Source organism: Gossypium hirsutum, chromosome D01, assembly GCF_007990345.1.
Source record: "Gossypium hirsutum isolate 1008001.06 chromosome D01, Gossypium_hirsutum_v2.1, whole genome shotgun sequence".
Classification (NCBI taxonomy): Eukaryota; Viridiplantae; Streptophyta; class Magnoliopsida; order Malvales; family Malvaceae; genus Gossypium; species Gossypium hirsutum.
This window is the reverse complement of record NC_053437.1, coordinates 25,372,671-25,444,759: the sequence shown is the minus strand read 5'-3', so window position 1 is coordinate 25,444,759 and position 72,089 is coordinate 25,372,671. Positions and strand designations below refer to the sequence as shown.

General features: G+C 35.4%; 1 protein-coding gene and 1 non-coding gene across 2 annotated transcripts; one reads left to right on the top strand and one right to left on the bottom strand.

Moving 5' to 3' along the window:
- The first annotated feature begins 31,254 nt into the window (after window positions 1-31,254).
- On the top strand, window positions 31,255-33,644 carry LOC107921356 (purine permease 3). Its single transcript, XM_016851225.2, has 2 exons — window positions 31,255-32,199; window positions 33,209-33,644. Exons 1-2 carry the CDS (start codon window positions 31,513-31,515, stop codon window positions 33,566-33,568), a joined length of 1,047 nt encoding a protein of 348 aa, XP_016706714.1. The 5' UTR covers window positions 31,255-31,512; the 3' UTR covers window positions 33,569-33,644.
- A 15,460-nt stretch (window positions 33,645-49,104) lies between these two features.
- LOC121214227 (small nucleolar RNA R71) lies at window positions 49,105-49,210 on the bottom strand. The gene has a single exon (XR_005909813.1). It is a non-coding gene; the product is annotated as a small nucleolar RNA R71 (small nucleolar RNA).
- Window positions 49,211-72,089: the final 22,879 nt, after the last annotated feature.

Sequence of the window (72,089 nt, the reverse complement as noted above, 5' to 3'; positions counted from 1 at the left end):
ATGAAATTATTAATTTAGATCAAGAAAGAGTGGAAAATCAAAGAGAAGAGAAAATTACCAAATAGCCCCTATACTTTGACATTTCTACAATTTAGCCAGGTAAGTTCGTATGAACTGTAATCACTTAAATGTTGATTAAATTAAATGTTTAATATGTTTTTCTAATGTAAATGAATCAATATATATGTTTTATTATGACATTTATCATGTAAAGAAACGATGGAAATCCAACGACGTTTCGACCATTATCGAGCCCCATTTGAACCTTAAGAAGATATAGGATACAAATGACAAGTCATTAGGGTTATCATATTTTGGGTGCTGGTCCTGAATGTCCTACCGATGGCTGAGTTTTAACATTTTTTGCAGATACTTGTCAGCTTGTGTGAGCGGCATCGTGTAGCTACATTTCGACCGTCAGCTTGTGTGAGCAGACCCATTTATGGTTCGATTGAGCAATGATGTAAAGGAGAAGGAAAGGAAATGGTTTCAACCACATGTTTAGCACACTTTGTGTGAGCTTCCCGCGTATCTGATATTATTCTAAGTGGTTCAGAAAGTATGAAAATGGAAGGAACAGTAAGTATACAAATGACTTATGTCATGAAAACTATGAAAAGGAATTGTCAAATGAAAGTATGTTTATGGTCATGAAATTGATGTTTTTAAGTGAATTTATGAATTGATGTACTAATATGTGTTGTAGATGATGCTTAGGCTTGTACCAAGCTATCGATTGGATTGTATCATGTTTAATTTTAAAGTTATCTATTGAAATAGTAAGTATCCAAATGGAAATATGCTTATGTTCATGAAAGGGTGGTAAGAATCATAGTATGTATTTTCTAATGAAATGGTTTATCATGTGGTTGATGTTTATGCCTATGTTTTGTATTATGCAAGTGAAATGGTAAGTTCAAAATTGAGATGTAATATGATGAAAAATGGATTGATGCATTGTATGATGTACTTATATGTGAGAAGTTTACGTACGCTACGGATGAATTTAATAGTTCATGAACAAATATACTAATTAGTGAATTGATATTGTTATTTAAGTTTATGCTAAGCAAATGGAATGGAAAGTAAGTAAAAGAAGTAGTTCATAGTTTTATGAAAAGGTTAATGATGGTGTAAAATTTCCTATAAAATCCTATTATGTTAGGAATGAAAATATATATGATGTTGATAGACTTATTCATTTGTGAGTTATGGTTATGTAGTTGGTAAATCTTGAGGCATTGGTATAAGTTTATTTTTAACCTCTAAAGTTCATTGTTGAAATGGATTCTTATGTTTAAAGTTTATACGAGCTTACTAAGCATTCATTGCTTACGTAGTTATTTTTCCATTACTTTACAGATTATCGGAAGCTCGATCGGTTCGGAAGTTAGTCAGAGATCTATCACACTATCCAAATAATATATCGATAGATTTTGATGTTTTGGTCAACGTTATAATGGCATGTATAAGTGGACTTGTGTTTAATGATCTAGTTATTATGTTTGGCATGTATATGTTATTACAGTTAATGTACTTATCGTACTTGGATGCCTTGATGATTAGTGTTATTATGGAAAAGTTTATGTATGTTTTGAATGACCAATTGGGTACATGATGGTGTAGTTTCAATGTGGTCAATTTTAGTATAATTTGGTATGGAATTAAGCTAGATATGTTCGGATTAGTTATGGTCAAATGGTAAGTTATATTAACATTGTATAAATCAAGTATGGTATGTTTTGAAATGGTAGGAACGTGACCAAATATGCATATGTGTAGTTAGGTTGAATGCTTGCTTTTGAGGTGCCTTATATGACATATTGGTTGAATGAAATTTGGTCATTTGAATTGGTCATATTGTGTATATTTTGGCTTGTTTTGGTACCTTGATAATAGGTAAATATAGCTTGTAGGTACTTGTTGGATATGGGTGAAATAAATGGCTTGAGTTTGGCCAATTTCATGTCTATACGGCCTAAGACATGGGCGTGTGTCTCAGCTGTGTATGGCACATGGCCATGCGACACAGCCATGTGTCCCCTTTAAAGGTTGCTTTTTAAAAGTTACATAGCTTAGCACACGAACTGGCACACGGGCGTGTGAGGCCATTTTGAAGGTTATACGGCCTAGAACATGGGCGTGTGAGGCTGTTTCAAAGGTTACACGGCCTGGCACACGGGCGTGTGGCTTGCCCATGTGATTGAAGTCAGAGTGTTACACGGTCATGGATGCGAGCTGGGACATAGCCATGTGTACCTATTTCGAATGTTACACGGCTCAGCCATGTGAGTCACACAGCCTGGCCACAGGGCCGTTTGACCCCTGCATTATGAATTTTTCTAACTTTTTTCTCAATGTTTCAAATGTTTTTGATTTAGTCCCGAATCATTTCTAAAGTGTTTCTAGGGCCTCGAGGGCTCGAAAAAGGGATGATATGCATGTGTATGAATGAATTATACTATGATTAATGAAATGTTTGGAAATGAATGTTTAAAGTTATATTTTCATGGTAATGCTTCGTAATTCTATTCTAGTGACGGATACGGGTTAGGGGTGTTACAGTGTTGTTTTAGAAAAAACCTTTTGCTTGTCACCTATCTTTGTAAAATGTCGATGTTAAACTAATGCAGTGGGAAGAAATCATTTTTGAAGTAATTTTGGAAACCTATTTGCCTTATCGATTAGTTTTAAAAAATGGTTCCTTTGCATTTCTCGGTTATTATGTTTGAGTAATGCATGCATGCAAAAATCCCTAAATGAAAAGTTACCAAGCCACAGACCAGAATAATTAAAAAATTATGAACCAAAACCAATAGAGACTGATTAATACTTATTAAAAACATTCTGAGGTCCAAGATGATTCTCCATATGTTGGGTTTGGTCTTAGTTTCGAAGTTTACTTGAAAAGTTAAACACTATGGGGTGAGCTTATAAAAGCTCAGTGTGAGTTGAATAGTTGTTTAAACAATCACAAATATCAAATACAGTGAAACATATTAGCATTAAGAGAAGAACACATAACCATCAATGGAATTTTATATCATTACTTAGTCATTATCAAATCGATATCACACAGTATATGAGCATGGGCCATCATTCATTCGAGTAACAATCATTAATTTTAATACCATTCAATACAACACAATACAATACGTAGCATAAATAAATAACATTTGAGTATGTCATGAGCATGAGGCAATGCAAAAAGGTACCTACCCAAACCATCCACTACACACCACGAGTTCCCTAGAACCCGTTTGCCAAACTCCAACAAATGCGAGCATAGCTTGACGTGGTAAAACCATTGAATAACAATAATGCAGTAAAATTGTCGAATAACAAATAATGCGATATAATCGTCAATCCCCTCAGTACTCCAAACGCAGTGCACTAACTACGAACAAATGCAAACTTAGCCCCTGGTACTCTACAGAACTCCTCCATCAACCACGAAAATATCTCATCCCAACGCACATGCAATATGCCATACAGTATCATACATAGCCATAATTTAATGTTTTTAACATTTCATTGACATGTTCAACATGCCCTAAATAATCAAATACTTTCAGTGAATGGAATCAATGTCCTAACTTTCAAATTACCATTAAGATGATATCATTCTGAATTACACAATTTCACATACTTTTACGAATTTCCAATGTGCATGTATAGAAACCTTTCCAATATAACATAGCAAAATTTCCATGAAATTATATCATGCATAAACTCATATTTTAGGAAAACATGCCATACATACAACGAATCTCATACCAAATAAGACAATCATGCATCACAATTTCAATCACATAATCACACTGTCAAACTAGCAACTTTGCACATCAATCTTTTACGGCTCAAAACGTACCTGGTTCGGCCACTTACAAATTAATTATGTGGCTATTAAATTAGTCCAATCATCAAGCTAAATCATCAAATATAACATGGTAATTATCATTATCAAACATGTTTATGAGTTTAGGACTCACACCTTATTTTATGATTTTTTGCAGCAAACTAGCGAATCTTCTGATTTCCTTAATAAACCTTAAAATGAACCTAAATTAAAAATAAGTATATATTCAATTAATTCATCTCTTAAAAATCCCCCTAAACACCCACTTACGGGTTAAAACCAATCGTCACAATTACAACTATTTTACAAATTCAAACTAGTTAGATTTCTTACACTATTTTGATGCAAATCGTACGTGCGAACGTCTTTCGGATTTACGATTGATTTGGGGTGTTTTGGTTAGCACCTAACACATTTACATAATGGAAAATAAGTAGCCAATATTTATTAAAATCCTTCATTTAATCAATCTATAACCTTTACCCAATAAATATGTTGAAACAACAAACTAGTTTGCATTAAATCGCACTTACACTTCTCGATTTGTGAGATCTGAATGGTCAATTGATCAAGAATGTTTTTCCCTAATTGATATATGATTAAAGGCTAAATAGGAGGGTTAAAGAACTCAAATTAATTCTGGAAATAGATGGACAAGAATTTAGAAACAAAACAGCCCCCTTTCTTACACCTAGGCGCACGCACCACCACCCATGTTGGCCAAAATTAGGGTTGATTCAATAACAATTTTGAGACCCTTTTAAAAGCTGGAAAAATAATTTTAAAATCTTTAAAACTCTCCCAATTTTAATATCTATAAATTTAGGTTTTTAAATGACAAGATTAATCAAGAAATTAAAGGAAAAAGAGACCTTACATAAGCTAATTGAAAGGGGCGGTAATGGCACTTCTTAGCAACGTTAGAAATCGATATTGGAGACTAAATATTTTAGATTTTTGGTTGATTTAATTAGAGAAAAATGAAAGAAATATGATTTAGGAGATGATGCAAAATCTTGTGGCAAAAAGAAGCAAAAAAATATGATAAAACTAGGTGTTATGAGCGATGACAACAATAGAAAAAGGAAAAAAAATTGAAGAGAAAAGAGGAGAGGAGAAGGGAGGAACGACTAGAGTGAGTAAAAATAGAATACAGACTTATTATTTTGTGTAAAATTTAGCATTTATACCTAGGGTTACAAGGGTATGGATGGCACACACATTAAAAATAAGAGATTTTTGTAAAATTTAATTATTTTACATGGGAAATGATTCAAACTTGGGACCTCAATTTAATTTTCATGCTTCCACCCTTATCAATTAACCATTGGGCTATTACCTTATTTTTTAAATAATTTTTCAATATTTATTTAAAAACAAGGCATGTCAAATACTAGGGTTTGATGCAAAATTTGCAAAATAATAAAAATGATGCGATAGAAGAGATTTGAACTTGAGTTTCAAGGAATGTTTCACTAACACTTATCCAACAAACCAATACCTCATTTATTTCCTAAAAATGCACAGGTAATCTCAAAATTTAAGGCATGACCACTCTCTCTCTCGATTCACAATCCTAATTCTACTAACCCTCAATTTTTGGGATGTTACATTAGCAATCTTTTGGGTACGATCCTCGAAATGCTTCCAGTATTTTGTTGTAAATTTACTATATTAAAATTTGATTTGTACACTTGCAGACACCACACTTGACTTATATTTAATTGCATTATTCTAAGTCTCAATGCACACATGCCAGGGCACGATCAACCTAGTAACTCTACTTTTACTGGATTATTTCACTAGGCCACCAAGGCTTCATGTAAATGGGGTTCTCAATGTGTTCCATGAATCAAACTAGTTCAAGTGCGTCAAATGAGTCCCATTTAATCAATTGACCTCCATGGGACATTCTATGTGCATTTTTCATAGGCTTTGATCTGCGTGTTGGGACCGCCAGTATGCCCCGTGGCGCAACAAAAAAAATATTTTGGCGATCCACAGTCATGGCTCCATGTACGAGTAACGAAATGGGTTGAAATAGGGTTGAAGATATACATTTTAACCGAAAAGAATGAAAGGATGATGCTGATTTGATGTCGATTCCAAGTCCACCCAATATTAAAACGAACGACAAAACTCTTTTGGAACTATTCTAGAGAAAAATCTCCTAAAATGGCTGCTAGACCTTTTTCTGAATTTTCTTTGAAAACACACTTATCCTAATTCAGGATTTTGGTATGCATATATTGAAAATGAAATCAATCGTATAAAGAACATATGGAAAGCATTAAACACGTTATATTCTTTCCAAAAATAATTTTAACTACCATGATTCAATGTTTGACTGAAATCATAATTATAACAATTTATTATAATAATTTCATTAAACTATATTCTGTTAAAATTTTATATGAATCAAATTCATATATTAATTTTAACTAAGTTTTCTTTTTGTGTACAACAAGTTTGTACATTTAATTCGTTTAATATTTAACTATCAAATTAATTTAATTCATGTGACAGCTAAACGCAATACCAATTGTGTTTCAATTTTGTTTGTTTTAACCATAGGGTGTGACCCTGTAGGATCTTGTAACGTTAGTAGTAATACTAGAACATTTCTAATAATACAAGCAATGAGTGACATCTAGCAATACATCATTGCTACCTAAGTTACAAGAAGTCGTAATTTGACTTAACCTTTTTGTAATAGACCTTTCATGTATTACATCATTTTTTCCCTTATATCTAGATTGGACACAAGTCATGGAACAATTAAACTTGCATAATTCAATACCATGTTTCTTGATATCTCGAGTAGACTACAATAAACAAATAAGTATGATATCTCATATCAACTTATTTGAACATGACCATGCATTTCTAGTCTCACTCAATCAAGTGGCCTAAGATACTGCTCCCATTGTACAGGAGTGACAAATCCTATGTTGATCAATCGTATCCCATTACATATATTGTGGCATATCCAATATCAGTCTTTTCAGTACAACTTGTTATGAAAGATGCTTGACTGTATCAAAATATATGGCTCATGATGTTGGGATAATGGTGATATCAAGTACGAGAATCATATAAATAGTTATCACTATGATTAATGTTGTGACTATTACATAATAACCCAAGAAACATACTCATAGCGAGTCAGTCCAATATGTTGTTCTCTAACACATACTCATGTATTGAGTTTGACATCTCTATGTCAATCACAACATTTTGTCATCAATCAACTACACATTGTTCTCAATGCATTATTGTTGCAAAGCCAACAATAATAGTTGACTAAAGACCTTTTAAGAATAATCATATTTTTCCTAGGACTTTATTATAATTCAATTTATTTATATACACAAAAAAGAAACTGAAATAACAATGAAAATGCCTTATATTAAAAAACAATGTAAAACAAGTATGTAAGTACAATCATCTCATGATTGGTCTTTGGGCACGTAACACCCCAAACTCGGCCTAGACGTTAGGGTCGAATCTGGCGTGCCACATTGAAGTGTTTTTCAAAAACACCATGTTTTCATTGAAAACGCTTCTTGAAATTTAAAACTTGTACAAAACCTCAGTTTGCATTTGTTTATTTTCAATCGTGGTTTATTAAAAAGTTATTCCCTTTTAAAACGTTATTACTGTTAAAACCTTATTTGTTGCGGAAGCTTACTTTAAAGGAAATGATTTACGAAAACGTGATATTTTAAAAATTGTTGAGTTGCAGAAACGTAGTGTTTGAAAATAGTTATTGTTTTGGAAAACCGTGTTCTACTTCTAGCAGATATAAATCACAATCAATAAAATCCCAAATTTAAAATCCAGAAATTATTGAGGCCTTATTACAACCCGAATCAAAATCAAAGTGCTTAAGTAAATTAGCAAAATAGAATAAAACACGTGCAGTTGTGTGGCCCTTTCCGAGTCCCTCGCAGCTCCGAACCATCTAACGCTGGGGATTACCTGAAAGGTTAAAAATGAGTGAGCTACAAAAACTCAGTGTGTAATCCCCTAACTAAAGAAACAGTCATCATACAGAAACAGAATTAGTCTGGCCTAAGCCCTTTAACAGTAACAGTATAGTTCAGTTTAGAGTATATGTGGGCCAAAGCCCAAAACGATGTCATTTGGGACGCAGCCCATAACAGAATCAATTGGGCCTAAGCCCAGTACAGTGACAACTCTCATAAACAGGTATGGAACAGTATGAGGATGAATACCACCTCCATCCAGCCAACACACCACCCGTACCAACCCGATGCAGTATAGTCATACAATCATAATTAAAGTACTACTCTGATAGGTCATTCAAAGTTAAGTCATTCAAATTATAGTCATACAATCATAGTTAAATCAGTCAAACCATGCTTGTGAGGTCCCAAATGTCGAACTTTCAGCTTTTCAGCTTTTGCAGATTCATAGAAGAGATAGTGTGATTACACACCTTTTCGAGTTTTGATAGTAACGAATTTGGTGTATGGTTACACACCCTTATCGGCTTTTAAACCGATTATCATTTACGAAAAATAGTTAACACCTTTTTGGATTCGTGGTATGAAAGATCCTAAAACGATTCACACTTCCACTGCTTCAATCAATGTAGTCACAAATCCGTAGATAAGCCGAGTTCAATACGTTTGGATGCTACCAAAACAATGGGACATGATCACATGTTAAGAACCTTAATAGATTGCCAAATAACACACTACTTACACGCTTGCAATGCTACTTTTATCCTTACCAAAATACCTATTCACCAGAAGCAACTCGTGTTGGGCAGAGCCAACCGCTAGGAGAAAGACAGTCATGGGAAGAGAAGGAATAGGAATACCAAATACTCAGCCAATGAAACAAAGGAATACCGAAGCCGATTTGCCCCTCCTTTAAGAGAAACCAAAAAAAGAAAAGGGAAAGAAAAGAAAATATTCGGCTTAAATCAATGTAAGGGAAACTAAAAAAAAACCCGAAGGAATAGAGTAAAAGAGAAAGGGATATTCGGCCAGAGTGGGGAAGGTAGAGGAGAAAACTCACAAATAATTGATTTGACAGGGACTGAAATAGAAAAAGAAGAAAGAGACTTGGAAAATACAACATAAAGCTTCGGTATTTTACGAAACGAAGAAGAACAAAAATAACCCGAATGGTCCCTTGCCAATTTTGTCACCATAAAGAAAAGGGAAGGATTTGGAGGTTCAAAATATCAAAGAAAGCAATAAAGGAAATACCAAAACTACAATTGGCACAGCCAATCATATCCCCCAAAGCTCTCAAACTACCACAAATACACCCCAAAGGACCCCTAGCCGAATTCACCTACTCAAGATACCAAATTCGACTACAATTCCCCTCACACTTCAAATTTCTTGAAAATCTCCAAAAATCACTCCCCTTTCGATCCTTGATATCCTCCATAACAACTCCATGACCAGTTCAAACTTTGACTCAATAGAGTTCGAATCTACTTCCAACACTTGCCGTACCATGTTAGCAAATTAAAAATTTCTTTGCTCCAAGCATGACTCGAACACCATCCCCTTTCATGCTTAATCACGCCACTTACCATCAAGCCAATAGGATCTTTATGTCATACCTTATCCTCAATATTTTATGAAGCCTTCACGCCAATATCCAGGTTTATTCAAGGAATAACCAAAAATTCTGCACACACCCTGACTTGAACCTCAGACCACACGCATACTCCTAATGCCACCTTACCACTAGACCACATGCTTTCTTTGTCATATTTTAACCATAAATAATTATAAGGCCTTCCAGCCAACGCCATATTTCACTTAAAGGAAAAATTCAAATTTTTGCTAAAGCCTAGATTTGAACCCAAGACGTTTCAGACACTCCCAAACATTGCTAAATCACTTACCCACTAAAGCAGACAGTCAATTGTGTTATTTCCTTGCACACATAAAATTTTATGTGTTCCTACGCTCAAGGCCTATTTCTTCTAAGCCCAAATTCGGGGCGTTACAATTCACCCCTCCTTAAAGAAATTTCGTCCTCGAAATTTCCAATTAACAGGGTAATTGTGTAACAACTACACCACTATGCTACCGCTGCGCACTCTAATCCCAATAACACTAATACACTTTTAACTTGATCTTGAAATGTAACACCCCGAACCCGAGACCGTCACCGGAGTCGAACACGAGGTGTTAACAGACTTTTAAAAATTTTCCAGACACTGCCAATCTGCGTAATAGTCGCTTTAAAAATCATATCTTGAGTTTCACAACTCTAAAATCAGTTTCGTGATTTTTCCCTGAAACTAGACTCATATGCCCATCTACATATTTTTTTCTAGAATTTTTGGTCGGGCCAATTAGTACAGTTTATTAGTCAAAGTCTCCCATGTTACAGGGATCGACTACCCTGACCTTTGCGCATTACGACTTGGATATCTCCTTGTACAGGGCTCCAATACTGATGCCGTTTGTTTCTATAGAAACTAGACTCAGAGAGGAATCTATACATATATGGTATGACTCCTAATTATCTCTGGTTAATTTATAATGAATTTCCAAAGTCGGAACAGGAAATCCAGAAACCGTTCTGGCCCTGTCTCACGAGAACCCGAATATCTCTTAACATACTGTCCGTATGATTGTTTCGTTACTTTCTTATGAAAGTAGATTCATCAAGGTTTGTTTACATAATTTATTCACTATTTAATTCCCTTCCTACTATTTTTAGTGATTTTCCAAATCTACATCACTGCTGCTGTCAGCATCTGCTTTTAAGGTAGACTTTACCTATTTCATGGTTTCCATGATTCAACTAGCCCTTTTTGCATAAATAGCACAATTTATGAAAGTGATTAACCATTCCCATGGCCAATCCTTGTCAAGCATATCCACACCAAATGATTATAACATTATACTCAAACACATATAAGCCATTTTCGCATGGCTATCCAAAATTATACAAGTCCAAAGGGTTCACGACCCACAACAAACGGGTAGTCCTATACATGCCATTTCGAAGTTCAACCAAAATTGTACCAAAAGGGGGCTTTGATAGTGTGGGCGACTTTGACCTCAAGATCCCGAGTCCGATAGCTGGAGAACCAAATCTATAAAACAGAGGAGCAATGAAACGGAGTAAGCAATTTATGCTTAGTAAGTTTTGAGCAAGGAATTCCAGCACAACAAAAGTATAACATTCATATAGCTAAACGGATAATTTCATATGCACAAATTTACGATATCGTACTTGCTTCACATTATCAACCCTTATGTACATACACAAAAGATCAACTCAGCCAAAGGCCGGTAGCTCGTTTATCAACTGAGCGAATACTTATTTGTAAGGGCTCAACTAAATTCAAGCACATACGAAACATACCTCAATGTTGGGATGTTTCGAGAGTATTAACTGGAATTTTACAGCAAGTTCATTCATTCCCAAATCACGTACCTTCGGAATTTAACCGGATATAGCTCCTCGTTCAAATGCCTTCGGGACATAGCCCGGTTATAGTAATTCGCACAAATGCCTTCGGGACTTAACCCGGATTTAGTAACTCGCACAAATGCCTTCGGGCTTAGCCCGGAATTAGTATCTCGCACAAATGCCTTCGGGCTTAGCCCGGAATTAGTATCTCGCACAAATGCCTTCGGGCTTAGCCCGGAATTAGTATCTCGCACAAATGCCTTCGGATCTTAGTCCGGATATTGTCACTTAGCACAAGCCTTCGGGACTTAGCCCGGACATCATTCAAATAACCATGCACATTTTACAATAAATCATGGCCCATTCGTATTTCATTTTCGTTAGCAAAACTCAAACACAAGACATTTATCATTCTTGTGATTTTTGCTCAATAGCCACACACAAAGAGCATGATTTTGATTTGCTTAAAACATGATCTAATCAAATCTTAATTTAAGCTCTCTTACTCAAGAACTTACCTCGGGTGTTGTCGAACGATTCCGATAGCTATTCGACCACTTTTTCCTTCCCTTTATCGGATTTAGTTCCCCTTTGCTCTTGAGCTTAATTAAACAAATAAATTGATTTAATCATTTGAGCATCGAAAAGAGGAACACAAGGCACTTAGCCCATATTTATACATTAGACATTAAAGTCACATATGTACGGAATCATCAATCAAACTCAACATTTTAGCTAATTTTTCCCCCTTGGCCGAATATGCATGTCTATTTTGGGGCCGATTTCAACACTTAATACATTCTACAAGTATGGTCACTTGTATTGACTAAACACCCTTTTGTTTCAAGTTCAAAACTTGGCTAATACACACATATACACACTAGTAAACCATCCTCTCCCTTTCCATCAATTTAACACATGCATTGCTCATTAACATGCAAAAGTTATATTCGGCCTTAGCACACAACTTGCTAGCCGATTCTTCTCCATTTAGCAACCAATGCACATATGTGCTCACTCAAAAATGCTAAAAGGAGGTTCAAGAATCATCAAGCCACCATCACATGCATCATTAACAAGCTTCATATTTAGCATGCAATGGCATTAACACAAACTCCACCTAGGCCGAATCTTAACTCATCCTCATGCCTCATCACCACAACATCAAACATCAACCAAGAATGATGCATCCATGGCCGAGTGTCATTTCCATCACATAGCAAGATTTAGACCATGGGCTAGGTAGAACTCAAGCTAACAACTAAAACATGCATGCATCTCATGGAACATCATCAAACATACCTTAGCCTAGCTACATGCATGGCCGAACCTCTTCAACCTTTCTTCTTCCTTCCTCCTTAAAATTTTTGGCCAAGGATGAACCAAAGGATGAGCATTTTTTTTCTTTGTTTTTTTTCTTTCTAGTTTCGGATAAATGAAGATGAGAAAGGATGAACAAAATTTTCTCCTTTCTTTTCTTTAGCTCACGGCAATGGGGGGGGGAAACAACTACACACATTTTTTTTTGTATTCATCATACTCCGTTTCATTATTTTATGCCCATGCCCCTTATTTTATTTTTTTCCTACATACCTCACTAGGCCAACATGTTCCCAACATGTTTCCACCCATAGCATGGCCAACCACTAGCTCAAATTTTGGGTAATTTGACATGCAAACCCATCATTTTCACAACATGCATTAATAGACCATTTTAAATTAGCCTATCATATTTTCACCATGTCTCATATCAATCCCTATTTAATAATTTCTCATGCAATTGGCAAATTGGAGAATGAAACTTCCACATACTCATGTACACACATAATAAGCATAGAATATGGAAATCAATTATTTTTATGACTCGGTTTTGTAGTCCCGAAACCACTTCCCGACTAGGGTCAATTTTGGGCTGTCACAACTCTCCCCCACTTAAGAAATTTTCGTCCCCGAAAATCTTACCGGTAAATAGGTTTGGGTATCGTTCTTTCATCGAGCTCTCGGTTTCCCAAGTAGCTTCCTCGATCCCGTGTTTGAGCCATAACACCTTCACTAACGGAACCCTTTTGTTTCGCAACTCCTTCACTTCACGAGCTAGGATACGCATCGGCTCTTCTTCATAACTCATATTGGCTTGAATTTCAACCTCTGATGGGCTAATTATGTGCGATGGATCAGATCGATAGCGTCGAAGCATCGAAACATGAAAGACGTCGTGAATCTTTTCAAGCTCAGGGGGCAAAATCAATCTATACGCAACCGGACCAACTCGTTCGGAGATTTCGTACGGCCCAATGAATCTCGGGCTCAACTTGCCCTTACGGCCAAACCTGAGTACCTTTTTCCAAGGCGAAACTTTAAGGAACACTTTATCTCCCACCTGATATTCAATGTCCTTTCGTTTCAAATCCGCATACGATTTTTGACAATCTGTGGCTGCTTTCAGACTTTCACGGATTACCTTTACTTTCTGTTCGGCATCCTTAATCAAATCAACTCCGAAAATTTTACTTTCACCGAGCTCGGTCCAAAACAATGGTGTACGGCATTTACGACCGTACAAAGCCTCGTAAGGTGCCATCTTAATACTTGATTGAAAACTATTATTGTAAGCGAATTCAATCAAAGGTAAATACCGTTCCCATGAACCACTGAACTCAAGGATGCAACATCTCAACATATCCTCAAGTATCTGAATTATCCGCTCAGATTGACCATCGGTTTGGGGATGAAAAGCAGTGCTAAAATGCAGCTTGGTACCCAAAGCTTCTTGTAATTTCCTCCAAAATCGCGAGGTGAATCTCGGATCTCTATCCGACACGATAGAAATAGGTACCCCGTGTAATCTCACAATCTGAGAAACGTACAATTCAACTAGTCTATCCAATGAAAAATCCATACACACGGGGATAAAGTGAGCCGACTTAGTCAGTCTATCGACAACAACCCAAATCGCATCCTTCTTACTTGTTGACAATGGCAGTCCGGACACAAAGTCCATTGTGACTCGATCCCATTCCACTCGGGTATCATGATCGGCTGAAGTAATCCTGAAGGCACTTGATGTTTCGCTTTCACTTGTTGACATATTAAACATCTCGAAACAAGGTCGGAGATGTCTCGTTTCATACCATGCCACCAAAACCAACGTTTCAAATCGTTGTACATTTTCGTACTCCCGGGTGACTTGACATTCGGCTACAATGGGCTTCGTTCAGAATCATCGAAATGAGTTCCGAACTCCTTGGAACACACAAACGACTTCTGAACCTCAAACAATCATCATCAACTTTCTGGGCTTCACGAATTTGATGAATCAATAATGGTTTGGCTTTTAATTCAGCAACTAACACATTGTCAGGTAGAACAGACAAATGCACATTCATTGCTCGTAAAGCAACCAATGACTTCCGGCTTAAGGCGTCTGCAACCACATTAGCCTTTCCCGGGTGGTAATCAATGACAAGCTCGTAATCTTTCAACAACTCAAGCCAACGTCTTTGTCGCAGATTTAAGTCTCTTTGAGTCATCCAATATTTGAGACTTTTGTGATCCGAAAATACATGGCACTTTTCACCAAATAAGTAATGTCACAATATTTTTAAAGCAAATACGATGGCAGCTAGTTCAAGATCATGGGTCGGATAATTTTTCTCATGTGGCTTTAATTGTCTCGACGCATAGGCCACAACTCGACCTTCTTGCATCAATACGCAACCCAACCCAAGTAGGGATGCGTCACTATAAATGACAAACTCTTTGCCTAATTCGGGTTGCACTAAAATTGGAGCTTCAGTCAAATAAGTTTTTAGTTGATCAAAACTTTTCTGACATTTCTCCGTCCATTCGAACTTAACATCCTTTTGAAGTAGCTTCGTTATTGGTGTGGCTATCATCGAGAAACCTTTGACAAATCGTCGGTAATAACCGGCGAGTCCCAAGAAGCTCCGAACTTCGGTAATATTTCTTGGAGGCTTCCAGTTAAGTATGGCTGAAATTTTGTTCGGGTCAACTCGAATACCCGATGCGGATACCACATGACCCAAGAAGCTAACCTCTCTTAACCAGAACTCACACTTACTGAACTTAGCATATAACTGCTTATCCCGCAAAATTTGCAACACCAGTCTCAGGTGCTCAGCATGTTCGGTCTCATCTCTTGAATAGACCAAGATGTCATCAATGAACACAACTACGGACCGATCCAAATATGGTCTGAAGATCCGATTCATCAAATCCATAAATACCGCAGGGGCATTAGTGAGCCCAAACGGCATCACTAAGAACTCGTAGTGACCATATCTCGTCCTGAAGGCAGTTTTGGGTATGTCTGATTCTCGAATTCGCAACTGACAATAGCCCGATCTCAAATCTATTTTGAGAATACTGTGGCTCCCTTCAGTTGGTCGAACAAATCATCGATGCGCGGCAACGGATATTTGTTCTTTATCGTCACTTTATTCAGTTGACGATAGTCAATGCACAACCTCATGGTTCCGTCCTTCTTTTTCACGAACAATACTGGTGCACCCCAAGGTGAGAAACTTGGTCGAGCAAAACCTCTATTCGTCAATTCTTGCAACTGAGCTTTCAACTCTTTTAACTCGGTTGGTGCCATACGATACGGAGCTATCGAAATCGGCGTAGTCCCAGGTACAAGCTCAATACCAAACTCTACCTCCCGAACAGGTGGTAAACCCGGTAATTCTTCAGGAAAAACATCCGGGTATTCACAAACCACCGGCACAGATTCGGGTTTCTTTTCTAATTCTTTGTCATCAAGTACATACGCAAGGTATGCTTCGCACCCTTTTCTTACATATTTCTGGGCCAACATTGCTGATATTACAGCTGGCATCCCCTCCAAGTCCGTAGACTCAACTCGGATTACTTCATTATTTGCGCACCTCAAATCAATAGTCTTGCTTTTGCAATTCACAACTGCATCATGCGCGGTCAACCAATCCAAACCAAGAATAACATCAAATTCATCAAACGGTAAAAGCATCAAGTCCGCCGGGAAACAGGAACCTCGAATTTCTAGGGGACATTTCTTACACACTTTGTCGACAAGCACGTAACGACCCAAGGGGTTTGACACCCGAATTACGAACTCAGTAGACTCAATAGGTAAAGTCTTACTGGATGCTAAGGTTTCACATATGTAAGAATGAGTAGAACCGGGGTCAATCAAAGTAATTACATTAGTATCAAAGAGTGTAAAAGTACCGGTAATAACATCAGGCGAAGAAGCATCCTCGCGGGCACGTATAGCATAAGCTCTAGCAAGCGCACGAGCCTCGGATCTGGTCGTAGCATCTCTAGATCCTCTCTGACCACCACCAGCATTGCCCGTATTTCCAGATGGTCTACCTCGAGCAGTGGTAGCACCCGGTTTCCCTCTCTGATTTACATTCTGTTCAGACAACCTCGGGCAATCTTTAATGAAGTGGTCAACTGATCCGCACTTGTAACAGGAGCGGTCAGGGAATCTACAACTCCCCGAATGCCATTTACCGCAATATCGACATTTCGTTCTGTCTCGACGTTCATTCCCAACACTGGCGACCGAAGTGCCTCGTGTACCCACAGGGGGTCGATCATGATCTCGTCTACAAAGGCCCGAAGTGCCTCTCGACCAGCCCACATCATCTCGAAATTTCTTCGATGCCTGTTGAAGAGACTTTCCCGAAGATCTTTTACGAAACTCTCCAGTTCCCTCATCAACTTTTTGTTTTTCTTTTCTAAGCTCTTCGGCTTTACAAGCTCGCTCGACAAGTACTACGAACTCTCGTATTTCAAGAACGCCAACGAACATTTTTATATCTTCATTCAGCCCATCCTCGAAGCGTTTACACATAATAGCCTCGGACGAAACACATTCCCGAGCGTATTTGCTAAGTCTAACAAATTTTCGCTCGTAATCAGTAACTGACATAGAACCTTGCTTAAGCTCAAGAAATTCCTTCCGTTTTTGATCAACAAATCTCTGACTGATATACTTTTTCCGAAACTCAGTTTGGAAAAACTCCCAAGTTACTTGCTCTCGGGGCATAACAGAAGTCAGAGTACTCCACCAATAGTAGGCAGAATCACGTAGCAAGGAGATAGTACACTTTAGGCATTCATCGGGTGTACAAGATAGCTCATCGAGTACCCGGATAGTGTTGTCCAACCAAAATTCAGCTTGCTCGGCATCGTCGCTATCCGTAGCCTTAAATTCAGTAGCCCCATGTTTTCGGATTCTGTCAACTGGGGGCTTATTTGACCTTATTTGGTCAGTTACTGGAGGTATTGTAGGTGCGGGGGTGGTATTAGTCGGGAATGGAGGTTGTGGAACAGCCGTATTAGTTCGAATGTATTGGTTGAACCAATCATTCATCACGCTATAGAAAGCTTGTCTAGCTTCATCATTCGGGTTACTAGCATTAGGTTGAGAGTCCGCCGGCGCTGTCCCTTGTGCGGGAGCAGGCGCCACACTCTCAAGATCATCAGCTACCTCTCGGTCGGGATCGGGATCCATAACTATAAATTAACACATTTGCAAATGTCAGAAATCACCACACTATCCAATAATCACATAAAATGGCATGTATAGCTAGACCCAACGCATTACGGTAGTCCTAGAATCGACTAAACCGTAGCTCTGATACCAATCAAATGTAACACCCCGAACCCGAGACCGTCACCGGAGTCGAACACGAGGTGTTAACAGACTTTTAAAAATTTTCCAAACACTGCCAATCTGCGTAATAGTCGCTTTAAAAATCATATCTTGAGTTTCACAACTCTAAAATCAGTTTCGTGATTTTTCCATGAAACTAGACTCATATGCCCATCTAGATATTTTTTTCTAGAATTTTTGGTCAGGCCAATTAGTACAGTTTATTAGTCAAATTCTCCCATGTTACAGGGATCGACTACCCTGACCTTTGTGCATTACGACTTGGATATCTCCTTGTACAGGGCTCCAATACTGATGTCGTTTGTTTCTATAGAAACTAGACTTAGAGAGGAATCTATACATATATGGTATGACTCCTAATTATCTCTGGTTAATTTATAATGAATTTCCAAATTCGGAACAGGAAATCCAGAAACCGTTCTGGCCCTGTCTCACGATAACCCGAATATCTCTTAACGTACTGTCCGTATGATTGTTTCGTTACTTTCCTATGAAAGTAGATTCATCAAGGTTTGTTTACATAATTTATTCACTATTTAATTCCCTTCCTACTATTTTTAGTGATTTTCCAAATCTACATCACTGCTGCTGTCAGCATCTGCTTTTAAGGTAGACTTTACCTATTTCATGGTTTCCATGATTCAACTAGCCCTTTTTGCATAAATAGCACAATTTATGAAAGTGATTAACCATTCCCATGGCCAATCCTTGTCAAGCATATCCACACCAAATGATTATAACATTATACTCAAACACATATAAGCCATTTTCGCATGGCTATCCAAAATTATACAAGTCCAAAGGGTCCACGACCCACAACAAACGGGTAGTCCTATACATGCCATTTCGAAGTTCAACCAAAATTGTACCAAAAGGGGGCTTTGATAGTGTGGGCGACTTTGACCTCAAGATCCCGAGTCCGATAGCTGGAGAACCAAATCTATAAAACAGAGGAGCAATGAAACAGAGTAAGCAATTTATGCTTAGTAAGTTTTGAGCAAGGAATTCCAGCACAACAAAAGTATAGCATTCATATAGCTAAACGGATAATTTCATATGCACAAATTTACGATATCGTACTTGCTTCACATTATCAACCCTTATGTACATACACAAAAGATCAACTCAGCCAAAGGCTGGTAGCTCGTTTATCAACTGAGCGAATACTTATTTGTAAGGGCTCAACTAAATTCAAGCACATACGAAACATACCTCAATGTTGGGATGTTTCGAGAGTATTAACTGGAATTTTACAGCAAGTTCATTCATTCCCAAATCACGTACCTTCGGAATTTAACCGGATATAGCTCCTCGTTCAAATGCCTTCGGGACATAGCCCGGTTATAGTAATTCGCACAAATGCCTTCGGGACTTAACCCGGATTTAGTAACTCGCACAAATGCCTTCGGGCTTAGCCCGGAATTAGTATCTCGCACAAATGCCTTCGGGCTTAGCCCGGAATTAGTATCTCGCACAAATGCCTTCGGATCTTAGTCCGGATATTGTCACTTAGCACAAGCCTTCGGGACTTAGCCCGGACATCATTCAAATAACCATGCACATTTTACAATAAATCATGGCCCATTCGTATTTCATTTTCGTTAGCAAAACTCAAACACAAGACATTTATCATTCTTGTGATTTTTGCTCAATAGCCACACACAAAGAGCATGATTTTGATTTGCTTAAAACATGATCTAATCAAATCTTAATTTAAGCTCTCTTACTCAAGAACTTACCTCGGGTGTTGTCGAACGATTCCGATAGCTATTCGACCACTTTTTCCTTCCCTTTATCGGATTTAGTTCCCCTTTGCTCTTGAGCTTAATTAAACAAATAAATTGATTTAATCATTTGAGCATCGAAAAGAGGAACACAAGGCACTTAGCCCATATTTATACATTAGACATTAAAGTCACATATGTACGGAATCATCAATCAAACTCAACATTTTAGCTAATTTTTCCCCCTTGGCCGAATATGCATGTCTATTTTGGGGCCGATTTCAACACTTAATACATTCTACAAGTATGGTCACTTGTATTGACTAAACACCCTTTTGTTTCAAGTTCAAAACTTGGCTAATACACACATATACACACTAGTAAACCATCCTCTCCCTTTCCATCAATTTAACACATGCATTGCTCATTAACATGCAAAAGTTATATTCGGCCTTAGCACACAACTTGCTAGCCGATTCTTCTCCATTTAGCAACCAATGCACATATGTGCTCACTCAAAAATGCTAAAAAGGAGGTTCAAGAATCATCAAGCCACCATCACATGCATCATTAACAAGCTTCATATTTAGCATGCAATGGCATTAACACAAACTCCACCTAGGCCGAATCTTAACTCATCCTCATGCCTCATCACCACAACATCAAACATCAACCAAGAATGATGCATCCATGGCCGAGTGTCATTTCCATCACATAGCAAGATTTAGACCATGGGCTAGGTAGAACTCAAGCTAACAACTAAAACATGCATGCATCTCATGGAACATCATCAAACATACCTTAGCCTAGCTACATGCATGGCCGAACCTCTTCAACCTTTCTTCTTCCTTCCTCCTTAAAATTTTTGGCCAAGGATGAACCAAAGGATGAGCATTTTTTTTTCTTTTTTTTTTCTTTCTAGTTTCGGCTAAATGAAGATGAGAAAGGATGAACAAAAATTTTCTCCTTTCTTTTCTTTAGCTCACGGCAATGGGGGGGAAAACAACTACACACATTTTTTTTTTGTATTCATCATACTCCTTTTCATTATTTTATGCCCATGCCCCTTATTTTATTTTTTTCCTACATACCTCACTAGGCCAACATGTTCCCAACATGTTTCCACCCATAGCATGGCCAACCACTAGCTCAAATTTTGGGTAATTTGACATGCAAACCCATCATTTTCACAACATGCATTAATAGACCATTTTAAATTAGCCTATCATATTTTCACCATGTCTCATATCAATCCCTATTTAATAATTTCTCATGCAATTGGCAAAATTGGAGAATGAAACTTCCACATACTCATGTACACACATAATAAGATAGAATATGGAAATCAATTATTTTTATGACTCGGTTTTGTGGTCCTGAAACCACTTCCCGACTAGGGTCAATTTTGGGCTGTCACATGAAACCTCTTACACACATCCAAAACATTCAACCACAGAAGCAAACAAATATTTTTCACACATACATACAATTCCTATTTCCAAACAAAACACACCTAACTTAAAAGGGACTGGGCAAACTCGAACCTGATGCTCCTTAGATCCACATCTGAGACATGCTCCAAACTTCCTCCGGCATTCACCCGGATGAGACATTTTACAATGCTCATAATTCAGAAAGTTCAGACGCATTTTAACTTGCTTCACAGATGAGGCTCCTGCTTCAGAGGATTGTGATCCCTTTTCTTCGAGCAGTCCAAACATCTAGCCTGAAGCACCTCACCACATTCCTTAACTCTTGTCTCAAACACTTCCTCTACCACCTCCCTTACTAACCGGGTCAGTGCCTCAGTCCCAAGCTCTAGGTTACCGTTACTCGATGTTGGCGGACTTACCTCGACCACCATCTCCTGAACAATCTCATGTTTTAGAGAAACGGGCAACTCCTCGCGACCTTGCTCGCCTTCTGAATCCATCACAGTACCGTTGCTCGCTTAAAAATAATTTTGCCAGAACATATACTGAACAAATACAAAATCTAACTTTATGCACAGTCTAATATCTAAAGAACTTACGGATACAGCACCGGAGACTTGGTAAACCACACTTTTTAGAAAAATACCTCAACACACTTCACACATTTGAAACCAACCTCTTCTAATACCAAAATTTTGAAAACCCATTCCACAGTCGATTTTTGCAACCCGACTCTAATACCACTAAATGTAACACCCCAAACTTGGCCTAGACGTTAGGGCCAAATCTAACATGCCACATTGAAGTGTTTTTCGAACATCATGTTTTCATTGAAAACCCTTCTTGAAATTAAAAACTTGTACAAAATCTCAGTTTACTTTTGTTTATTTTCAATCGTGGTTTATTAAAAAGTTATTCCCTTTTAAAATGTTATTACTGTTAAAACCTTATTTGTTGCGGAAGCTTAATTTAAAACAAATGATTTACGAAAATTTGATATTTTAAAAATGGTTGCAGAAACGTAGTGTTTGAAAATAGTTAATGTTTTGGAAAACTGTGTTCTACTTCTAGCAGGTATAAATCACAATCAATAAAATCTAAAATTTAAAATCCAGAAATTATACAGGCCTTATTACAACCTGAATTAAAATCAAAGTGCTTAAGTAAATGGGCAAAATAGAATAAAACACGTGCAGTTGTGTGGCCCTCTCCGAGTCCTTCATAGCTCCGAACCGTCTAACATTGGGGATTACCTGAAAGGTTAAAAACGGGAGAGTTACAAAAACTTAGTGTGTAATCCCTTTACTAAAGAAACAGTCAGTATACAGAAATAGAATCAATCTGGCCTAAGCCCTTTAACAGTAACAATACAGTTCAGTTCAGAGTATATGTGGACCAAAGCCCAAAACAATGTCATTTGGGACACAGCCCATAACAGAATCAATTGGGCCTAGCCCAAAATAATACAGAACAAGTTGGCCTAAGCCTAGTACAGTGACAAATCTCATAAACAAGTATGCAAGAGTATGAGGATGCATCACACCTCGATCCAGCCAACACACCACCCGTACCAACCTTACACTTACGTGAGGATAAGATTGACCCACCCAGCCAACACACCATGCTTCGCACCGGTTGCGACACTAATTCAACAGAACGGCCCAGCACCATAGACAGAATGGTTATAAACGATAATCAGGATGGCACAGAGCCATAATCAGGATGGCATAAAGTTATCGGTAACTGTAATAAGTTTGGCACATAGCCATCAGCGGCGGTAATATAATCGGTACACAGCCACGGGTAATTATGATCGACATAGGGTCATCAATATATATGTTAGGCATATAGCCACGAGTAAATACGATTTGCACAAAGCCCTAATCAAGATGGCACAGAGCCATATTTAGGTTGGCAGAGAGCCATAATCAGATTACGCGACTTTAAGCCATCGATAGGTCCACAGTCGTCTTGTGTGACCCGTCAGATCATTACTGGGTCCACAGTCGTCTTATGTGACCCGTGTGACCCAATCAGAACAATACTTCCTCTATAACCAATATCAACCCGATGTAGTATGTCATGTATGCAGAATGTCTGACCCACAAATCATCATATCAGTCACAGTTAAGTCATTCAAATCATAGTCATACAGTCATAGTTAAATCAGTCAAATCATAGCACAAGTCAGTTATTTACCCTCGAGGGCAAAATAGTCATTTTATCCTTTGAGGGTATTTCAGTAATCCTACCTTACAGAGGTATTTTGGTAATTTTTCAAATCAGGGATATTCGGTAATTTTTCAAACTGGGGGTATTTCGATAATTTCACAAATTAGAAGTATTTTGATAATTTCACAAATCGAGGGTATTTCGGTAATTTTACAAACAAAGGCTGTTTTGGTAATTTTATTCTACAGGGGCATTACGGTTATTTTACTTACTTTGAGGTCTCAGTGCAGATAACAACCTCTCAGTGGTCTATAGTCGCCTCGAGCGACACAAATTACCTAAAAGGTCATAACAGTATAAATGGGCCCAAGGCCTAAAATTCGACTCAAGTGGGCACACACGCTCGTGTGGCCCATTTAGCCCAATTTAAGCCACGGCTATGCGAATTACATAGTCCAGTCCAGTATTTGCCACTTGTCGTGGATTTTATTTGTATGGGGCTCACGAGCCCATTTAGCCCACACGGCCCGTTCAGCCAAATGAGGCCCAAATCGGCCCAAGCCAATGAGAACGCTCATGGCGGCCACCACAGTCTATCGCTCATGACTTGTGGGCTCAGTCTACCATATGAGCGATCATGCTCGTGAGGTCCCAAATGCCGAAGTTTCGACTTTTTGGCTTTTCGGCTTTTGCCGATTCATAGAAGAGATAGTCTGATTACACACCTTTTCGGGTTTTGACAATAACAAATTTGGTGTATGGTTACACACACTTTTCGGCTTTTAAGCCGATTATCATTTACGAAAAATAGTTACACACCTTTTTGGATTCCTGGTATGAAAGATCCTAAAACGATTCACACTTCCACTGCTTCAATCAATGTAGTCACAAATCCGTAGATAAGCCGAGTTTAATACGTTTGGATGCTACCAAAACAATGGGACATGATCACATGTTAAGAACCTTAATAGATTACCAAACAACACACTACTTACAAGCTTGCAATGCTACTTTTATCCTTACCGAAATACCTATCCACCAGAAGCAACTCGCGTTGGGCAGAGCCAACCGCTAGGAGAAAGAAAGTCATGGGAAGAGAAGGATATGAATACCAAATACTCAGCCAATGAAACAAAGGAATACCGAAGCCGATTTGCCCCTCCTTTAAGAGAAACCAAAAAAAGAAAAGGGAAAGAAAAGAAAATATTCGGCTTAAATCAATGTAAGGGAAACTAAAAAAAAAACCTGAAGGAATAGAGTAAAAGAGAAAGGGATATTCGGCCAGAGTGGGGAAGGTAGAAGAGAAAACTCACAAATAATTGATTTGACAGGGACTGAAATAGCAAAAGAAGAAAGAGACTTGGAAAATACAACATAAAGCTTTGCTATTTCATGAAACGGAGAAGAACAAAAAAAGCCGAATGGTCACTTGCCAATTTCGGCACCATAGAGAAAAGGGAAGGATTTAGAAGTTCAAAACATCAAAGAAAGCAATAAAGAAAATACCAAAACTACAACCGGCGTAGCCAATCATATCCACCAAAGCTCTCAAACTACTGCAAATACACACCAAAAGACCCCTAGCCAAATTCACCTACTCAAGATACCCAATTCTACTACAACTCCCCTCACACTTCAAATTCCTTGAAAATCTCCACAAATCACTCCCCTTTCCCTCCTTGATTTATTCCTTGATATCCTCCATAACAACTCCAAGATCAGTTCAAACTTTCACTCAACAGAGTTTGAATCTACTTCCAACTCTTGTCGTCCCATGTTAGTAAATTAAAAATTTCTTCGCTCTAGGCGTGACTCAAACACCATCCCCCTTTGAAGCTTTATCACGCCACTTACCATCAAGCCAATAGGCTCTTTATGTCATAACTTATCCCCAACATTTTATAAAGCCTTTACGCTAATATCCAGGTTTATTCAAGGAATAACCAAAAATTTTGCACACACCCTGACTTGAACCTCAAACCATACGCATACTCCTAACGCCACCTTGGCACTAGACCACATGTTTCCTTTGTCAGTTTTTAACCACAAATAATTATAAGGCCTTCCAGCCAACGCCATAGTTCACTTAGAGGGAAAACTAAAATTTTTGCTAAAGCCTAGATTTGAACCCAACACTTCTCAGACACTCCCAAACACTGCTAAATCACTTAACCACTGAAGCAGACAGTCAATTGTGTTATTTCCTTGCACACATAAACTTTTATGTCTTCCTACGCTCAAGGCCTATTTCTTCTAAGCCCAAATTCGGGGCGTTATAGGGCATACTATAACATTGCACCCCATGAAAATAAGGGGAACTACTAGAGCTAAGGGGAGGAGTTTCTTCGTTGCAATCTATTTTCACTCTCTTGTAATCTGATTTTATTGTGTTGTTTTGTAACACCCATACCAACAATCAATTGTGTTATTTCCTTGCACACATAAACTTTTATGTGTTCCTACGCTCAAGGCCTATTTCTTCTAAGCCCAAATTTAGGGCATTATAGGGCATACTATAACACCGCAACCCATGAAAATAAAGGGAACTACTAGACATAAGGGGGAGTTTCTTCGTTGCAATCTATTTTCACTTTCTTGTAACTTGATTTTATTGTGTTGTTTTGTAACACCCATATTGACCCGATTGTCGGATTCGAGTATGATGTTGCACAACTTAAAAACCAAATGAATTTGACAAAAATACTTTATATTTTTAAAGCTTAGTGGTCCCGGCGTATACCCTAAGTTTGATGTAAACCTCAGTATAACAATAACAAAACAATCAAATCAATTATACGCCAAGTAAACATTTTTAGACAAACATTTGACGAAAACCTTATAAAATTTGTTAGAGTTATATGAATCGCAAGATGGGTTATTTCACATACATAAGTTTCAAGTGTGTCACTAACAATTAAACATCATTCAAAACAGGTTGGCATGTATGCCTAAAAGATGATATGATAAACCATCATCAATAAGATTTAACATATATTTCAGGAGTTCATAAAATATTTCAAAAAATAGTGTTTTAGTGAAAGACATAAATTATTATAATGTTGGTTACAAACAGGTCTACATGCCACCCTTCCAAAAGGTCAATCATCATATATAAATAGGCAAGTGACTCACTATCAATAGTAACTCTAGCATAGTCCTTTTCTATAGAATCTCTTTCTTCCATCAATACACCTGAGAAGGACAATAGAGGTTTACACAAGCATTAGTACTTATAATGATACTCAACCTTTCGTAAAGGTTTAGACACACTAAACATAATACACCCAATGGCGTTCACAGTTCTTAGACAGACTTGATCTTTCAACTTAACACGACTCATAGGTGAACACTATTCACCCGGTTATCCATAAATTAATACAATGCACACGTTTTACACATGAGTTATACTTGTGCCAGACTCAGACTTAGAATTCAGAATCAGAATCAGAATCATATCAATCAGTCGTATTCATATGCATATTCTCCACCCCTTAACTCCTCATATCATTTTTGTGTAGTTGAACATGTTTTCTTGTGATATGCTAGTCCAGTTTGTAATATAGCTACCCTATCAGAGGTATCACAAACATATCTCCTTCTCATTTATCACATATCACATCTCACATATAAGTGATATTTTTTCACACAAAAATGAGGGTATTTGATCTCGAAACATGAACTGACCATTCTCCCGTTGACAACGTTGGTTTAACACCACCATAACCACACACTACATCATTGGGAGGCAACACTTATTTACTTAACTTATACAAAAATGGATTTTATAACACATGGAATTAAGAAGGAGCTCACCAGAAACTTTACTACAGTAATCTATGTAAGAGTATGCCAAAGATCAATCATGAGATGGTTGTAATAACATACATGATTTACCATGTTTATTAATATAAGGCGTTGCCATTATTATTTCAGTTTCTTTTCTATGTGTATAAATAAATCGTTTTATAATAATGTCTTGAGAATAATATGATTATTCTTAAAAGATCCTTAGTCAAGTATTATTGTTGACTAGGACAACAATAATGCATTAAGACTAACATGTAGTTGACTGATGATAAAGAGTTGTCATTGATATGGAGTGTCAAAATCAATGCATGAATATGTGTGTTAGAGAACAACATATTGGACTGACCCGCTATGAGTATGTTTCTTGGATTATTATGTAATTGTCACAACATTACTTATAGTGATTAATATGTATATGATCCTTAGACTTGAGATCATCATTATCCTAACATCGTGAGTTGTATATTTTGATACAGTCAAACATACACCGTAACTGGTTGTTCTATAAAGCCTGATGTTGTATATACCATAACCTATGTAGAGGGATATGGTTGATCAATATAGGATAAGTCCCTCCTACATAATGGGAGTAATATCTTAGGCCACTTGATTGAGTGAGACTAGAAATGCATGGCCATGCTCAAATAAGTTGATATGAGATGTCATACTTATTTATATATCATAGTCTACTCAAGATATCAAGGAACATGGGATGGACTATGCAAGTGTGACTATTCCATGACTTGTGTCCATTCCAGAGATAAAGGACTTAAGGATTAATACATGAAAGGTTAATCACAAAAAGGTTATGTCGAATCATGACTTCTTGTAACTTAGGTAGCAATGATGCATTGCTAGATGCCATTCATTATTTGTAACAATAGAATCGTTCTAGTATTACTGCTAATGTTACAAGAACCTATGGGGTCACACCCTATGGTTGAAATGAACGAAATAAAGCATAGTTGATATTGTGTTTTGTTGTCACATGAATTAAATTAATTATAGAATTAATTTAATTGGGCAATCAAATATCGAACATATTATATGTACAAGGATGTTGTACACATAATGAGAACATAGTTCTATTAATATATGAATTTGGTTCGTATATAAATTTAAATAAATATAGTTTAACGAAATACTTGTTATAATTAATGTAATTATAATTTTCGGTTAAAAACATTATTATATTTATTTATTTTTAATTATGATTATTATGTTCGGATAAAAATTTTATGAATTATGATTCATTATTTATATACCAATTATAAAAGGGTGAATGAGAGTGAGTTTTTAAAACCTTAGAAAAAAACTTGGCTTGTGAGGTCTAGCAGTCGTCAAGCAAAGAATTCTCCAAAAATAGTTTTGGAAATTTCTTCCGTTCATTGTCAAACTGGGTGCATTACATAGAGGTCAAAATCATAAAAGGTTGCGGCTTGGTTCGATAGTAGATCAGAATTCTCGTTGCCGAGGCATCACTGTCTACTCAGATTGAAGTTTCGGTAATTTCAAAACCATTATTTCACCCTGATTCATTCCTCGCACATGGATCCATGGGTTGGATCACCGAAATTATTTTTTTTATTAATTTTTGCTGGGCCATAGGGGTATTGACATTCCAATAATCTGCTCAACAGGTCCCTTGCCCTTATTACTTGGACCTTCGTTAGCTTTTTGAGCTAGATAGAGAGACAAAATATTTGTTAGATCATTAAACTACTAAAATCTAACATGCATGCACAAATCGGTAGCATGCAACCTAGAATCAGTAAGTTTCCTTCCACACAAGAAGTTCTAAGCCCTGTGCATGCTTTACTATAAATACATAAATTCCTTTGATAATAACCTAAGGGTTTACCAAAAATTACCCGTAAACTGGTATTATCAATGGCGTTAGCTAGATATTAAAAAATCCTTGTTAATGATTCTAACTTGCAATTTTCTAAAGATTTAGTGAAGAACACAAGGTAGAAGAAGAAGAAGAAGAAGAAGTTGAAGCAAAACTTAAAAAACATGTTAGCTAGATACCTATATGTAGCAAAGACATCCAGGAACAGAACTTAGTGGAAGTCAGAGGATCCCATGATCGCTATAGAAGTTTGAGAAGAAAATAATTTAAAACCTAATCATCTACATAACCCTAGTTCAGTTCTAGCCAGGTCTCAACTAAACCCTAACATTACTAATCGAGCCATCATAATATATAAAAAAACACAGAAACAAATCTACTGAGCTAGGAACTAACGAGTTCACCCAAAACATCTGGGGTTGACAGATATCTTAACAGAAAAGTCGACCCATCCCTAGAGTTCATCAAATCCTAGAGTTTGCCAAATGACGAATCCCACAGAATATGCCGCACAGTCAAACAAAAATACTTCACTAACCTACTCATTTTCTACCCTTGACTTAACTGACTTACAAGCCAAACAGTAACTTGACATAGTCTACGCCAAACGGGTTGTTACTTATTTGTTCTTGGTATTTTTTGGTTCTTTAAACTTAATGCTTGCATGTTTTCTAGGCGTGATAGATTTTCTAGTTTTGTATCAAACTTTATGGATGCTATGACGTGTTATTTTCGTAGTTATATATTTGGTTTTTCTGAATGGATGATGATTTTCTAGTTTAGGGGGAGTTTAATTCTCGTTTCCTTTATCTTTTATGCTTAAGGTAATTGTTGCAAGTTTTTCATCTAAAGTGTCATACGGGGTAACTATTGGTGCAACAAGTTGCTAACCTCAGCTGCAACTCATCTTGGCAACTATTTCTTTTAAAGTAGTTGTTTTCTTTTGATTAGTAACTTTTGACATGATTTTGGGTGACAAATTAAGAAAACTTATATAGTAAATTTTGTGTTCTTACAAAGAAAGATTTATTAACAAGCACCGAGGCAAGTATATGAAATTTAGAATATTGTTTCATATATTATTGAGTAATGGATAATCATTATATATGTCCCAATATAATCTAAATCATTATGATAATAGTTATGGTGCAAAATTTTAATAATTTAGTCTAATTATACTAGCTAGATTCACCTAGATAGTAATCTCCATACATTGAAGGTATGATTCACTTAGAAGTGTGTGGAAATAATTGTGGACATATTTGTTCATTTGGAGGAACTTTTTTTTGTGCAATTTATTTTAGAATCAAACTTTTTTACCTGCTTTCATGGAGAAAGTTTTAATTGGAGATAATGTTTCATTGTAATTGTATAGTATTAGGGTTATAACATATGTAGGTATGGCTGACCTTAAACCATCTTTAGGTAAACTATGTAAAAAAATCGATGTATTTATTGTTTATCGTTTCAATTTTAAGTTATTTCTTAAGTTGCAACTTAATAAATAATTAACTCGGCAATTTCAATACTTGCATCTATTATATATTAATATTAATATAAAAGAAAATATGCTTTTTTTTCTATTCCTAAAATGAATTATCAAAATAATTTATGGGGTGAGAGATTCTCTTGTTTTTCTTATTTATTTTAAAATTGTTAAATAATTTATTAGATACGAAATCCATTTAATCTCATTTTATTCGGCATTTGTAAATATTTTTCATATACTTGTATTAAATAGTTTTCAAAATATTGAAAAATTTGGAACTATAGATTGAAACATATCTATAGTGGTACATTTCGGTAAAAAAAAATAGTACATTCCCAATATAGTACTAATAATCTTGATTTCAATTGTGTTAATTGTATATAGTACCACTAAATCAGAATTTTTTTTAAATTATCAACTATATTTAATTTTTATTTTATATTACACAATTTCTTTTGTTCTATTAGTAGAAGAACCCCTAAAGTATATATTTTTTTCATTTTAATATTATTTTTTTCAAAACTGATATGGAAACTATCAATTGTGTCGGCTTACCCCAAAGTTAACACTAGACAATAAAAATTTACATGCAATATGTTTTTATCAACCGCCATTTACTTTTGGGATAAAAATGTCACAAAATTGATAGTTTAATATTACTTTAAACTAAAGAAAATTTGGGTGCCATATGAAAAATATATAGTTTAGGGCATTTACTTGTTAAGCCATTACCTAACAGCCAAATATTTATTTTTATTTCTAAAAAAATGAACGTTTAAACAATTAAAAATATCAAGAAGACCAATCAATTGAAAAATATATTCCCCAGACAAATTCTAATAATTGTAGTAAAAGATGCCCACCACAGGTTTCGACTTCTCCAACCTTATCAACTTACTTTTCTGACCGTTTGTCCTAACCAAACCCAGGTTGAATTAATGTTTTTTTTTCTTATTACAATAATTATACTTTCAAACTACACAAAAATTAGAAGCTCCATTCTTTTTTCTCTTGAACCTAATCCATGAAAGTAGTCAACTAAGGAACGTGAACCGAAAACACTACCACCATGGGAAAGCTTTTGCTAGTAATAAACTGCTTCATCCTAGCTATAGGCCACTGTGGGGGTCCACTTATGATGCGCCTCTACTTCATCCATGGCGGAAAACGAGTGTGGTTCTCGAGCTGGTTGGAGACCGGTGGTTGGCCCATTATCCTTTTCCCTATCGCTTGTGCTTACTTGCACCGTTCCAGGATCCAACCCAGTGCGGAAAACAAGCTTTTCTTAATGAAACCCCGTTTGTTCATTGCCGCCGCCGTCATTGGAATCCTAACTGGCGTTGACGACTACATCTACGCCTACGGCGTGGCACGTCTTCCGGTTTCAACCGTTGCTTTAATCATTGCATCGCAGTTGGTTTTCACGGCAGTGTTTGCTTTTGTTTTGGTAAAGCAAAAGTTCACTTCTTATTCCATTAACGCAGTGTTTTTGTTAACGATGGGAGCGGGGGTTTTAGGTTTGAATACGAGCAGTGATCGTCCTAAGAATGAATCATATAGGGAATACATTTTGGGATTTGTGATGACGGTGGGTGCAGCGGCTTTGTATGGGTTTATTTTACCTTTGGTGGAGTTAACCTACAGGAAGGCAAAGCAAGAAATCAGCTACGGCCTTGTGCTGGAGATTCAGGCGGTGATGTGTTTGTTTGCTACTGCTTTTTCCACAATCGGAATGCTGGTTAACAATGATTTTAAGGTGTCTTTTCTGCCTCGTTCTATATTAGTCTAGGATGGCAACTGGAATTGGCTGGATTTTGTTTGCCCATACCACTCTAACCCCAACTTAACAACTAAATTTCTACATTAAGAAATTCTTTGATTCCAAAACTTATTATCTATTTTTTTAAATCTAACAAATAAATCAAATACACATTCTGAAAAATAAACTAAATACATATATAATAAATTCTAGTAAAAAATAAACAACTCTGATTCATTTTTTTAAGTGATTATATAATTAAAATAACGCATTTTATTAATTTTGATCTAAAACTAAAACGGTCCTAATCCAAATTGAAGCTTTTAGTTAAAAAAAATCTCACTCACTCTATCTTTACATGTGTTTGGAGAGCGGATCCGCTCGAATGAGTACAATAAGAATTATTTGCAATTTTGGATAATTACGCTAGTAATTAATCTTCAAATATTTAATTACCTTTTTAAATATGTAATTTTATACTTGTAATTTTTAAAATAAAAATATAACTTCCAAAATTAAAAAGTGAAAGTAAATGCTTTTTCATATATTTGTACTAAGTTGGAATGATAAAATTATCATTATTAAATTTTTTTTACTTAAATATCATCCAACACTAATGTTAGACGATCAAATAAATTTCACATCTTTAATCATACTAACAATATATATAATTTACAAAATTTTAGTTACATATATTTAAAGAAATTAAAATCCTTGTAAAAATAATATAATCATTATCTAATAATAGCGCTTTCTTACCGTAACTCTACTGCGTCTAAACATTTCCTTTTTGAGTTAGAGGTTTTATTTTGGTATAACATTTAAGGTTTATATTTGATATTTTAATAATGCATATATATTGTCAATAAACTTTAACAAGTTACGTAATTAAATTTGAAGTAAATAGAAGTTTTTTAATTCACTGAAATTTTTACATCGTAAATTCTATTATTGAATCATTTTATTTTGTAGCTATGAATGACATTAAAATGACATAATTTTCAAGGTAATTCCAAAGGAGGCAAGAGAATTCGTGCTTGGGGAAACAAAGTATTACACAATTGCGATTATGAGTGCAATAGTATGGCAATGTTTTTACTTGGGAGTGATAGGAATTATCTTCTGTTCCTCATCATTGGTATCGGGTATTGTAATTGCTGTTCTATTGCCTGTAACTGAGATTCTGGCTGTAATTTTCTACAAAGAAAGCTTTCATGCCGAGAAGGGAGTGGCGCTTGCACTCTCACTTTGGGGCTTCCTTTCTTACTTTTGTGGGGAGATTAAGCAATCCAAGATCAACAAACCGGCTCTTCATCTTCTTCAATCGGAGATGCCCTCGGTTCCTAATTGTCAGATTAGTGTTTAATGTACTTTTTTTTATTTCAACAACTATTTACAAAATAAGAAATTTATCATAGTTATATGAATTGCTTTTCCAGTTTCATGCAAGTATTCAATTTCCAGTGAAGGAAAAATATTTGGTAGAACGAAGTTTAAAAATTTCATCAACAAAATTGAGGTAGTAATAAGTTGATGTAAGATATAGTAAAAATTTAAACAAATAAAGAAATAAATAACAAAAATTGATACATAGAAATCTTTTTAATTTTGGTTGTGAGTTAAAAAAAAATGTATGAGTGCACCAAATATTAATCCCTAAAATAATAATGACTACTGTAAACCACATTACTAGTCATCTAACTATTTACATTTTGTTTAGTCACTCAATTATGAAAAGTTATCAAATAGTCATCTAACTATTCAATTATTTCTTTTTTTTTTATCACTAACCCATTAAATGCCTAACTGAAAGATAACCTGACAGTTGTTAAAATTTACATAATAACAAATTTAACCATCAATGCTTATACATGAGTCAATTTAGTCTTAGTTTTTAAAAATATAGCCCACAATGTTTACACATTTCCTATGTTATCCTATTTTCTATTTAGAAGAAAACAATTTAATACATAATGTTTAATTTAGAAATAAAAACAAAAATACATTTTTTTAAATTATGTTTATTATTAAACTAGATAATCCTTAAATTCATTGCTATCTTTGTACTTCAAATGAATAAGGACTTGATATTTCTCAAAGACAATTAACACATTTTTTGTTTGCTTGAGTTGGTTGTCATGGATGAAGCAAATCAGAACTTAAAAAAAAAACAAAAAACCTGAAGTTGTTAGACTTAAAATTGAGTTATATTAACAAAGTGGGTACTTTTTATTTTCAAGGAAATCTTATTGCGGCTTAGTCTTTGGAAGTTGGTGATTTCAAAGGCACTTTCATTTTCCTTTTATTGGTGGGTTGGTTGAAGGAGTGACGAGGCTCACTTTCCAATTGACTTTAAATGCACACTTTTGAAAAAAAGATAAAGAAGAATAAATCATTCTCTTGAAAATCAAGTCACTTTCCACTTTAGTTCAATAAAAGATCTACGAGGTCATAAAAAACCTTTCAAATCATTTCTAAGGTTTCTTTACAAAACTATAGTGTTAGGACCTTGTTCGAGGTTAGTTCATGCTTGAAAAACACAAATTTAGAGGTGCAGGGCTAGAGTTACCAATACACGGCCCTATATATTAGTACCTTGCTCTAAAACTGTAGCATTCTAGGTACTCAGTTGCATGTATCGATACCTGAATGTAGGAGACCCCAAAATTGGTTCAAAGAAACTTCAAAACATCCCAAACATAATCAAACCAATCCAGTAAGTTTCAATTCATTTTAAGACCTTATAAACATTGATTTGGATACACATTCATCTTAGAAGCATAATTGAATCAAATCAACTCCAAAATCATTAACTTGAAACTGTTAAAAACATTTCCCATTTCATAAAATATCCCAAAATATAAAAGTTTTGTAAAGAATACTCTTAGCCAATGCACATATCAATTTAATATTTTCTAATAAAAATAATTCAAAACATGATCCTTCAAGATTTGATCTTTTGTTTCTCAGAATGGATCTTCCACCTAAGCATTTTAAACCACTAACGCGTTCAGCTTAAAAAGCTTATTAAGTACTCTTAGATTTTCTTCTTTAACATCTTTCACCCTTCCATTGAGTCTTTTACGTTTGAAAAAATATGGTTCAAAAATAATTTTCTTGCACAACGAAAAAATAAAAGTTTAAAAATCGAGCCGGCTTGTGATATTTATAGCAACAAAATTTTTCCTGAAATAATTGTTCCGACATTTCAATTGAACGATCTGCTTTGCTATTTTCATACCACAAACTGCTTCAAGTGTAGGTTCAAACAGTTTCGAATCAAACATAGAATCAAAAATAGTTTTTCAACTTTAAATTCTCTCTCACTTATAGAAACCAGTAGAATTGTTATTTTAAGAAAACCGAATTTATACTTAGAAATAAATTCTCACTATTTCCAGGCAGAATAACAATATCTCAAAGTTGTATGTAACTTGTATATTCTAGCCTTATCGGTTTTATTTATTTATAGGGAGAGATAGAGAAACCTCGGTTGAATTAGTAGAACACAAATAATACTTATTTAATAGAAAAACCAATCTCCTAGTTGAACCAGGGGAGAGAGGCTACTAACATTAATTAATAATACTAAGGTTGCTGATCGAGCCTCGATATGTGTGCATCGGGGATTAGAAATATACAATTTAATTTAGAATGATGTGTGTGTCTACAAGTGTATAGATCAAATTCTAATATAGTAAATTTACAATGAAATACTTTGGAAGTATTTCGAAGATCATAACCAACGGAGGTTTGTTTAAACTAAATTAATAGGAAGTATTAGCACACTAACATAGGTCTAAATAGCTACCAGTTTACTCATCATATTAGGGCCAAAGTGAAAATTAAGAGCCGAAGAAATAAAGACTAAATTGCAGAAATACTAAAATTGCCAAATTAATAATTAAATTAAAAAAACAGAAGGTGATTAACTTCCATGGTTGTGATTAACTTAGATTTAAGAATTTTACCAATTAATTAAGAACTAAACTAGTTAATACCTTTTATGGCGCGCCAAATCCGACCGAGACGGTTTAACTTGAATCTATAGCGTCACATTAGTGACTTACGTGACCACATTACAGACCACCAATCACACCACACATTTTCATACATACTTGTCAATCAAAAATAGAGGAAAACATACATTGTAAGGCTCGGTTACCCTAATTGACCCGAAATTGGAAGAAGCTAGGATTAAATTAAAAGGACTAGTAAATTATCAGACTCTGTTGGGAAATTCGAGAATTTTGGTGGCCAGAGTATGAATAGTTGGATCCTAATTCTAATTCAATTAGTCTAGAACTAGCTGATTCTAAAGTGGGAGACAAAATAATTAAGAATGGATGGTGGAAATGGCCAATGAGGATTGTGCCCAAGGGGAGCCTATATATAGGTGTGAATGGAGACAAAATTTTCTCAATTATGTTTATAAATCTTTCCTTTCCATAACATTATCTTCTTTAGTCAGTTTAAATAATAAGGGGATGCAGATGAAGAATGCTCTACATGTCGCAACAGAAGTGTGAATTTAAGTTCGGTGATGGAGAAATTGAGAAACCGGTAAGCTTCCTTATCTCTCTGTACTTGTAAATTGAAGAGAAGAAGTAGAGTAAAAACTCTCAAAGCTTTTAGATAATTGTGTATTTTGGATCTTAAGGGTTGAACAACTTTAGTTTAACCAATACATGGTTGTCATGCTTAGCTGCTAGGATGAATGAGGTTCTAGCATTTGGACTAGCTAAGCTGTCAAGGAGAAGAAAACAAGGTGAGTACCTGCAATTTACTTTATGGTTGCTAAATACTATTGTGTGAAATTGTCATGCTAACTACTAGTTGTAATAGTTTATGATTGTTAAATGGTTATCTAGCATAATGCATTTCATAATGATATTCTGTATGGTATGCATGAATATTGTATGCATGATACGGAAAGGAAATTACCAATAGGTTAGATGAAGTTAAGAATGGGAAAAAGGGGTGATTCGGTTAGATATCACTATATGGTGTTGCTGAATGCACCCATGATGAATGAAGCTCTAGCCCTTGCGAGGGGGACACTACGATGTTTGAGCATCAATGTGTAATATGACAAAATGGAGGAATGGGCGAAGGAATAGGGAAAGAGGAAAATGGAATTCCATTAAAATTTCACCATCTGGGATTGCTGGGAGTAAACCTTGATGTGCAATGCTCCAGGCTTTGCGAGGGGAAGCTTCGGTGTTCAAGTATCAAGGTGGATATAAGATATGATGATATTGACGGCTGATAAGTTCCATAGTACAACACTGTGACGACGGTTAATAAGTTTTATGTGGCGACACCATGACGATGGGATGATCCTTCGAGGTGACACCTCCAAGAGGTTTAAGGTGTAAGACCATAGCTAGGCTATGACAACCAGTATAGTCTGTCGGGACAATAAAGATGGGGTAGTCCATTGGGACTATAGAAATAAGGTAGATACCAGGATGTAAAGACATGGGGATCATAACTGGAAAATTCGCGGTGTGACTAAAGTGATAATTCACATTAAGAAGTGAGTTGGTGTGTCAAGAGATATAGACCACTAGAACAGTGAGAAATGCCAAGGTTATGTATCAACCCTGGATAAGGTAGAATGAAAAAGAAGCTCCTTAGGTAGGGGGTACTCGTAGTATACACATATACTACTCCATCAAGGAAGTTGTGGATCCTACGCAAATTAAACTGGCATGGTTAGCTCTGCGCTAGTGCGCAGTTATGTACATATATTAAGTTGATGGAAAAAAATCAGCCGAATGGTGTAATAGGCTGAACAGGGTCTTCTTGAGAGGATGTGTATACCCAAGGCCAGATGGCCAGCAAAGTCCGCCAAAGGATAGTGGAAAGCGGAGGTTAGGTCTAGCCATCGAGAATGGTACGGATTTCGTTGAGCTCACAAGGTAGGCACTGCATATTTGAGGAAGCCTTCTTTGGAGATATTTCAACAGAGTAAGGGTCTCGACATTGCTAGTGAGCCTTAGTACTCCAAGGGAATAAGGACATTGAACTCTAAGAAAGACCAACAATGTAGAATTTACTTAAGCAGCCGCCAATTGTCATTCACCAAAAATATTAAATACATTTACTAGAGAGTTAAATTCTAAGGTGAACATCTCATATTCCTCTTAAATTCTATACGCAAATCTCACTAGTTGGCCCGAACTGAAATTTTTTTTGCATAAATGTAGGTTAATTAAAGATTCAAAAATTGAGAGAGACCAAGCCAAACATCACTAAGAGCAAGGCGAAATGTATAAGCCGTACATGTGTATAGAAGGGCACCCATAGAGGCTCCGCCTCTCGGTTAAGTGTCATTTTATGTTATAGAGTCTTTATCTAAAAAGTTGTAATCAACTGACGGAACGAAGTCTTACAGTTTTAACTCGAGTATAATACAAGTTGATTAGGTTTTTAGTTAAGCCAAAATAGAAAATTTGTTAAGTCAATTGAGTTAGTGTAGCATTTGATACTCGAACCTAGAGAGTGGGTCAGATAGGGGGTGTTACATACATACCTTAAAAATATGCTTTGTCTAACAAAATCATGCAACAAACATCTAGGGGTAAAATTGTCTTTTTTCATTCATCGCATGAAACATTCATAAAATAAAGAATTACAAATACATTTCAGTTCTAGAGTCATGCTAAACAAATTATTTGAGAAATACAGTTTAAATCGATTATTAATGCTTGATTAATTTTAAAAAAAAGGTCTTAGGGACCAAATTGTAAAGATAAAAATATTCAAATTAACCAATTTAGTAAACTATAAATAGAATTACGAAATTAAACATATAAAACTCAAGAAAGCAAATTTTCAAAACATTTTATTGCATTTTGGAAATCTAATTACACTAGCTCAGTGTCATGACACTAACCCTATTTTTTGCCTCATGTCTTTGACTCGAACTTCCATGGATGTTGTGACATAAACACCCCATGTTGCAGCAACGAGCATGGAAACGACCATCACAACCTTATTGTCATTGGTGTCATGACATCAATAATTGAATGTTGTGAAACTAGAAAAATTCCAAGTAGATTCTTTTAATTTTCATATTATTAAACCCATGAACAATTTTCATTTTGAATATTATTCAAATCCTAATCTCATAAAATAATATGAAGTTCAAAAACCAAAAAAAAATTACAATATCAAAAAATGAAAATAGTTTACAAATCTTTAACAAGTTTAGGAGAAAGTTCAATTAAGGTCTCTCAGGAGATCCGCCACACCCCTAAAGTGATGCATGAGAGGAATGCTCGACACTCAAGTTTGTCATTTGTTGCTTAAGAAAGCAATGTCGACACATTTCCTCATATGAACCTACTTTACCATCCTCCATCTCAGCTTATCTTTACATGACCTTAAAGCTTTACTTAGAAATCCATACCACTTACAAAACCTTGATAAAATTTATCAGGAATATGAAGAAGCATTGAACCAATAGAGTGACAAGAAGAAGAAGAAGAACTCATCACATTAGGAAAAACATTAACACATTTAAACACCCCGACTTCACCATCTATTTTCATAGTCAATTATCCTTTCTCAACATCAATATTTGATTCAGAAGTTTCTAAAAATGGACTTCCTAACAATATAGGAATTTCTAAGTCTTCTTGGAAGTCCAAAACAATAAAATCAACTTAACGAATAAACTGATGAACTTTCACTAATACATCCTCAGGAACTCCCTTAGGGTGCACTAAGGACCTATCAGCTAATTGTAACATGACCGATGTAGCTCTTAAATCCCCTAAACCTAGATTACGATAAATATACAAGGAACGAGGCTAATGCTCGAACTTAAGCCGCATAGGGCTCTCCCAAAGTTTACTTCCCCAATTTCTATAGGCATAGTGAAACAATGAGTATCCTTAAGCTTAGGCGTGTTTTTCCTAGCTATCGCTGCACTACACTCGACATTAACTATAATCTTTTCACCCTTACCTATTCTTTTACACCTAAACATGATTTTTTGCAAAAATTTAGCAGATTTAGGCATTTTATCAAGAAATTCAAGCAAAGGTAAGTTAACATTTAAACTTCGAACATGTTAAGCAAATTTAAAAATTCCTCATTTTCCTTTTTCTTCATATACTCTAGCCTAGTGGGAAATGGAATAGTTTTACTTCTAGTTTGTCAATGGACGTATCATTAGGGTCAGCTACCTTAACCTCGCTTCACTCTTTTTCTCTTTATTTACCTCCATTCCAACACCAGTAATGTGGGTAGCATCCTTCTCATCTTTCACTACCATTATAGGTTGTCTAAACAGCGTATGCACAACAGTTCCCGTCCTAAGGGATATCACTTTAGCATGCTCCTTACCATCCCTTTTAGAGTTATTCTATGTGTTACTAGGGATTCTTGTGTTGACATTTGTTTGTAATGCTTGGAGCAGTTGGTCCATTTGGCCTTGAATTTGACACTTTGTCGCATGTATTGAATGCACCCTTTCCTCCAATTTACTAACCCTAATATTCATAGATGGGTCACTAGTGAAGGATGGTTTCCTATCAGTTTTTTGAGATTTAAAAGGCTACTGAGGTTGGAAATTAAGGGCTTGTTGAGGATAGCTAGAGCCTTCCAACCCTTGGTTTGAGGGCCCTCCTTAGTTTCTGAAATGTCAAAACTCGGTGTAGTAGATTAAACTAGCTTTCACACTTATGGAGCCTGAATACAAGCATTTTCATTACATTTTAGTTAAGTTTCTTTAGTTTAACTTACATTCAATAATATGTAGAAATTAAGTCTTTTATTGACCCTAAGGGTCAAAAGAGGCCTAAGGGAGAGCTAACATACTTTGTGAGTGTGTAGGAGACCATTAGAAGGCATTTTAGGATGATACTAGATGATATGTTGCAACATGAGAGGACTAATGTCACAAAATAAGGAAAAAATGAAGAAAACTCAAATCTACCTTTGATGCCGTGACACAGACTGAGGGTGTCATGACATACCCCTAAAAATGGCTATAGAGGAGCATATTGGTTGCTACGTTGTGACACAGGTATTGGTGTGTCGTGACATTGACTCTGGGAAGAAAATTAAACACGAAACAAGGTCTGCACAATTGAACTTAATGCTTAAGAACATCAACTAACCTAGGGTTAAGGACGACAGCCACCTACAGGCTATAAATAGGATCCTCTAGAACAAGCTATAGACATATTGGAATTAACCTAGTTTCTTCCTTTATATTTAGTTTCGTTTTCTTTCTTATGTTTTTATAGTTTAGTTTATTTGTTCATTTTTTTATTTAAAGAGATCTGACTTGTGGAATAATTCAACTCTATGGATTTACGCCTAATATCAATACAATCAAGCTCTTTCATTTACTCTATCTTCTTGACTTAATTAGCATGCTTTCTCTTTACATCAATTATATATTGTTCATGAACGCCATGAGGAACTAATCCTTCTATGGGGGATTAGCAAGTGGAGGTTGTAAGAGTATGCCCAAAGATCAATCATGAGATGGTTGTAATAACATACTTGATTTATCATGTTTATTAATATAAGGCGTTACCATTATTATTTTAGTTTCTTTCATGTGTGTACAAATAAACTATTTTTATAATAATGTCCTGGGAATGATATGATTATTCTTAAAAGGTCTTTAGTCAAGTATTATTGTTGGCTAGGACAACAATAATGCATTAAGGCTAACATGTAGTTGATTGATAATAAAGAGTTGTCATTAATATGGAGTGTCAAAATCAATGCATGAATATGTGTGTTAAAGAACAACATATTAGACTGACCTGCTATGAGCATGTTTCTTGGATTACTATGTAATTGTCACAACATTACTCATAGTGATTAATATGTATATAATCCTCAGACATGAGATCATCATTATCCCAACATCATGAGTTGCATATTTTGATACAGTCAAACGTACACCGTAACTGGTTGTTCTATAAAGGTTGATGTTGGATATACCACAATCTATGTAAAGGGATATGGTTGATCAATATATGATAAGTCCCTCCTACATAATGGGAGTAATATCTTAGGCCAGTTGATTGAGTGAGACTAGAAATGCATGGCCATGCTCAGATAAGTTGATATGAGATGTCATACTTATTTGTATATCATAGTCTACTCAAGATATCAAGGAACATGGGATGGACTATGCAAGTGTGACTATTCCATGACTTGTGTCCATTCCAAAGATAAAAGGACCTAAGGATTAATGCATGAAAGTTTAATCACAAAAGGTTATGTCGAATCATGACTTCTTTTAACTTAGGTAACAATGATGCATTGCTAGATGTCACTCATTGTTTGTAACTTTAGAATCGTTCTAGTATTACTACTAACGTTACAAGAACCTACAGGGTCACTCCCTATGGTTGAAATGAACGGAATAAAACATAGTTGGTATTATGTTTGGTTGTCACATGAATTAAACATAGAATTAATTTAATTGGGCTATCAAATATCGAACATATTATATGTACAAGAATGTTGTACACATAATGAGAACACAGTTCTATTAATATATATAAATTTTAGTCGTATATAAATTTAAATAAATAGAGTTTACCGAAATCTTTGTTATAATTAATGTAGTTATAATTTTTGGTTATAAAAAAACATTATTATATTTATTTATTTTAATTATGATTATTATGTTCGGATAAAAATATATATACCAATTAAAAAACCCCTAAAAAGACTATGTATTTTTGATTGTGAGGTCTAACAACCGTCAAGCAAAGTTTTCTCCAAAACTGTTTTGGAGATTTTCTTCCGTTCATTGCCAAACTGGGTGGATTACGTAGAGGTCAGAATCATAAAAGGTTGCGACTTGGTTTGATAGTAGATCAGACTTCTCATTGCCGAGGCGTCGCTGCCTACTCAGATTGAAATTACGGTACTTTCGAAACCATGATTTCACCCCGATTAATTCCTTGCATATGGATCCATGGGTTGGATCGCCGGAATTATTTTTTATTATTAATTGTCACTGCGCCATGGGGGTACTGACGTTCCAGCAGAGGTATGACCTAGTAACTATTTTGTAGGGTTACTCAATGGATTAGCTGTTTAGGAAAGGGAGAACATGAAACAAACTTTAGGCCTGACAACCCCATGAAGCCATCAAGGTGGGAATTAACCCAAAATTAGTGTTGCCCATCCATGAACACCTTAACCCCAGACCAATCTGGACTCTGAGGTTGGAAGATAAATACTTCTTGCTGACTCACTACATTAGTGGAAGATCGGAAGATCCTGCTAAGGTAGCAACTAGTTCATTGAAAATAAACCTGAAGTGATAGTTGATTGAGATTACCGTAGTGAGCTAATCACTTATAGTCAGATTTGATTTATTCTTTCTTTTTAATCTTTTGAAGTTTATATTTTTATGATTTATTTTTGTTATTATAAAAACCCCAAAAATCCTTTATTTTATACTCTTCATACTATAATTGAATTTAAAAGTACTAATTAGATTTTTTAGTGCCTAAGTTAGAATCAATTTAGCATTCACCTTCCTTGGGTATGATCCTTGGACTACTCACCCACTTCGTTGTAAAACTATATTCCAACTAGACCCGTGTACTTGCAAATATTGCCTCATACTTCTATATTTTATTGCAATATTCACACTCTGGACGTTAGTACATCTGGAGGCGGTCAAGTTGTTGGCGCCATTGTCGGGGAGGCAATGTCACTAGGTTAATTTTAATTTTCACACTTAACTAGAATAATTAGAAAATTTTTAAGTTATATCCACGATTCACACATAGGTTATTAACAATATGCAAGTCCTGGGGACATTATTTGATGTAAATTGGCTAAGGTCTAGCATTTCCCGACCTGTTATCTATAGTCCAAATTTTGAATTAGGACATGCTCTACTAACATGGATCTCTAATAATGTCAGGTTTGCCAATCACGCCAATAAAGACCCTATCGCATTCTTGAGGAAATTTGACCTTAAATGAAGTATTGTTAGTTATGCAGGAATTCCATCTAAGTAATAGTCAAAATAGATGAAAGTTTGATATCATGATGGGGGAAGTATTTGGACGAAAACTCAAGAGGAAGTAATAGAGATACTGGAAAGATACAACATCAATGAATCAACCTGGGAAGAATGTCCTGAAGTATGAAATCAAGGATTGGAACCCATGGAACATAGAGAGAAAGAATGCAATCAATTGGAGTTTAGTGTGAAAGAATCAATGGGTTACGAAATAGAAGAGGAATGGGACAGTGTGGAGTACGAGAATCACCACATAGTAACTCAATTGGACTGGTGGAGACAGAATAAGGAACAACTGAAGCAAATGTTCCCAAACTTAGTGAAGATGGTACCATCTATTGTCAAACCTCCAGAGTTAGAACTGAAGCCCTTGCTGAATCATTTAAAGTATGGGTATCTAGGGAAACAAAATACCTTACCAGTAATTATTGCCACAAGTTTAGTTGCAAAATAGGAATAAGTTTTATTAAATGTCCTAAAAATGCATAAAAACGCGATAGGATGGACAATTGTTGATATTAAAGGAATAAATCCTTCGTTTTGTCAACACGAGATTAGATTAGAGGAGGGAAAAAGACATATGGTAGACACTTAACGAAGATTGAATCCAACCATGAAGGAGGTGGTAAAAAAGGAAGTGCTTAAATGGCTAGATGCATGAATTGTTTACTCTATTTCTGATAGTGAGTGGGTTAGCCCAACCCAGTGTTGTTTAAAGAAGGGAGGACTAACTGTAGTCGAGAACATTAATAATGTGTTAATTACCACTTGAACAGTTAGAAATTAGAAGGTATGCATTGGTTATTAGAAATTGAATGACGCAACAAAAAAGACCATTTTTTGTTGCCCTTTATTAATCAAATGCTTGATCGATTAGCAATAAAAGAATACTATTTCTTCCTTGACGGGTACTCAGGGTATCATCAAATACCAATTCATCCCGATGATTAAGAGAAAACTACCTTCACCTGCCTTTTTGGTACGTATGCCTTTAAGAGAATGCGTTTTGGCCTATGTAATGTTCCAGAAACCTTCATGAGATACATGACTGCGATCTTTGATGATATGTTAGAAGAGGGGTTAGATGTATTCATGGACGATTTTTTTCGTATATGGAGACTCTTTTCAAGAATGCCTGGATAATGTTGAAAAAGTGTTAAAAAGATGCAAGGAAGGTAACCTAGTACTCAACTGGGAAAAATGCCATTTCATGGTGAAAAAAAGACTAGTATTTGAGTACCAAATATCTGGAAAAGGTTTGGGAGTGGATAAAGCTAAAATTAAAGTTATCAAGCATCTTCCAAATCCGAAAAAATGTTAAAGATTTGTGAAATTTTTTAGGCCATGCAGGATTTTATTGGAGACTTATAAAAGATTTTGCTCATATTTCTAAACCTCTAAATCAACTTCTCCAAAAAGAAACACCTTTCGTAGTTGACCAAAGCAGCATCAGAGCTTTTGAGGTAATAAAAGAAAAACTCGTATCTGCTCCTATAATGATTACCTCAAATTGGTCAAAACATTTTATTATTATGTGTGATGCTAGTGACTACGCAGTAGGTGTAGTGTTAGGACAAAATCAGAACAATTTATTTGGGGCTATTCATTATGCTAGCAAAACATTGAATTCTGCACAGTGCAACTACACTACAACTGAGAAAGAGATGTTGACAGTAGTGTTTGCATGTATATGTGTATAATAATCACTCGGCGCTAAAATACATCATGAAGAAAAAATAAACAATAGCTAGACTAACGAGATGGGTTTTATTACTTCATGAATTTGATTTATGGATAATGGATAGGAAGGGGACTAAGAATCAAATTGCAGATCACTTATCTAGAATTGGTAACCATTCATAAAAGGAGGAAATTGAAGATATTAAGGAAACCTTTGTAGATGAACAATTATTCAGAGTAGACATTAATCAATCAAGACCAAGTAAGCATCTAACAACATGGTATGCAGATTATGTTAATTACATCGCAAGAAGGGTCTTCCTAGCACAAGCATTTGGGCAATAGAAAAAACAGATAGCTCATGAATCGAAAAATCATGTTTGGGAAGAAAAATATGTGTTTCGACAATGTACAGATCAATTAGTCAGGCGATGTGTAGCAGAGGAAGAGATACAAAATATTTTACAAAGGTATTACACATCCTATAGAGGGCATTTTGGTGGAAAAAGGACAACTCAATATACAATTAGGCTTTTATTGGCGAACAATGAATAGAGACGCCTATGAGTTTGTCCAGGAATGTGATAAGTGTCAAAGAATTGGAAATATATCTAAAAGGGATCAAATGACGCAAACAGAAATAATCGAGGTTGAAGTGTTTGATGTATGGGAAATTGATTTCATGAGACCTTTTTCGAGTTCTTTCGAGAATCCATATATTCTCCTGGTCATAGATTATACCTCAAAATGGGTCAAAGCTGTTGCACTACCTACTAATGATACAAAATTTGTAGTAAGATTCCTTAGGAAACACATATTTGTTAGGTTTGGTACACCACGAGTACTGGTCAGTGACGAATGACTATTCCAGCTCCAAGAATTTGAAGAGTTCAGATTTATGACTATTACAACTCCAAGAATTTGAAGAGTTCAGATTTATGGCATAGGAAAATACTAAGATGTAAATGGAGAGGAGTAAACTTCGACATGACGCAAAGATTAGAAAGCGAGAATTTTTATTGGGATAATAATCTGCTATAATTCGGTGTAGTAGGTTAAGCTAGTTTTCACATTTAAGGAGCTTGAATACAAGCATTTTCATTATGATTTAGTTAAGTTTCTTTAGTTTTACTTACATTCAATAAAATGTGCACATCGAGTCTTTTCTTGACCCTAAAGCCGAATGAGGTCTAAGGGAGAGCTATCGTACTTCATGAGTGTGCAGGAGACTATTAGAAGGAATTTTGGGCTAATACTGGACTCTATGTCACCATATGGGAGATCCAATGTCGCAACATAGAGAGCAGAATAGAGAAAGTGAGAAACTGCCTTCAATGTTGCGACACAGGCTGAGGATGTCGCGACATACCCTTGAAGATGGTTGTAGAGGAGTATATTGGTTTCTATATCGTGACATAGGTCCTAGTGTGTCGTAATGTGGACTCTGTGATGAGAATAAAATACAAAGTAGGGGTGTTTTGGCCTGTACAATTGACCTTAAAGCTCGGGAACATTAGCTAACCTTGGGTTAAGGACGACGACTACCTAAAGGCTAAAAATAGGCTTCTTCGTCACACATTACGGACACCATTCCATTAGCTCAGATTCTTTTCTTAGGTTTTAAATTTGTTTTCTTATTTCTCCTAGGTTTTTATAGTCTTCTTTATTTTTTTTCAAGAGATCTACTTGTAAAGCAAGATCAACTTCTATGGGTTTGTATTATTCAATATCAATCAGGCTTTCTTAAACTCTCTATTTTACTTCATTTCCCATGATCAATTCTTACATTCTTTCCATGTTGTTTATTAAAGCCATGAGGAACTAATTCTTCTGTGAGGGATTAGCGAGTGGAGGTAGGATCTCTTAACTGTTTTGTAGGGTTACTCAACGAATCAATTTTTTGGAAAAGGAAGAACGTGAAACAAGCCCTAGGCCTAACAACCCTGGGAAGTTATAAGGTGGGAATTAACCCAAAATTGGTATTGCGCATTCGTGAGCACCTTTATCCCAGACTAGTCTAGACTATGAGGTCAAAAGATAAGTAGTTCTTACTGACTCATTATGTTAGTGGAAGATCGGAAGATCCTGCTAGGGTAGTGACTAGTTGGTTGATGAGGAACCCGAGGCGATAGTTAAGTGGGATTGCCAAAGCGAGCTAATCACCCATCATCAGATTTGATTCACTTTATTTATCTCTATTTCTCAAAAATTTAATTTCTTTTTAGGTTATTGTATTTTATTATTTTACAAACCCTATACATATTTCTTACTTTACTCTCGTACTATAACAGACTTAAAGTATTAATTAGATCTTTAATTGATGAAGTTAAGATTGATTTAGTACTTGCCTCCTTTGGGTACGATCCCCAGAGTACTCACATATTGCGCTTTAAAATCTATATTAAAACTTTACCTGTATACTGATATCGCCTCATAACTCTCTATTTTATTGCAATATTCACACTCTAAACGTTAGTACATCTAAAGGTGATCAAGTTGTTGGCACTATTGCCGAGGAGGCAATGTTACTAGATTAATTTTAATTTTCGCTCTTAAAATAATAATTAGTAAATTTCTCAATTATAAATTCGATTTTATTTTCTTTTAGTACTACTAAATATTTTATTTCTTTGGTTTGTGTATGACTTGAAGTAGAGGCACACCAATTATAGCAACCACAAATCCAGAAAGAATAATCCGAAGAAATCACCGGCAGCAATAGCAAATGGATGATCCACCACCACCAGCTGCAATTAATGTACCATGTAATAATCTATTATTTTATGACGCTGACGGTAACACCCTAGGGGACCCACCAGCACCGTAGTTACCCACAAATGTGCAAATGGCACAAAATGAGATTAGTCTAAGAAATTATTCCTTACTAAGCTTAGACATGGTTCAAGAAAGTATAGCAAGGCCGACGATGATACAAATGATCCAAAATAATTTATAGTTTAGGGGCACTATGATAAAGGACCCTAACCAACATTTGAAATGATTTCTCCAACTCTATGATACTTTTAAGTATAACAGGGTCATTGATGATGCTATTCGTCTTCGATTGTTCCCCTTTTCATTGATTGATAACGTTTTTTCTTGGTTAAAGTCGCAGGCACCAAGACCTATCACAACATGGGATGAATTTGTTGGAAAGTTCTTACAAAAGTTCTTCTCGATTAGTAAAGAAGTTCAGCTAAAAAGAGAGATTGTTGTCTTTAGACATATGGAAGGAAAAAGGTTTTATGAGGCATTGGAACACTTCAAAATGTTTATTCAATTATGTTCTCACCATTGATTTCCTGAGTGGATGTGTAACGCTTAGGTTTGTTAAAGTGTACACAGTCGTTATCAAGTAATAAGTAAGTATCGAGTTATCGTCTCCACAAGGACTGTATTTGTGCTAAGTCACTTAATTTGTAAAATTATGTTAACAATTTGGTAAATAAAAACACAATATAGTTGAAAAGTGGTAATTAAAATATATTAAACTAAATGCGATGATCACTAATGCAAATTATCCTAAGTATGCGAACTATATGAATGAAATAGATTTTAGTAAAATTAAACACAATTTGCAACAATTATAACATAAATAAACTAGGATAATTACTTTAATTAAACTCAAGTTATTATCAACATGCTTAATAACATTCAGAAAAACATTCCATGGCAACTCGATCTTTCATGAGTTTGGAAACCACATTAGTTCTTTTCAGAATCCTTTACTTAGTAAATATGCATTTTACTGATCCTTATTTACTAAGGGTTTCTTAGCATTCGTGTGAGGTAACAGGGACGTGTTAGGTTTGAAACAATTTAATCACACAAATCTAAAAACTATGCAGATAACAGAGCTTAGTTAGAGTTGTTTTGCAACCTACAATTTAATCGTGTTAGGATCTAAATTGAGCATGCACATTTCAATTATGCATCTATTAGCCGTCGTCTAGTTAGGATCGCTCAGCTAATTCAGGTGCATTTCAATCACGTATGAACAAAATACAGACTTGATTATAATTTAAAACATGATCGATTGAGGCACAAACATTATAAGTATGAATCAAATAAATATTATTTAATCAAAGCAATCATCCTAGCTTAAATACAATTAAGCTAACATTGTTGTAAACAAGAATAAAGAACACATAGCAAACATCTTTATATTAAGTTAAACAAAAGAAAGATTAAACCCCATTTAAAGTGGCTGTCACCCAAAACTCTGACTGATGAGACTCCTTCATTCCAATGCTGATAGTTTTCTAAGATGACCAACCAAGGGTTCTTTAAGAGGCTTAATTGCTAAAATCTCTATGAAGAGATGATGCTAGGCGTGGGAATGGAAAAGGTTAAGAGAAAAAGAGAGAATGGTGTTTGATGGATGCTTGAGGGATGATGAATGATAGAATGAGATGGTCTTATTTATAAGTGAGGAGAGATAGATAGTTTGCTAAAAATAGGAGTTTCCAAATTTTGAAGCATCTTCAATGGGTGGTCGACCATAACTTTAGTAAGTTGAGCTGATTTTTCCTTGATTTTGTGTCAATTTGAGTGCTACAACAACTCAGGACTGAGATTCGGTCAAGTGCAAATCTTCAGGTAAATCTGTAATTTCTTCAACTCTTCAAGGACCTTGTGCAATTAAACCAAAACGTGGTTTATGGATAGCCATGTGCATTCGAATTTTGGGTTTACTAGGTCTCCAATTTGGAAGGTTTTGTAATCCAGCAAAGCTATCAGACCTGTCCAAAATAAATCAACAAGTTAGAGGACCAAAGAATTAAATTTATCCAATTTAATTAATTAATTAAAACCCAAATTATTAATGAAATATTTTAAAATGAATTATTAAATATAATTTTATATTTTATTATTTAATTTAATCATGCATGGCCCACTTTATGTCTTAAAAAGAATAATATATTCAAATTAATATAAAATAAGCCATTTATTGCATGAAAACTATATAATAAAGCATAAAATCACATTTTAATAATTTCTATGTCCTAATTTCATATTTTCATATATTTCATTAATTTATTAAACAATTAATTAGTTTTAACAACGAATTTAAGTAAAAAGGTGATAAATTACATAGGAAAAATCCTATATATTTTTTCGTTTACAGGATGCAACAGTAGGTATTTTACAATGGGTTGGATGCAAATGCACAATCTAGACTAGCCGGAGTAGTAGGATGAGCTCTTATGAACATAACATATGAGGATGCATACAAAATTATTGAAAATATGGCATTAAACTCCTATCAGTTGCCAACTAAACATTTCACATATGGCCAGAAAACCGCTATGACCAAAGCTATTTAAGAGGATGGTAAGTATCAGCAGATAATGGACAGATTAAACCGCATAGAATATGCTTTTGCATCGTCTATGTATGAAAGAGTCAAGCCACTCTTCCATTATATCAACAATCCTGCTGAGGATGCTAAGGATGTGAATTACATTTGGAATAGGGGTGGAAGCCCTTATTCAAATACATATAATTCCGATTGGAGGGACCACCCGAACTTGAGATGGGGAGGAAACCAAGGAGGGGGTAACAATTTAAATCAAGTTAAAAGTACTAATTACCAACCTCATTATTTGCAGAAACTTCAAGACAGAACCAACCCAAAAAATAATTGATCGGCTGTAAACGTCACATCAATAATGTGTAAGAGTATATTGTGGGTGCAAGTATAATAGACAAACGTGAATATGTTGGATATCGATCCCACAGGGATGATTGTCTTTTGTCTATTAATGTCGGTGCAATAACTAGAGAGAAGTGAGGTAAATTGTGAATATAGTTGTCGAAGCAATAACTCAAAAACAATAAGATAAAGTATGCTATGGATAAACTGGGATTCCCAACATGAATCTTCAGTAGTATACTAAGTACTCACACGATATAAAAGATAGGTGATTGTGGACGCAATAAAATTAATGTATATCTTACCAAATTCCACTCTTTTGTTTAATCTGAGACTTAACCATGCACATTAACCTCACCTTCCTATGATGGAAATATGGCATTATTAAGAACAAGTGGACCAAATTCCTTTAGTTTAGTCCTTACTCAACTTCTACTAAAATTCTTATTAGCTCAAACTATCACTACACCTTCCAGTGTTAGTGACTGCAATAACACTTCTGTGTTTAGAACATTCAAACCTCCAATATTAAAAAACAAAAATAATATTCAATAAGATAAAACTTAACAAAGCATTCATTGTACTTCCATACAGTAGAAAACATAGAGTAATCACCAGCGTATTCAAGAAATGAGAAAGAATCGAATGGAGAATACTATTCCTAGGCTATTCGATTGAATCTATCCATTTCCCAATGTTTTGCACTTAGATCTCCTCATCAAGAGTTGATATGCATCAGTCTTCACATTGGCTCACCCAAAGGAGGCTCAAGCTACCATGGCCACAAGCTTCAAAATAGGGAAAGAGAATGGTGGTCCAGCAAAATTCACTTTTATTCTTCTTACGTTATCCTTTTATGTTTTTCTTAACAGTACAGGTGTCCTTCCCTTAGGATTCTTCTGTCCTTTTTTGTACAAGGTAGTTACACCAGACTGGACAACTCACTCATGGTTGGCTCTTATTAGACAGCTGTCAACTGCAGCGACAATTCTGGATGCAATCTGGAATTAACTCATGCAGCGACATTGCGGATATCTGTCAACTGCGGTGATAATTTCAGACGCAATCTGGAATGAACTCATGCAACGACATTAGTGCAGAAAGATAGCAAAATTAAAGATAAAATAGACTAGGATTCACTGAGTTATAAAATGCAATTTACTAAACTTAACATGCTAAAATGTATGCTAAGGGTAAGTAAATGGGAACAATTTAAACAATAAGTAGGAAAAAATCATATGTTCTTTCTACTACAATTACACCCCCAAATTTGAATTTTTACTTGTCCTCAAGTAAAATAAAAGCTAGCAAGGCATCAAAACATTACTAAGTAAGGAAAATGAACATTCTAGAGAATTGAATCACCTAAAATCCCAATGAATGAGTCACATTCAGATAAAAGAACATTGCTTCGACAATACATAAGCATGAATGAGTAAGATTGCATTATTGTACCCTTGTTCTTGAGAATGAGTTTTTATATATATGAATGAGTTTTTTTTACGGCGTAAGGGATATCGCTGCATTACTATACCCTTATTCTTGAGAAGTAACGATGGGATGCAACAAACCCCTAGGGAGTACGTAATTGCATGGACACACACTCATGCAGCGATGGCCTTTGGCCAGATTAATTTTTCTATCGCTTGCATTGGAGTGTTCCCCTTTTAAAATTCCACAACACACCCACTTTGGGGTGTCACTTATTTATAACTATCTATATATATAAGCATCCGTAGAAGACAGTTTCATTCAAGATTCAATGAATGCTACTAGTCATTTATTACTAATGTAACCTAAATCATTCATTAAAGTATTGAATATACAAAATTAAGTCAAATTTGTCCAACTCATTCATTGACAATTCACATGATCCAAGAATTAAGCATCGAATGTAACAAAAATTTTTTTCAAGCAATTGTGCATAAACCTCACATGCTTCAAAAAAAAATTAAAATGTGGGTGTATTTCCAGTTCCATAGACATTCCCCCAAACTTAAAGATTGCATTGTCCCCAATGCACTGACAAGAATATGTAATGATAATAATAAAGTAAAGACAATGTATACTTATCAAAATAAAACCTACAGCTACATGCAATGCATGAACACTATAACTAAAGCTTAAAACAAACTAACTCAGTTATCCACAGCCGTCGATGTGGCTGTATGATGTTTCTTTCTCCTCATTTTCTTCTCTTCCTTATTTTATTTTTTTAACCTTGGAGTGCTTCCTTTTCTTTTCGTTTGGCTTTGCACGGCCTTTGGATTGCTCCTCAGTTCCTGGCTCAGCCCCAGCATCATTTGCTACTGTTTGTGTAGGAGAAGCCACTTGGAGTGGTCTAGTGTAGACCACTATTGCCCATGAATTGCATTGCCCCTCACTGGTGACCTCAGCAACTTCTACCGGTCTCACTCCAGTTTGCTCCAAAGAAGCAATACTTGCACCCATAGATCCGGGTGTGGTGACAACCTTCTCAACAAAATTTTCTTCTTCTCGTTCTTTCTCATTTTTAACAATTTTTTCTTCTTTAGCAACAACTTTCGCTTCAACAACAACTTCTTCTTCTCCAGCATCAATGTATTTTTCAACAATAGTGTCCTGTTGATTAGCAAAAGTACCATCATCGAACAAGCTATTAATCTTGAGCAAACATTCCTCAATATCCCTGGATTCTTCATCTTTGTCATTATCAGAGAGTTGCACGATGGGAGGAGATGCCACCGATCAGTTTCAGTTTTCGAAGTCGCCACTCGCAGATGAATGCTCATAGTTTCTAATAATTGGTGGAAACACTAGGAAGTTTGGTATTGGAGATGGGCTCAATTGGCTTAATGTGCCTACAATGGAACTGTTCCAAGCTTTAGTATAAGCATAAAACATATGGAAGTTTGGTTTGCCTATTTTTTATGGAAGTAACCATTTTCTCAACATCTTTCATCTTACGCCATAAGGATGTCTCTATTTGCAAGGTTTTTCTTTTACTGTCGGCTTTGGCTTTGCCCTTCTTTGTCTTGCTAGTTCTTGCCTCTTTTAGTATTAGTGTTTCTGTACCACAAGTCATCCTCTCGACAGAGGCTTCATTAATTAGACCCTTATTATCCATTATTTCTTCATCTTCCTAGGGCACAATGCCTTTCTGCCGACATAGTGACATTGCCAATGATGGGAAAACCAAAATGCCAGTCTGCTGGGCTGCACATTCAGTAATTTCTCGATGGAGAATTTTTCCTACATCAATCTTTCTACCCTTGATAATGGAATGTATCAGACACATTCTGTCAAGATTGACGGTGGTGTTGTGGGTAGACGGTAGTAGTTTGCAGTTAACAAAGTGAAACCATATTTTACAGTAAAGGGTTAAGAAATAGTTGTGCATTGTAAATTTCTTTGGATGTGACCCTGCCCAGCCTGCTCGTTCAATACAGAAATCCTGTATGAGCAGGTCCCTTTTCTCGTCTGTCACTTCTGTAGACATCAACCGTAAGGTTATATAACTCACTGATTGTGTTGGCATCCCATGGGAGTAGACATTCACGAACAGAAATAAATTCTAAATCTTGGTATTATAGGCTGGCATAGAATTCACATACCAGGGAAGGGGAATAGCTTGCAAGGTTAGTGTAAAAATTTCCCCATTTTAGTTTAGAAATGGTTCGGTGAATATATTTTCCCAACTCCTGTTGTTGCGATAGGGAAATGCCTTATTCAGGGTGAAAATTTTAGCGTAACATGTTGTCTTGAAATCATTCCCTTACCGCCTTATTCAAAAAGATTACTGGTTCTTTTTTCTACACTGGTCTGGAGGATTCTAACTCGCGAACTACGGTGGCAGAGGATGTATGTTCTTTAGTAGGTCTATTGGATTTCTTGGTCAAACCTCTTGTTCTTTCCATCTTTTGTAGAAGGAAGATGATTTTAAGTGAAAAAGGTGGGATCTTGAGTAAGGAAAAAGAATAAAAATGGTTGCTTGAATATTTTGCACTCGACACAATGGTGTAGACTTTATAGGGAGTGAAAGAGGAAAATACAGAGTTGTGATGTTTTGTGGAGAGATTCAAAACTAGCAGGAAGAGTGGTGTCCAATAAGAATTGTGCCTGCTCAAATGGATTAAACAACTAGGTGGGTTTTGATCCAACGGTGAAGATTGAAGTTCCCTTAATTCTGATTAATGGTAACATAGTGGTATGGAATGCGTTGACAACCAAATCATGTTGTGTCAACATTGATACCTTATTATTCTGCAAAGGAAAGAAAACAAGCTTTACAAAACAAGAATAAAATAAGATTAAATCTAGGAATAATAAATTAAAAAATTAAAATGTTTGGACCAAATTAATGGTCTCTACCTGCTCTTGATTCTTATTTCCAAAATAGTGTTTCAATCTTTGTCCATTAACTTTGAACTGGTGTCCATCACATAAACCTCAAATTGTGTCTGCACCATGGGGAAATACGTCGACAACTTTGAATGGACCAGACCATCGTGAACACAATTTACTTGGGTGTAATTTAAGTCGAGAGTTGAATAATAAAACCTGTTGTCCTGTGGTAAATTGTCGCTACAAAATAATCTTGTCATGCCATCGTTTGGTCTTTTCCTTAGAAATCGCAACATTCTCATAAGCATTTCTTCGAATCTCCTCTAGCTTAGTGATGTCCAACAACCTTTTCTTTCTAGCAGCGTCATAGTCCATGTTCACTTGTTTAATTGCCCACATCGCTTTGTGTTCCAGTTCAAGTAGCAAGTGACATGCTTTCCCAAAAACCAATTAATATGGAGACATCCCCACTGGAGTCTTGTATGCTGTCCGTAAAGCCCATAGAGTGTCATCCAATTGGGAAGATTAATCTTTTCTCGAAGGGTTCACAACCTTCTCAAGAATCTTTTTAATTTGTCGATTTGAAACTTCAGCTTGTCTATTTGTTTGTGGATGACAAGTAGTGGCCATTCTGTGATTGAATCCATATCTCTTTAATGTGGCTACTACTTGGTTGCAATGGAAATGTGTACCCTGATCAGTAATCAAGGCCTTTGGTGTGACAAAACGGGTGAGTATATGCTTCTGAAAAAATTTGAGCACTGTCCTTACATCATCCTTTACGATAGCAATAGCCTCCACCCACTTCGAAATATAGTCAACGGTGACTAATATGTAAATATTTCCAAATGAACTTGGAAATGATCCCATAAAATTAATTCCCCAAACATCAAACAATTCAACTTCCATAATTTGCTGTTGCAACATTTAATTACGTTAGGAAATAGAACCAGTGCGCTGACATTTGTAGCATTGATTCATAAAATTATGAGCATCCTTGAACAATGATGGCTAGTAGAATCCTAATTGTAGAACCTTAGTAGCAGTTCTCATGTCACAAAAATGGCCTCCATAAGGAGCATCATGACAATCATTCTCTTCTTCCAGAACACAATGCCGAATGATGTTGTCATTGCATACTTTGAATAAATACGACTCGTTCCAATGGTACTTCACTACGTCACAAAGAAATATTTCTTTTTTTATGGCCCTTGATACTCAATGGGAACCACACACCAAGTAATTAACCAAATCTACATACCAAAGAGTTACATCGATAGCGAATAACATCTCATATGGGAATGTGTCGACAAGTTGAAGTATTTTCCCGTCTTCGCTGCCAACTTCCAATCTTGACAAACGATCAGTAACTTGATTCCCTAACCCCTTGCGGTCTTTTATCTCAATGTCAAATTCTTGCAATAATAAAATCCATAGTATCAGTCTTGGTTTGACATCTCTTTTTGCAACGAGATATCGCAATGCCGAATGATCAGTCAGTAACTTTACCGTAACTTTTGCACCGACAAGATAAGAATGAAACTTGTCGAAAGCAAAGACAACGGCTAGCAATTCTTTCTCTGTGGTGGTATAATTGAATTGAGTTTCTGTAAGAGTTCTATTGGCATAATAAATGACGTGAAAAATTTTTCCTTTACGTTGTCTTAGCACTGCACCCACGGCGCAATCACTTGCATCGCACATAACTTCGAAAGGCTGAGACCAATTGGGTGCAGCGAAAATTGGTGCATTGACCAACTACTTATTTAATTGAATTAAGGCATCCAGGCATGCCTAGTCAAAGAGGAATTTTCGATTCTATTCCAACAATAAGCACAATGGTTTTGCAATTTTTAAAAATCCCTAATAAACCTTCGGTAAAATCCTGCATGTCCATGAAAGCTACAAATACCTTTCAGATTTGTCGGTGGGGGTAATTTCTCGATGATTTCCACCTTAGCTTTATCTACTTGAATACTCTGATTAGAGATGTGATGGTCCAACATAATGCCTTCAGTTGCCATAAAATGACATTTTTCCCAAATCAAGACAAGATGAGTGTCCTCACATCGCTGCAGTATTTTATCTAAATTGTCAACGCAATGATCAAAATCATTCCCATAAACTGAAAAGTCATCCATAAAGACCTCTAATGACTCTTCGATCATATCTGAGAATATTGTCATCATACACCTTTGAAATGTGGCTGATGCATTGCAAAGACCGAAAGGCATACGACGAAAAGCAAAAATATTAAAGGGGCAGGTGAAAGTTGTTTTTTCCTGATCTTTTAGTGTAATAGAAATTTGGTTGTATCCAGAATAGCAATCTAGGAAGCAATAGTAAGCTTTTCCAACAAGCTGATCTAACATTTGGTCAATGAAGGGAAGTAGAAAATGATCCTTCCTTGCGGCTGCATTTAATTTACGATAGTCCATACAAACTCGCCATCCCATGGGGATGCGTGTTGGTAGTAATTTATCCTTATCATTGTGAACAACTTTGATGCCACTTTTTTAGGGATGCATTGCACTGGACTCACCCACATGCTATCAGAAATTGGGTAAATAATTCCTACATCAAGCCATTTATGATTTCTTTCTTGACCACTTCCTTCATCTTCTCATTTAACCTTCTTTGCGGTTCAATTAACCACTGGCTTTCATATTCTAACTTAATTTTTTGCATGCAAAAAACGGACTTATACCTTGAATATCCATAATACTCAAGATAATAGCTCGTTTGTGCTACTTGAGAATGTGAGTCAATTTCTTTTCTTGTGTTGCATCCAGTGTTGCAGAGACAATAACTAGAAGAGTATTGTGATCACCCAAGAAGATGTATTTAAGATGATGAGGTAGTGGTTTCAATTCCAGAGTGGGAGCTTCTTTAATTGATGGTTTGAAGATTGGATTGGTTCTGTTGGTTAGGTCTAAGGATTCAATTTTCCATCTATGCTTGACTTCAACAGTACTAGCTTCAACCGAGCTATCACAATTATCTATGGATTCAGCCTCAGATGTCATTGCAACTTCTTCAGCAAGGATTTATGCTTTGGTTGTTGAATTCTTCCTCAATCAAATTTTTGAGAACATCGACAGTGTGGCATTTTGCTTTATCCTTTTTATGAAAAGACTCAAAAAAACTGAAGGTAACTTGCTCATCATTCAATCGCATGGTGAGTTCTCCTTTATAAACATCAATGAGAGTTTGACCAGTGGCTAAAAATGGTCGTCCCAAGATTATGGCAACTTTCCTGTTTGCTTCGTAGTCAAGTATGATAAAATCAACTGAAAAAATAAATTTATCCACACGAACTAGAACATCTTTGATTTGCCCTTCAGGTTCAGCTAAAGGTTGATCTGCCAGTTGCAATATCACTGCAGTGGGTTTCATATGACCAATTCCCAACTTTCTAAAAGTAGATAGTGGCATGAGGTTGATACTAGCTCCCAAATAGTATAAAGCTTTGCCCAAATATTGATTGCTAATCAAACATGGATTGGTAAAGCTTCTAGGATCTTTCAATTTAAGGGGAAACTTGTTTGTCAAGATAGCACTACAGCCTTCTGTGAATGCAATAGTTTCAACATCAGTGATTTGTTTCTTTTTGGATAACAGCTCTTTCATAAATTTCCCATAACTTAGAATTTGTACCAAAGCGTCCACTAAAAAAATATTGATCTGCAGTTGTTTCAGTGTATCTAGAAACTGCTGATACTATTTATCATTTTCATTCCTCTTGAATCTTTGTGAAACGGGTACAGGTGGAAGGACATACGGTTGCGGTAATACTTTTGGTTGTGTCCACAATTTCGAGGGTCGAATATAAGACATGTGAGTGATAGTTGGTGGTATTTTTTTCCTAGTACATCAACAAGCTCTTCAGAATCAAACTTTGTATCAGTGCTTATCTCACCAATATCTGGGGATGCTACAGTAGAATTGATAATCGGCTCACCAGTTTGTTTACCACTCTTAAGAGTGATAGCTTTACATTACTCTTTCCCGCTCGAGCTGGGGTTTTCGAGGTTAATAGGTAAGGAGCCTTGTGGTCGAGTATTCAGATTTGAAGCAAGCTATCCCAATTGTGCCTCCAATGCTTGAATGAAAGACGAATTTCCTTGAACAATAGCTTCTGTGTGAGTAATATGCTCTCTCATTAACGTGTTAAGAGTAGTTAACGGGACAGAAGCAGAAGTGTGTGTATACTATTGTTGTCGCTGTCCTTGGATATTCTAATTCATCATCAAAGAATATTGTGGTTGCATCTAATTTTGATGTGATTATTTCGGACCTTATTGTTAATGCCTCTAAGGATGCTAACTGTAGTTCTGCTGTTGTTGAGTATAATTCCCTTGTCGTGGATTATAATTTCTTTAAGTAGATGCATTCCCATATCTGAATGTCACAACATTTTTTCCAACATTTTGAGTTTCCCAAAACTATTGGTTGTGTGTAGAGTTTTTGAAAGAGTTGCCATAAGAATTGTGACGAATATTACTGACATAATAGGCATTTTTTGCATGTTGCGAACAATATTCATAACTATGGTTGTCACCACAAATTTCACAGCAAAAGGTAGGAATATACAATTGTTGAGCAACTTGTATAGGTGCAATGTCACTCGTCCCTTGCATATTTTTAATCATATTTGTGAGTGAAGAGACTCTGGTACTTAGAGCGGATATTGCATCCAATTCAATAACTACTGGAGTAGTCTTTGCTTGTGTAGCTCTAGAGATGGGATATTGGTAATCATTTTGAACAATTCTCTCAAGAATTCTCACAGCATTATTGTAAGTACAATCGAGCAGCGGTCCATTGGCTGATGCGTCGACAAGATTACTTGTATGTGAATTCAGACCATTATAAAAAAAATCTTAATTTGTGTTTCTGGTTGAATGTCGTGCATGGGGCAACGTCAAAGCAAAGACTTATAATGTTCCCATGTGGTGTGAAGATTTTCATCATCTAGTTGATGGTAAGCAGTAATATCATTTTGATGATGAGCATTCATTATCGGTAGGTTAAATCGCAACACAAACTGCGTGGCGAGAGCATTCCAAGAAGTAATTGATCTAGTAGGTAGCTCAAGAAACCAAGTGCGAGCTCTCCCTTGTAAGGAATAGGGAAATAATTTCATCCTTAATGCATCATCAAGAACACCTTGTTGACTAAAGGAAGCATATATCAATAAAAAGGATTTAAGATGTTCTCTCACATCTTCATGTGGTAGTCCAGCATATTGGCCATTGGAGTTCAGCATTTGAAACATCACTGGTTTGAGTTCAAAGTTCCTAGCTTGAATTGTTGGTCTAACATCTCCTGGTTTTAGATCATCAAGAATAGGTACTACACAATCTCGTATGGTTCTATTGTGGATGTGAGCATTTTGTGGCAACAATGAGTTATGAAAATTTTACTATTGTATCAAGGGTATGGCGGCATTGTCCCCTGGTAAATCCATATTTCTTTATTCTCGAGGTCTTCTCTGAATAGTTCTTTCAATTTTTGGATCAAAGTCAGCAAGAAAATCTGAATTACTTCGGCTTATAAAGGACGTAAGATGAAATTGAAAGATAGCAACAAAGAGAAAACAAGTTAGTGAATACTAAACAATATATAAGGAAAACAAAGTACAAAGACACACAAGAATAAAAATAAACATAAAAAAGCCATCCCCAACAACGACACCAAAAACTTGATCGACTGTAAATGTTATAGCAATAATGTGCAAGCGTACACTGTCGGTGCAAGTATAATAGATAGATAGGTGATTATCAACGCAATAGAATTAATGTATATCTTACCAAATGCCGCTCTTTTGTTTAATTTGGGACTTAACCATGCACATTGACCTTACCTTTCGGTGATGGCAATATGGCACTATTAAGAACAAGTGGACTAAATTCCTTTAGTCCTTACTCAACTTCCACTGAAATGCTTATTAGCTCAAACTATAACTACACCTTCCAGTGTTAGTGACTACAATAACACTTCCGTGTTTAAAACATTCAAACCCCCAAGATTAAACAAAAAAATAAGATTTAATAAGATAACACTTAACAAAGCATTCATTGTACTTTCATACAGTAGAAAACATAGAGTAATCACCAACATTTTTAAGAAATGAGAAAGAATTGAATGGAGAATACTATTCCTAGACTACTCGATTGAATCTATCCATTTCCCATTATTCTGCACTTAGATCTCCTTGTGAAGAGTGGATATACATCAGTCTTCACGTTGGCTCACCTAAAGGAGGCTCAAGCTGCCATGGCTGCAAGCTTCAAAATAGGGTAAGAGAATGGTGGTCCAGCAAAATTCAGTTTCATTCTTTTCACATTATCCTTTTATCCTTCCCTCAGAATTCTTCTGTCCTTGTTTGTACAAGGTAGTTACACAGAACTGGAAAACTCACTCATGGTTAGCTCTTATCAGACAGCTGTCAACTACAGCAACAATTCTGGACGCAATCTAGAATTAACTCATGCAGCGACATTGCAGATATTTTTCAACTACAGTCGCAATTCTGGACGCAATCTGGAATTAACTCATGCAGCGACACTAGTGTAGAAAGATAGCAAAATTAAAGATAAAATATGGTAGGATTCACTAAGTTATAAAATGTAATTTACTAAACTGAACATGCTAAAATGTATGTTAAGGGTAACGAAATGGGAACAATCTAAATAATAAGTAGGGAGAAAACATATGTTCTTTCTATTACAATCAACCATACTATATATGGTCAACGTCTAGATAGAATTGAGGGGGAGATTGAGTCAAGGAGAACAGAAGTCAAGGAGGTGCAATCTGAATGCACCAACTCAACAAGAACATTGAGTAAGTTCGAGGATCAAATAAGCCAATTTATGAGCATGATGGGTGATACCAAAAGAAAATTTGGCTCAGTCATTCCCAGTAACACGAAAGATAATCTACGGAGAGAAGGAAAAGAGCATGTGAAAGCCATAGCACTCCAATTAGGCAAGGTACTAAGTAGCCCAGAAATACCTACCCAAGAGGTAACTGTGGATAATACTGATGAACCTTAAGACAATTCCATGGAAGTAGAAGACAAATCTAAATTAAAAGAAGAAAAGGCACCAACGATTGAGATAGGAAAAGACCCATTTCCAATGAGGTTAGAAGAAAGACAAAAGTGGGACGAGGATGAATTTTTAAGTTTTTTGAATCTGTTTAAAACTTTAAATGTTAACCTATCATTAATCAAACTAATTGAGAAGGTTCCCAAATACACCAAATTTTTAAAGGAGGTGATGGCAAGGCATAAGAAAATCAAGGTAGGAGAACAAGTTAATTTCAGTGCTTCTTGTAGTGTGATTATTTTAAGACAAGTACCTCAAAAGTTGAAAGACTCGAGAAGTTTCATTATTTCCATATAAATAAGGAACATTCATTTTAGTAGAGCTCTATGCAATTTAGGGCCAGTATCAATTTAATGCCTTTATCAATTTTTGAAAATCTCGGGTTAGGGAATCTTATAACAAATCAAATAACATTACAATTAACTGACATGTCTTCGGTACATCCGAAGGGGGTACTAGCAGATGTGTTAGTCAAGGTGTGAAATTTTATTATTCCAACAACTTTTTTAGCACTTGATTTTGAGGAAGATCAGAAGATACCGATCTTACTAGGAAGACCTTTCCTGGCCACTTCTAGATCTACCATTGATTTAGAAAAAAAAGAGCTAACTAAGAAAATTAATGGTGAGATAGAAATATTCAAATGTTGTTATCAACCGAATGAGGAAGAATAGAGGATATTAGAGAAGCATTGTAAAAAATTATTCATCTCTAACGTTCTTGAATCAAAGGGAATGATTCCCTTTATGAATGCAAAAAGAATAAATAGGTTCAAAGAATGGGACAAGCATGCAAAGGTGGAGTGGCACGACGGTCGGTGGACTAATATTGATAGAATAAAGAAATTGTCTACGGGTGAATTGACAATATTGCTAGATAAATCTAGCAGTATAACTTAAAATATGTGAATTGTTGCCTGATTTTTTGTAAATTATTGTATATTTAACTAACCCCATAATTTAAATTCTAAATTTTATTTGATGTATGTTCAAGTTTTAGACCAAATTATCCTTAAGGTGGAATTTTGGACCGAACTGGAGTCATTGTCGCAGCATTGCACCAGAGAGTCGTGACATAGCAGACAGTCCCTGAGAATCGACAAACTGATAGACGTGTCACGACATTGATAACCTGTTAGGTATGCTACAACACGGAACCCTTGTGTCACGACACCATTGTAAATTTTTACTAGGTTGACCCAATCTACTGCACAACCCGGTGGCTTAAACACTAACACTACCTTATTTTAAATAGTTAAACCCTATTGTATAATCCAAAACAATATCTACTATTAATTAAAACACCCCTTAGCCCTTTATTTACTCACACTCTCTCAAATCTATCAGCATCTTTTAAACCCTAAACCTTAAATTCCCTTTCACAAACATAGTGCAACAAGGAATGAGGACATCACAAGCAAGCAAGGAATTCAAACAAACCTCAACTATACATTCAAGGTTAAGGGTTCCTAAACTCAAATTTTTTTTACTATTCCATTGAAATCATTGTTTATATTGAAATACAATGCCTCCTAGGAAATTTAGACGAACAATGGAAATGGAGCCATCGATGGTTCAAACTCCCTCTAATTTTCCAAATCTGAATGTTGAAAAGTATTTCAATGAACTTTAAGGAAAAACATTCATTTAGGAGAGGGGATTTGATCCATCGATGATCTTGTGTAAACAAATATGTCCTTTGGTAAGGTATCATCGATGGGAACATTTTTGGACAATCCCAAAGGATAATGCTGTGGTCCCCGTTGTACAAGAATTCTATACATTTTTATGGGACTACGAGTCTGGAACTACTAAAGGTCATATATAGGATACAATACTTGTGCGAGGGAAAGAGGTAAGAGTAACCCCTCGAATAATTTTGATTTCTATAATGTTTCATATTATGAGAATGATTTCATGGATAAAACTGACTTAGTATATTTTAGAGACATAGATATGAATAGTATTATAAAATTTTTAACTAAAGGAAGGGGTGAATGAAAGTATCACGTAGGTACCAATATCCCATTATCTTTTAATCAAGCTATTATGTTTCCTAAGGCTAAGATATGGATTCAATTTGTTTTCACACAAATTGTACTTGCTTTAAATGTTTCTAATGTTAATACCTTTAGAGCAGTTTTACTCTATGCTATTCTATAAAAAAAAGCATGTATGTGTTGGCAAATGGCTTGACCAGAACATGGGAAGATTCATTAGTAGCCAGAAGGTAAGAGTATTCTTTCCCCATCTCGTGACTGCTTGATGAAAAAAGGCAGATGTACCTATGACATCCACTAAGTAGTCATTGAAACCATCTCCAAGTATTATCAGCGATACCTTATTCCAACAATACATCAAGCTGAGGGCCAAACAAATAAAAGATGAGAAAAAGCGACAACAAGATACAACAACTACACACAGGTCGTCACAAAGGTTGGAACGAGCTCAACAAGACGTTGGTGAGAGTAGTCATCCAAAACTGGATTGGATGATTCAGTGGATGCAAGAAACAAGACTAATTTTCCAATTCACAAGGCAAAACAACATCCGAGTCCCCAATTATACACTTGACATGTTCAAGCCGATGAGTATGGAACAAGGAGAAGAAACACATGAAAGGGAATAAAAAGGAGAAAATGTGGAGGGTGGTGAGAGTGAGGAGATTGATGAGGAAGACGATTGAATTATTTTAATTTTATAAAGACGTATTAATTTTTAGATGATTTGAACTTTGTAGGAGTATGACTAATAAGTAGATTTTTAGTTTTGTTGCATTTTGTTTAACTTTTCTATGTAGGAACCCAACATGAAGATGACACAAAAAATTGAGCTTTACACGATCAAAGGAGGAAGCACCCACCAATAAAAGTTAGAGCAGTCACGATCAATTGAGTAACTTCTTTCCTTATCTTTTGATTGGCTACACATTGAGCACAATGTGTCAACTAAAGTGTGTGGTGGGTAACATATGTTGTTTTTAAAATTTTAAATTTTTTTATTTATCATTTTCTTTTGGTATGCTTGAGCTTGTAGAAATACAAGTGATTGGTTATGAGCAAGTACATAGGTTGCTTATGTTTATGAATAAGTTGACATGACGATAGGAGATTTGAAAATTTTTATTATTAGACTACTAAAGTTCTATATGTTACATGGTAAATAGGTGTTAAGCTATCATTTTTACCAAGTGATATAGAAAAAAAAACAAGGAAACAAGCATGCTAGTATGAATGATAAATGGTTTAATTTGTATTTGTTTGGTTAATTAAATTTGTGCATAATGAGATATTTAGAGATGACTTAATGCATTGTTTGGAACACATCCAGAGCCAAAACGCACGATTATAAATGTCTTTTTGACACTTCTTGATGAACCATATTACAAACCCCAAGTCTGAAAATGTTAATTTGTATATACCCTTTTTCTTTGGTCCTGTACTACACGATTATAAATGTCTAGCCATACGTATTGAGGGTTAAGTAGATACATCACAATGGAGTTTGTAAAATTAGAGTGAAATAGGAAAAATTGGTATGATATAGGAACTATAAGTTAGCTTAATGTGCGAAATAAAAAGAAAAACCCAAAAAGGGAATTAGTACGAGTAGAAAAATTCTTTAACCAACGAAAAAGCATTCAAGCGCGAGATGTATTAAAAAAGAGAAAGGTCACAAAAGAAAGAAACACTCATTCATTAATGTAAAAAACCTCGTAGGGCTAACCATAGTTACTATGTCATGCTATGATTTCCTATACATGGAGAGACAAGGAATGTGAGAGAAGGAGAAATAAGGCGGTGAGCAGGTAAGGGTCATTAAGGGGGAAGAATAGGGATCAATACGATGTGCCAAACTATTTTCATATTTTTAACATTTTGATGCTTACCTTTTTGAATTCCGTACCTATCTTAAGCCTCAGAACGTTACAAGCTGAAAAGCCCAATGTGACCTAATTATCCTCATACATGAATGGACATCATACTGAACATATGCATAAACGACTATTTATATTCTACTCGGATAATCAACGTTTTGTATGATTTGTTGATGGATTCTTACAGGTGAGAACCTTAATACTTGTATATTATGTAACATACTGAGCTTAAATGTTTTTAATTAAAAGTGGTAAGTCAACTACTCATCATGTTGAAATTGTTAATAAGGATGAAATGCCTAAGTCATATGTTCTGAAATCAATGCTTGTATCATACTTGCTCAAGGGTCGTCATTTTTATTTGTCATCTTTGTTTATGTTGCTTGAGGACAAAAATTATTTAACTATGGGGGAGTTTGATCTGTCGTAATTCGGTGTAGCAGATTAAAGTAGTTTTCACATTTAAGGAGATTGAATATAAGAATTTTTGTTATGTTTTAGTTAAGTTCCTTTAGGTTTACTTACATTCAAAAAAATGTGCACATCAAGTCTTTTATTGACTTTAAGGGTTGAAATGAGGCCAAAGGGAGAGCTAACCTAATTCGTGATGTGCAAGAGACCATTAGAAGGCATTTTAGGCCAATATTGGATGCTATGTCACGACATGGGAGATCCAATGTCGCAACATAGAAAGCATAATAGAGTAAGTGAGAAACTACCTTCTATGTTGCAACACACGGTGAGGATGTCATGACATACCATTAGAGATGGCTGTAGAGGAGCATAATGGTTGCTATGTCACAAAATAGGTCCTTGTTTGTCGCAACATCGACTCTATGTTGAGAATAAAACACAAAATAGAAATAGGGGCGTTTTGGTCTGCACAGTTAAACTTAAAGCTCAAGAACATCAACTAACTTAGGGTTGAGGACTCGACTACCTAAAGGCTATAAATAAGCTTCTTTGGCATAGATTATGGACACCATTCCATTAGCTTAGATTCTTTTCTTAGGTTTTAGATTTGTTTTCTTGTTTCTCTTAGGTTTTTATAGTCTAGTTTATTTGGTTCTTCAAGAGATCTAATTGTAAAGTAAGATCAACTTCTGTGGATTCGTATTAATTAATATCAATCAGGCTTTCTTAAACTCTCTATTCTACTTATTTCCCATGATAAATTCTTACATTCTTTCAATGTTGTTTATTAAAGCCATGAGGAACTAATCCTTCTATGAGGATTAGCGAGTGGAGGCATGATCTCTTAACTATTTTGTGGGGTTCCTCAATGGATCAATTGTTTGGAAAAGGAAGAATGTGAAATGAACCCTAAGCCTAACAACCCTGAGAAGTCAGTAAGGTGGGAATTAACCCAAAATTGAAACTGCTCATTCATGAACACCTTTACCCCAAGCAAGTCTGTACTATGAGGTTAGAAGATAAGTAGTTCTTGCTGACTCATTATGTTAGTGGAAGATCAGAAGGTTCTGATAGGGTAGCGACTAGTTGTTTGATGAGGAACACAAGACGATGGTTAATTGGGATTTCCAAAGCGAGTTGATCACCCATCCTCAGATTTGATTCACAGTATTTATCTTTATCACTTACAACTTTAATTTTTTATGTTATTTTATTTTACTATTTTACAAACCCTAAACATATTTCTTATTTTAGTCTCATGCTATAACTGACTTAAAATACTAATTAGATATTTAATAGTTGAGGTTAAGATTGATTTAGTACTTGCCTCCCTTGGGTACTATCTTCGGAGTACTCACCTAATTCGTTGTAAAATTTATATTACAACTCGACCTGTATACTTGCGTATATCACCTCATAACTGTAACAGCCCGATTTTGGGCCTAGTCGGAATAATGGTTTCGGGACAACAAATCTGACAAGGAAAAATTTATTTCCTATTATATTTGTATGGTCTAAAATTTCATGGAATGATTTCGTGAAAATTTCGTTCAAAAATTTCGACGTTTGGGCACTCAATTTAGCAAAAAGGACTAAATTGTAAAAAGTGAAAAAGTTGAGTTCTACATGTTAGAAGTGTCCAATTGTTATGAAATTTTAAATTTGAGGTCCTTAAATGGTAATTAGACCATTTGTTACATTGTGGACAAAAATGGACATGAGATAACTGAAATAGGAAATTTTTAAGTTAGGGGTATTTTGGTAATTTGGTAATGAAAATGTATTAAAAAGACAAAATAGGCCAAAAATCATCATCTTCAAGCCTTGGCTGAATTTCACAAGGGGGGAAGCCATTGCTAGGGTTTTCAAGCTTCCAAGCTCCATAGTAAGTGATTTCAAGCCCCGTTTTTAATGTTCTTTACGTTTTTGGAGTTCCGGTAACTTGATTTAGCTTATTCTAACAATAATTGAATCTAGGGTTTATATTTGGGAAAATACCCATAGGTGAAATGTGTTTATTTTGAATTTTTTATAGGAGAATATGAAGCTTGAAATTATGTTAAACAACTTTTGCTAAGCGTTTTTAAGTGAAAACGACATAATTGGTAAAAATACCTAATGTTCATAAGTAAGTGTTAGAGTGGGAATTCGATGTTGCCGTAGAAGGTAAAAATGTTCAACATGTCATAATACATAATAATAAGGGATGAAGTTTAATTTACGAGCTTTGGGGCAAAATCATAATTTTGTGAAACTTTAGGGGTAAAAATGTAATTTTGCCAAAGTGTGATTTTAGGACTAGATTGAATAATGTGAGTTTTAAATAAGTTAAATGCGTTATTATAAACCAAGAAAGATGAGGAATTGACCTTGAAAGTATGATGGTAAGTTTGTACGTGAATAATACATTGTTTTAATTTTATTTAATATATTGTGGAGATATGATTGAATATAGAATAAATATTTGATGTAGATTAAAAAATGTGAAGAAATTGGAAAAGTTGGTAAAATGTTGTGAAGGTTCCCGATTGAACACTCGGATTTGACCGAGATTCTTTGACTGTAAAGGGTTGCTAGGTGCAGATTCTCTGAATCATTGATCAAAAAGGGGTTGTTATGTGCTGATTCCCTGTATCATTAATTATAAGGTGGTTGTTAAGTGCTGATTCCACCGTATCCTTGATTGTGAAAGGGGTTGCTATGTGCTAATTCCTCGTATCATTGATTATAAGGTGGTTGCTAAGTGCTGATTCCACCGTATCCTTGATTGTGAAAGGGGTTGCTATGTGCTGATTCCCCGTATCATTGATTATAAGGTGGTTGCTAAGTGCTGAGTCCACCGGGATCCTTTGAACATGAGGTGGTTGCTAAGTGCTGATTCCATCGTGTAACGGTTAATATTCCGAAGTGTTCATCAGGGAAATTGGATAAGTGAAAATATATGTGAATCAAATAAGGTTACGTGATGAATATTGGGTTCGATATTTAATCGACCCTTGAGTAAGATGAAAAGAAGTAATGAAATTATGAAAAAGTAAAATGTGCAACAAAATAGTTTTGGACAATAACAATAATGTGATTTTGAAAAATCACCAAAAATGGTGGAAATTGAATTAGAGAGTGAATGAGATATGAAATGAAATATTAAGGAGTCTATTTTTACATAAAAGAAACAGAGAAAGAAAAAGAGGTATACATTTTGAGATATTTGAGTTTTAGTGAGGCAGGGTCGGATTGATTTTGGAATCCCTTGTTCTGAATTTGGAAAATAATGAAAAATTATACAAATATAATTACAAGTTATAATTTATATACTTAGAATCCTTATTGAGTCTATTTTCAAAGAAACAAACAGAAATATCATCTAAATTCTGTACAATGAGATAATTCATTTTTAATGAAGAGAGGTCAGAGATGTTGAGTAGTGAAACAGAGGTGACTTTAAAGAATAAACTGTACTAATTGGCAAAGTCAAAAATTCTAAAAATTTTATAGTAAGAAGACATGTGAATCTAGTTTTTGGGAAAATTAACGGATCTTCATTTGGAACTCTGAAACTTCAGATAAAAATGATTTAGTGACTCTGACTCAAATAGACAACTTTGAATTTAAATATAAGCGAATAGTGAAATTATGTATAATGCTATTTAAGCATGTTTTATACATAAAGGATGTGGAATGGAGAGGAGGAGGAGGGAAATTAATTATATATGAATGATTTGTGTATAATTTTTTATATGCTCGATTATAATCGATAAATGTTAAAGTAGAAATGATGCTTACATTTGCGTATTATTGATCATGATTTAATCTCATATGGGAAAATAAAGTTTCACAATATGTGAGTGTGGCATATTTGGTATATGATTTGGTATGAAGTAAGGCCATGAATGGTTTATGGATTAACTCATGTTGGTAAGTTTGATACATGAATAAATGTTGAACTCGACCATACTTATAATGCTTACGCTATATGTTTATTTGGCTAACATGTGTAGTGTACACGCTTAAGCTTTGGCCAAGTGGTGGCTGAATTATGCCACGTTAAATTTATAAATTATGCATTGAAATGGTAAGTGCCTAGATGGGAATATGCTTGTGATCATGGAAAGGGTGGTAATATTTAAATTATGTAAACTTACTTGAAATGGTTTATCATGTGGTTAATTCCAAAAACAATTATGTTTAAATGTACTAGCTTGTGACTATGGTTGAATGATATGTTATTGTTTTGTGTGATATTCGTAGGAAATGGGTGTGGAAAGGAAATGAAATACTAAGTTCATACTTGAAGAATAAAATGACGAAAAAGGGGATGATGAGTTGATTTGATGTTGTTATTTAAGCTTAAGTGATGTTTTCATTGTAATACTAAGAATTTTATAAATGTGTTAATGAATGGTATAATCGATAAATGTTAAGTTAAATGGTGAATACGTATTAGTATTGAACTTAACGATATTGAAGTGAAAATGAATTAAATGGAAGTTTCTAGTGATATGATTTGAATTAAAAGAATTATTGTGGTATTGAAATATATGTATTGGATTGAGAAATTGATTTGAATTGTGAACATGAAAGATTGTGAATTGAATAAAATGGAAATGAAGCATTGAATTACATGAGTAAGTATCGGGTCTCATAAGCCCTATTTGTTATGAATATAATATTTTGAGGATATGTTGTAAAGAATTATAAAAGCATGTTAAAAATTTGAAGAGTTTAAATTTGAATGAAATTTTGTAATTCGGTTTAATACGTTTACATGTGTAAGTGTTCTAGTAATGCCTCATAC

Bases quoted from the DNA above. Each gene is read 5' to 3' on its own strand.
- LOC107921356 (XM_016851225.2), top strand. From the start codon at position 31,513: ATGGGAAAGCTTTTGCTAGTAATAAACTGCTTCATCCTAGCTATAGGC. The intron at 32,200-33,208 runs GTGTCTTTTCTG...ATAATTTTCAAG, and splicing joins TGGTTAACAATGATTTTAAG to GTAATTCCAAAGGAGGCAAG.